The sequence below is a fragment of the Cavia porcellus genome, unplaced genomic scaffold (assembly GCF_034190915.1).
Source record: "Cavia porcellus strain 051 isolate PalLab524CR breed Dunkin Hartley unplaced genomic scaffold, mCavPor4.1 scaffold_28, whole genome shotgun sequence".
NCBI lineage: Eukaryota > Metazoa > Chordata > Mammalia > Rodentia > Caviidae > Cavia > Cavia porcellus.
In genome coordinates, this window is record NW_026947511.1 from 13,558,912 (window position 1) to 13,631,000 (window position 72,089).

The 72,089-nt window shown below is 35.1% G+C and overlaps 1 long non-coding RNA gene and 1 pseudogene across 1 annotated transcript; one reads left to right on the top strand and one right to left on the bottom strand.

Moving 5' to 3' along the window:
* Positions 1–5,917: 5,917 nt before the first annotated feature.
* Positions 5,918–13,604, top strand: LOC111757948 (cyclin-G1-like; annotated as a pseudogene).
* A 26,273-nt stretch (positions 13,605–39,877) lies between these two features.
* Positions 39,878–48,437, bottom strand: LOC106028496 (uncharacterized). Its single transcript, XR_001202113.2, has 3 exons — positions 48,265–48,437; positions 45,474–46,700; positions 39,878–40,032 (listed from the first exon to the last, which is right to left on the bottom strand). It is a non-coding gene; the product is annotated as an uncharacterized LOC106028496 (long non-coding RNA).
* Positions 48,438–72,089: the final 23,652 nt, after the last annotated feature.

A 72,089-nucleotide genomic window follows, 5' to 3' on the forward strand; every position in this document is an offset into this window, starting at 1 on the left:
CAAATGGCATAGAGATTAGACATAGAGAGAACAGACAGAGTCCCTGCCCCTTGTTTTTAATGCTCTCTTCACCAAACTTATGTTTCCATTTTTATACATGTATTTTTATTCCATGTTTTGCAGGGAGGGTGTCACTTTCACTCCCTTGTTATTAGAAGTGTTTAAGTTTTCGTTCATTCACAACTTCAGTTTACCTATCTTCCTCAAAAGCAGTATTTTATATAATAATCTAGTGTTTGTTGATTTCAAGGCCCCAGGCTAGCGATAATTTTGCTTTGGTCTTTTTCCACATATTTTAATTAAGTTCTAAAGAGAAATATTTTTGTCCAGTAAAACAGGTAAATGCGTAAGCACTGGAACATTTATTTATTTATATCTTCAAATTTTGGTGCATTTATCAGTATGTGAATTAACTTTTCAGCCTCAGGTTTCCTATCTTTAAAATTAAGATAATAACAATTGTTTTGTAGGATTGCTAGTATTACATAGAATGAGAAATCAATATTGGCCATTTGTTAGGTGCTTTAACAGTGCCCAGTCCTTAGTGAATATTAATGTTTGTTAGTTAAGAGGATGTATTTCTAAGCCTTTCTTTTAATCTATCAATGATTCCATAGCATTTTTTCTGCACACATGTATTCACATTTTTGAACTAGAATTATATATAAGATCTGTAATTTCCTCTTTTTCTCTGGGTCATTTAGGATTCTTTTTCCAGAACTGCTCATTATTGAGACTAAGAAAAAATGTCATGATGTTAAAGATACTAAAACTATTTGTGCACTTAATTATAAACTAGAATTAATATGAAGAACTTCAACAAAAAGTTCACTTAAGCTTTACATAATACTATAAAATAAGTATAGCTATTATTCCTATGTGAAATAAGAGGTTGTTTGCTCAAACACTTTTCCAAGGCCACATAAGCAGTGCCAGAGCAGTTCAGAAACAGGTTTGGTTTGCGCTTTTTCTCACCATCTCTTCTCTTCATTCTGTTTAAATAGACAGACTAACACCTGGACTTCCAACTAGTTATCTCCTAGTAGGCATAACTGCTAATGATGATGAAAATGTTAACAATGTAACCAGAAATGCAGTCACTTTCATCTCACAGTTCCTATTGTCAAGTACTTGGTTTTGTGTAGTCTTGTGGATGTTTTTATTTGCAGGTAACTTTATCTCTATTTTACAAGTGAACAAGACTAAGTTATTTCTCCAAAAAAGTTATTTGTATTGAGTATATGTTAATGTATGCATGTTTATCTGCTTGGACTCAGAAGACTGTAGATGTTTTCTCTATGTTCACATGTTTAGATCAATTTTACATGTCTATATCTGTTAATCTAAGCAATCCTCTTGAAGGTAACAATATGAAATATTCCAACCATTGTCAAATTCCTATCATCTTGTTTTGGAAACCTATACTGTTATTGTATTTGGTTTCTTGTTGTGGGTATTGCTTTCAATTTTTCTTTCTGTCTTTTTAATCTTAAATAAAAAATTGTATGCTATGTTAATGGAATGACAAGTCATGCTAACAAGGGTTTCACTGTTGTGCATTTTTTCATGTATGAGGGCAAAAATCCAGCAAACAAAGAGGTCTGCTGCAGGAGGCCAGTCTTTGCTGTTACAGTACGGGTGGTGGTGATGAAAGGCTGTCGATCTAGTTATTGTTTCCTTGAGACATTAGTGCTCACCCTTTACTGCCGAGAATGCTTGTGAAGCTCTGTCACTCTAATTTAAAAATGCTTCTGAGGCGGGCTCCACACTGTCTGCTCAGAAATGAGACCTTGCTATTCTTATTTGTCAACTGTCAGCATGAGGCAGGAGCTAAGCATCAGTAAGATTTTCTTTTACAAAAATATGAAGTGATTGGATCCCCCTCAAAAAATCTACACATACTCCTAACTTTTTTCATTCCTTCCTCTTTCTCTCTTTCTTATGCCTTATGAAAAGAATACAGCCTCCTTTGGGGACTGTTCATTCATTGTTTGATTGACTTGTAGTTCTCAGAGGATTTATCCAACTGCTGCGTTTGCAGAATCACTTCACAAATACAGCTTCTAATAGAGCCAAAGAGCTTTGCAAAAAGTTTTTCCCTCCCACTCTTAAAAGTTTTCATGAAATTTAAAATGAGTGCCTCCTGGGTTCCCTCTCCCCCATTTTAGTGCACTAGAGACCCAGAAGATGGAATCAATGTAACCTTAAACAAGGACTGAGTGCAACAATATGTCCTGCTACTTGTTTGGTGTCTCCATTTCATGTGTGGTCTTCTCAGTATTTACAAATATAGGATAACTTTCCTAGTCACTTATGCTGCAATCTCACAAAAGTGCTCATTTGGAGACACTGTGCCCACAGAATAAGAAGGAAACACTAAACAATGAGTTTTAGAAATGAAGAAAAATACTCTAGGAAGTTCAATTTGTTAATTATAGGGCATCAGTAAAATTTGGATTCTCAGGCTTGAGTCCCTTCAAATGTTGATTGACCAGTTAGTTGTGTGTCGTCTGTGAGAACATACTTTCTGAAGCACAGGCTTTTAACTGGTTCTCTGTTCATAGCCCTTCTTCTTCGGTCTGTTGAAGGACTTGCTTTGTTGAAATGTTTGGAGGTACAGAGAGAAAAAAATTGGGCAGATGAGGAAAGTGGGCATTTACCTCTTCTGTATCATTTGCCTCTGACAAATGATAGGTGATTTCAATTTGGCGTGAAAAACACTGCTGTCTGGGAGGATGCAGATTGCCTCTTGTCCATGAAACCTTTACAGATTTCCTATCATCCTCCATGTCTTATTCTATCATATTGTAAAAATTCTTACAGATCAGTGTCTTGCTGTTCTAAACTTTTTGTCTCATATGTAGACTGGTGTGAGTTCTTAAAACCCTGGAATTTGCCTTTTATATAATACAATGTCTAGTAAATACAAATATTAATAAGTGAATAAGCATATGAATAGAAACAAATTTAATTTGCTTCTTTAATACACTGTTTGCTTGTTCAGACACCAAAAATCATAATAACTATGTGATAGCATTTTAAGAAGAAGCTAAAGTACCTCCATTGATAGAGAAATCATAGTCCATTGCCGAATAGAAAATAGAAATATTAGAAACCTTTGGGGGCTTTTAGTAGAAAGAGACAGACAAAAAGTATGATATCTCAGTCGTGGGAAAAAGAACAATATTTGGAACTTTGCAAAGTATCTACATTTATTTATGTGGGATTTTTCTTCTGATCAACTTTTGTAAATTACAGTAATTTGGAAGTGAAAAGTTGTAAAATGTGAAAATGTTAAATTCTGTCAGGTAGGAATCTTAAGATGTATAAATGAGGACCTCTAGAAATTTAGCATAGAACATAACCTCTAGAATATTCTGATAAACATTATACACTTTTAAAATGTGTTAATTTGATAGGATGATGAAGGCAGAGCACAGAGCTAAGAATACATAAACAGATTTCTGGGTTCAAATTGTCACCTTACCTTACTTGCTTAGTCTCCTGGCATAAGTAATACATCTCTCTAGTCCTTAATGTCCTCATCTGGAAGATGAAGTTTTGATAGTAACAGAAAGCACTTCAAAGTACTGTAATGAGAATGAGATTACCTGACACATGTTGCAAAATGGTTTTCAAAGAACAGCAGGAAAAAAATCAGTGACTTTCTGATCAGAATAGATAGTTGTTTGCCTAGGGCAAAGAAGGAGAAGCCTAGTGAAAAGAAATAGAATTGCAAAGTTCAGAAATTAAAAACGTGGGATGTTTGAAGAGTTGTAGAAGTTCAAGGGAGTTGTAGCACGTGGTTCACACCTCCAGCCTGAGGTTTGGCTGCAATGGAAGGGCAGACAGCTCAGTGATGGTCTTAACCTTGAGCCCGCCAGTACAAAACTTCCTATGCAGGAGCCCCATGCAGGATGCATGCTAGCTTTTGTTATAATGAATGCTCCTACTTGCTTTAACAATCTTTTTATTTTAAACTTTAACAGATTTTTAACTCAGTATACTTATTTAATAGTACTTCATTTAATTAGTTGTTTTAATTAGGTTAAGAAATATATTTATAATCTTTAAGGAGTAGCCAAAGGATAAAGAGGAGTTGGATACATACTTTATCTCCTAACACAGAATACATTTAACTTTTCATACTTTAGTGCAACTTTTGATCAATAGATACATAAATATATAGCCCTGAAATGCCTCTCTGCAGAAATAAGTAAACTAGTATTTCAGGGTTTTTGTTGTTGTTGTTGTTGAGTGCCAGTTTCTCAACAGAAACTCTAGAATGTCTCTGTAATAGCTGTGAATTCTTGTTTCTCAGGCTTGCCTAAAAGGAAGTTTGTTAAATAAAACCCTCTCTTTCTAACACTATCAACCTCCCATTTAGCTGGTGGCAGGAATGCTGGTCACATCTTCACATGTTTAATTTTAAAGAAATGTTTCCCAATTCTGAAAATATGGGCTATATCCTCCATATTTGGGAGATCTAGAAAGAATTTAGCATGTTTTTTGCAAAGTTAATTATTTCAAAATTAAAAAGTAATTGTATGCTCTTTTTTGTGTTGAAATATTAGTCACTAATGTGGATAAAGATTATAGCAATAAAATGACATAAAATTAGATGCTTATAGCCTTTTGATGTCTCCTGCTCTTTAATATTTTTACTATTTAGTAAATTCTAAGTTTTGTTATATCTGTCACAGAGAATAACCAAATGTTCACCTACTTTCTTTAAGACTTCTTGCAGGAAACTTTAATATAGAACACTAAAGGAAGTGACTACAATACTTTTTGCATGTTGTTCCTTCTAGAATGAGCATAACTAAACAAATTAAACCAATCTCTCAACCATAATCTTCTAGAATTCAATGCACAGGTCCCATACACAAAGACACCACTTTTTTGTGTGAAAAATGAATTACATGTCATTGATTTATATCCTTGCCTCTACTGTCTCAGAAAGTCCATCCACTTTCTTTCCTGCTGAAGCTCACATGTACCTGAACTAACTACCTCCAAATTCCTGGAAAAAATCTTGGTTGCTTTCTCTTCTCTCAAAATCTTGAGATGTTTAATGTATTACACATCATACATTTAAATGAGATGACAAGCATGAAACCTAGGAGAAAGTTGGTGGTCTAGTAAGACCTTGTATCCTTGTACTACCATAAAAAAGTATCACAAAATCATGCAGATGAAAACAATAATACTTATTGTCTCAGAAGTCTCAAGTTGAGAAGTCTGAAATTAAAGTATCACCAAACCAGATCCTCCCAAGGTACTAGAGAATGAGCTGTTTGGGGTCTCTTTCCTAGATGCTGGTAAGTTCAGTGTTATAGCTGCATCATTACAATGTAGATTTCCAAGAAGGAGCATCACAGAAGCTTCTTTCTATGTACTTCCCTTATTGTTCGAATTCAATTCCTTTTTATATAAGTGTACCTGTCATATTGGATTAGGGCCTACCTTTATGACCTCATTTTAAACTTAATTACCTCTATTAAAACTTACTTCTAAAAAAGGACACATTCTGAGGTATCAGGGTTTAAGACTTCAACTTGCTTCTGCTTGCAACTTGTGAGGCTTCAGTACAATTCGTAACAGTATACAGAATCATTATCTATGAGACTCCAAGGAAAATGTAAGCCATAAAGTTTGAGACATAAATTAGGAACATACCAGGAAGACAGTTTAGATTTGATCTAATTTGAAAGAACTGGAAGATACTTAGGACAAGACTGATAGTATTATGTGTACATTTTAGGAAATTTATTTGTTGCATAATATCCTTATATTCTTAGCTAAAGTTTTAAAGCCCTTCAGCACTTAAGTGCTATCCTCTGGCTAATTAGGGCAAATAAAAGTTGGAATTAAAACCTGAAAAACTGGAGGGAATTATCCTTCACCAATCGTGCAAATGATAGAAGAGCATGGCAAAAGTAAATGTGGCGTTTTGATAAATGATTGGAAACTAAACAAAAGCAAAAGCAAACAGGAATCCAAAAGAGTAAAGATATTCCTTAATACAAACCAGTTAGAGTTCATAGGAATCCCAAAAAATTGAGTCATTTTATTTATTTATTTACTGCTGCTAATAAAGTACCTTCAAACTTCTTTAGTTTAGAACAACCACTACTGTATCATCCCCCAAAATTTGTGGGCAAGAATTTGGACAGAGCTTAATTGTATGATGTTTCTGCTCCTTATGGTATCAACTAAGAGAACATGGTGGTAATTAGGTATTAGTTAGCAGGTTGGGAGCTCCCAAAAAGGCTTTTTCTAGTCTCTTCACGTAGGAAGAACAGCTGTAAGATCAAGTCACCCGGGACAGTCAGTGGGGCTTGTGTCAGTGGTTTCTGTAGCACAGAAGTCTGAAAATAGTTTAATGTCTTATGTTGCAGCACGAGGCCCACAAACAGAAAGTTTCAATAAGCTCGAGGAAGTTGCAAGGCATCCTGTTACCTGTCATCAGAAGCAGGTCACACATCTAGGAAGGCCATCCCAAATTCAAGGACAGAATAGTGTCCACTTCTCAATGAAAAGTGTACCCAAGAGTATGTACTTATTGATAATATACCACACATAGAAGATACATATTAGTGTAACTCTGACTAAATATCTTTTGGGCTTTTTTGGAGGTCATTATACAGTTTCTAACTTCACCTTATATCTAAGCAGGTAAATATTTTAAAATCTAATGAAGTGATTAGCGATTACTGTTGAACACAGATGTTACTTAAATAAACTTATGCGTTAAGAAACATACTCATAGCTCAAAATTGGCCATTTTAAATTGATAACACAGACTTAGCCTATGTTAAGCCTCTAATGCTGTGGCTGCTTAATACCTTTAAAATATCTCGTGTGATTATATACCCCATTATGTACAGTATAAATTAATGTCATATGAAAATACCCAAAAATACAGTCTATTCAGACAAGGAATTAAAATGTTAGATATGCATAGATAGATTTCAATCAGTATTTACATTGATTTACCTTTAGACATATACCATATTTGAAAAAAAATGGAGATACTGCCACAATGAGTGGAGAACAAAACTTGAACAAAACTTGAGTTTTTTATAAAACTCTACTTTTGCAAACACTACTCTTTTCTTAGTTTTACACAACTCTATAAAACACAAATAGCCATTTTATTGTTACTTGTCTGTTGTTTTACAACTTTTAGGTTGGCCACCAGGCTTAAGATGTAGTTGGCATTTTTAAATTGATGTGCATGAAAACATTAGATCCACGGAAACAGGCCCAGCTCTGTTAATGCCCCGTGGTGTTGTTCCAGGAAGTACTGCGCTGTCCATTATAAAGTATGAAGTCATAGTTCAACCAACCGCATCCTACCATTACTGTAATTCTAATTGTAGTGATCTGTGGAATCAGTGGAAGAAAAAAAAACTCCCAATAAAATTTGAAACAAACAAAATAAAATTTGCTATGTCTGGTCACTGATTTTTTAATCACAAAAGGCTGTCCCAAAAGAGTTTTAGAAATATAGTTCTACAAGGTAGTAGTAGAAATATATTAGGATTTATTTGAGAGGATCTTTGAATATATGCAAAACTATGTATCACCATTCTTTTATTGTATAAAGTTGTCATCTTAAAAGATTTTCATTGTACTCACTTGTTGCAGTTTGACATAACAAATCATGCTGCTATTCAGGAGCTACTGTACTATTAATTACTTCTTTACCAACTACCAACGTACACTTTTCTAGACAGCCCATAATTATCTACATTTTTTTCTTACCACTATAGTCACAAAACTAGAATTAAAATATAAAGTTGGGACCTCTCTAGGATTCATTCACTTGAACCAGTACAGTGAGTATCTGCCCAATGTTTGTTTTAATGAGAGAATGAATACTTGCTTTATCATGGTATATTTTTATATATTTGTCTATTTCACAATACCAATTAACAAAGAGAAAATAATATTCTCTTCCTTTTGTCTGAGGCCCATGATTTTAAAAGTGTTAGGTTCAACCATTAAGTATTTTGTTACTCTGGTATGGAAATTCAAGAGATAAAAGAGAAATGTCTGTAACTCAAGAGGGTTATGGCACAAATAAGTATACATGTAAATAGAAAATTTTTAAGTGGTGATTTTTGTTATTTAGGTTTTCCCAAGTAAAAGTTTAACTCTAAAGGTTGTTCTCAAAAGTTAAGAATAATTATTTGACCTTTGTTTTCAAAGGTTTGTTGTAGAGTAAATCTGAACTTTGTTTCATTGTGATGGAATTCAATTCATGTCATTGAACTTAGTTACAGCCAGTGAAGTGAAATTTAGAAATAATTTTGAGAGTATTCTTTGATTTTAACTTTAAAACTTCATTTAATGTTTCCATCAAGGGTGAATCTTTCCAATGAAGGTTGTATGTTTTATTCATATTGAATTGTAGAACTTCTTTTAGTTGCATTAAACATATAAAATATTCTAAATTAGTAGGAGCTTTTATGATTAAGAACTTAAAATGGTCACCTATAAATGTACTTGAATATTTGCTGTGCAGAAAAACTTAATAATGCTAAGAAAGTTAAAAGTGCCACAGTGGAAGCAATCTATTTTCAGCTCTGGCTTTCACCTGCAAAAAAAGAACAAATGTTAAGTATTCTCCTTTGCTACAGTGTTAGAGATGTTTATGGCAGAGATTCCAGTCTCAAAAAAAGGCAGGATTTAGATAAAGAATTATAGGCAAGATAAGAAGACCTTTTAAGCTGCCAATATTTCATTCAATATATTGGAGAAAAACAAAACTTTTCAATTGTTCACTAAAGTGATACAAAAAGTGAATTTTGAGAAAATTTAATTATAAAGGCATTATTATCCATCTATAGTACCAATGTCTTGACTCAAAATGTTACCTGGTAAACAGTAACTTTCACAGTCTAAAAAGCACAGGACACAGAAGAGGTCATTTAAAAAGAAAGTGTATCTTTTTATATACAAACTATTTTTTAGTCATCATTTCAAAGATTTTTTTTTAAATTTGGAAAAACATAAAAGTGTTTTTGGACTCTAAGTAAATTGCACATGTGTGCGCAAGCACCCCCCCCACACACACACGTATATCTGTGTTTTATTCCATAGAATGCTGATGATGAATGGCAGTTCCCTTGGGTGGGGAACATTTCTTTGGTCCCAGAGAGATTTGGAAGGGTTTTGGTCAGGCAGGAGAACATGGAAATAGTAATGTACATACTTTCATCTCTGTAACAAGACTTCTTTCAAAGAAAGTCGCTAGGTGTTGGGAAGAGTTAGCTGTCTAATAGAGGTGTACAGTATTGTAGAAATCAGAACACTGAAACAACAGGTGCAGAAGAAGAGCAAAAAAGTGAGAAACACGGAGAAAAACACAAGGACTTGGAGCAAATTTGGAGAGGACTTTGAATTTAAGGGTAGAAGACCCAGACAAACATGTACTGATATCTCATCCCATAACTGTGATTTTATTGTTCTCAGTAGTTTCCTAAAATTTTCATGGTATATGAATTACAGAATCTTTACCAAAGTAAGTGAGTTCAACCACTTGGAATAAAATTTCTCCTGGCTACAGTAAGCAAACCATCTAAGTAATAATCTTTCCTATTTTAAAAGGGCTCTGATTCTGCTTCATTTAACATTATTTAAATTTCAGATTATGTATATGCTTAGACTGGAAAACATCTTCATTTTATAGAAAGACAGCATTCATTCAGAAGCTATGAGTGCTTTAGCTTGCAATGTTTTGTATTTCCTTTACTGCAAAATTCATATTTTAATATTTCCTTATGTTTTTCTCTTTAATACTATCTTATGGCACATTTCTATCTTGCCATCTTCTGTTTTCTTACAGAAGGGTATACAACCAAAATAGCAAGACATTACCAGGATAAATTGAAAACTAACTTCAACCATATGCTCACACATGATGTTCTCAGGACATGTGCTATCAATGGGAGACAATGTTTCGCTAAACTTCAGAGAAGTTCCGGAAGACATCAAGGATATTAACAAATAAGCACACTCAAAAGCCATACATTTTCAAAACACAGCATTGCTTATTATTTACAAAGAAGCCAGTGTTATTAGGGGTAGTGTTGGGTAATATGGGAAGTCCTTAATCATTTTTGTAAAGATAGTTCTTAGGGATTTGAGTAAGTGTGACTTAATACAAAGATAAAATGACAAACTTTTAATGTTTCCTTCTACGTAAGATCATTTTCTTTTCCACATCATCTGTTCCTTCCCTTTAGGTAAATAAAATGAGGGGAAAAGATGGCATCTCAGGAGCATACTCCTCTGAACATACTAAACATTCTTGGCAATAGAAATGACATGATGTGTATTAAATAAATAGTACACAATATCTTACATTTTAAATTAAGTACTATACACAAAAACTATTGGAGTATTTTTCCTATTCACTGAAACTAATATAATATGTAGAAATTTTATGCAATATGGAGCATTATAGGTGGGGTTTTTTTCCTCAGAAGAAATTGTATTTAAAGGTGTTTCATATAAAAAAAAACTAGTAACTTTGTGTATGATTCTTAAAGTAGCTAAATGCAGATATTTTATGTAAAGTAGAATATCATCAGTAATCTCACCCCAGTCTGGAGAGGGGAAAATCACTCTGTGCCTGACAAATGGGTCAATCAGAGCCCAGCTGAGTCTCTCATCGCAGGGACCCTGGGCAGGGTCTTAGAACTTCCTAACAAATGAGGCATTAATTGATGCAGTACATTATAAACAACAAAACGTGAGTTGCCTGTGGCTAGTAACTAGTAATGAGATAATTAGACTCTACGCATTGCAGAGATGATTTTAAGTGGAGGAGAACTTGAAGATAACAGAAATACTGAACCAAGTTACATTAAAGACAAAATTGGTGATTCTGGAAGAATGTCACTGGCTATGAGACGCTTAAATATTTCCAAAGACACTTGTGTTTAGTCCAAGTTTTGAATCATAAAAACCAGAAAGCAATAGAGTGTGTGCAGAGTCACACTTGGAACTATGCTGCAGAGGATGCCAGTTCCACAGCGTGTCATGTCAGTGGCGTTTCCTAGCCTGGCAATGTAGTGATGCTACTGTTACCAGGTAGTTTCTTTCTAAATGGCTCCCAGTCAAAAGTACCCAGGATTCTTCTAGACTCAAGCAAAAATTAGATGAGACAAGCAAAAAATGGTGCGAAAAGTTTTTTGAAAAGTGTGAAGTAAATGGATATGGAAGAAAGAACTGCAGAGAGAACTTGGGCCAAAGAAGGAAAAAGGAAAAATTCACATTGACATATAACCTTACACACAGTATCTGAGAAATATGGCCTGGATTATTGGGGAAACTCAACATAGCTGCTTCCCATGGTGTCCATCTTTCATTTATGTTGTCTAAACCTTGTTGGAGCTCACAAGTTCAAACTAGGAGTTCCCAGGATTGCCCTGGGATCTTCTAATTGACAGGTGTCACTCATTTTCCCCAGACAGCTCCACCTCACCTATCTCCTACGTCACTACCAGGGTAATTGATAAAAAGAACATGACGCCTAGGAACTACACACATGTGAATTTCTTTGCCTCACTGTCTTCATTTCTAGAGTAGAAATATAAAAGAAAACTTGTTAACAGGCATACATGGAGCTGTAAAGATATCACTTGTAATACTATTTTTTGTGTTTCTGTGAGAATAGAGAGTACATAGTTGTTTGATTTAGTAGCCACTAGTTACACATGTTTATAAAGCAGTTAGGTATATTTAGTCCAAACTGAGATGTACTCTAAATACAAGCACACTGCTGATTTTAAAGATTTAGAATAAAGAATTCAAAATATCTCAATAATATTTTATTAGATATTTAAATGGTGCACTTTTTTAGTACATTGGCTTAAATAAAATATGTTGAGGTGTTTCTCAGTGGTAGAGCATAAAGCCCTGGGGCTGGATCCCCAATACTGGTGTGTGTGTGTGTGTGTGTGTGTGTGTGTGCGTGTGTGTGTGTGTGTGTGTGTGTGTGTGTGTGTGTGTGTGTGAGAGAGAGAGAGACACAGGGTCCTGCTATGTAGTTCAGGTGGTCTTGAACTCATCGTGTAATCCAGATTGACCTTGCACAGCCTTAACCTCCTAAATGCTTGGAATGCAGGTATGCATACCATATACAGGTTTTCATGTCAGAAATATTACCATGAAAATTAGAAGAGAAAAAGTTCACATGCCAGCTGTTTTCATCTATTTCTTCTCAATTTAAACTGAAAAAAAAATTTCCCTTTGTTATGTTTCATTCACTGATATATTTCATTCATAGATATTGTTACACAGGACTATAAATGTCAACATTTATTGAGTGCCTATTAAATACAAAGCACTATATCAACAGCTTTCCTGTATTGTATGCTTTAATTCTCAAAGAAGCCTGTGAGATAAATGTCTCTTGGTCCGTTTTACATAGGCGAAACTCAAGAACAAAGAAATGATATGATATAGTTGAAGTCATACACGTAGTCAGTGCAGAATACAAATCCAAAACCACGAAATCTTGATGTCAAAACCATTGAGTTCTTGATCAATATATTATGTCACCTTACAGCATCAGCAAGGAATCTAGGGGTAGCAATGTAAAGTGATTAATAATTCAGATTCTGGATATGTGTCTATCATCTCAGTGTGCTCCTAAAGTAAACAGCTTGCTCCCTGTACCTAATCAACCTCCAATAGAGTATGAGAAATCAAAAAACAAAATTTTGACTTCATCTTTCTCATTAGTCTTTTAAAAAATTGAGTATTGCTCTTTGCTTCTGTCTGACCCTGCAGAGGCCAGTGTAGTCTCTCCTGGGTGTGATGGAGACCTCTGCCCTGGTCAGTTCCCCTCCCAAGACCTCCTCTCGGTTCACATGAGTCCCCTGGCCTTCTAGGCTGCTTATGTCTGATATTGAATGGTGGTCAAGGCGAAAGCAGACCCAAGAAGAGCGGTCCCATTAAGGAGCCTCAGTCACTAGCAAGAAGGGAGGAAGTGCAGACCACAACTGACTCACAGGACCTGATACACCAGTGTGATGCCCTGTCAACAGGATGCGAGACATGTGCATGACATTGGCCTTATAATGGCTGCAGGACTAAGGGATTTTAAAGTAAAACATCTTCTTAGTCTAAGTCAGTTCTTTGGCTTTGATACAGTGACATCTTTTCTAGCTGTGAGGCTACTGGACAGATTGCTATCTTGAATGAAGGTACAGTCCAAGCACTGTGGGTTTGTTGGACTGAGTTGATTTTATTTGGCTACAAAAGCAATAGAAGAAGAGAAAAATATTCCGTGCTCAACAGACTTCTTTCATATAAGTCATCATAGATTCACAGCTGTAGATCTGATGAAATAAAAAGACCGTATTGGAGAAGGTGTCAAACTACTACTGCCTTCCAATTTCTACAACTCCATTATTTACTCATTCAGGAATTTGTCATTTGAAAGAAAAAAATAGACTAAATGTTGAGAGATCATTTTTTCTCAAGCAAAGCATTCAGCATTGGCCTTGTTTATCACTGTGCTTGAGATTCACGTATCAAAGTAGATAGAATTAACAGAAAGAGTAGAATGCCTTCAGAAATAAAGACAAATAGTAGAGACTTGACCTTCTGTCAGGGCTTGTATTTTAATGTTTAACTGACTATTTATCAAACTAAATATGAAGTTGGAGGAAATTGTTTCCGGGCATACTACACAACAATTATAGCATAACTACTGCAAAGACACTCACCTTGCAACAATGCCTGAAATGGTTCTTTAATTGGTAACTTGGTTATTATTCTCTGTATAGAGAAATCCTAAAATTTCACCTATAATTAAAGTTTTCAAATGTTATCTTCAAAACAGTCAAACTGAACTTAGAATACAAAGGGAAAAAATGACCTCATGAATCTAGCCAGCTAACATTTGAAGGCATATACTATATCTAAGGCACACACCACCCCGAGAGAAGGAGTTATCCAAGCTCTGATCTATATAGGTCAACCATTTCATTAAACTGTCACATTAGAAGACAATATCCTTTCCAATAACCTGAACTTTAAAAGCAGCACTGAAGTAGTGATTTATTTATCATCATCGTCTTGACTACAGATAGACCCAAATTCTAGGTCAATTAAAATTAAAACATGACCAAAAGTTTAATTCATATATGAGCTGATTTTTTAAATAACACTTTTAATGTTATTTTATAAGCAGAACCATTTTGAATTTGAATATTGTACCTAAAGAAAAAGTAGTACAGGGAAGATGATCCCCATGCTGAATTTCTGAAAATTGTTTGCATATCTCAACTTATTACTATAGCAGTTGGAACACTAGGAAGTAATAAATATGCATAAAAATGTAAATTTTGTCACTGCATATATGCTGCATGTTCTTGCCATTTAAATTAACTTGCAGTAATTTATCTTTTTTCTACTCAAAATTATATGTTAATATTTAATACATGTACATTATGAAACATGGTTATGAGAAATGTACTTTCAACCACTGGTAATATTTAGATAAACTTTTGATTGGCTGGGAATTTTTTCTGTTCTTCATGTAAATAGTATTTTCGCAGCAACAAAAAACATTTTTTAAAACCTTTCTCCATAACCCTAAACTATGGATTCCATAATGACATACTAGATTTAAGCTTTGAGGCCTCAAAACATCACAGCTAGATTAATATAAGGTTCTCCAGCTTGAAAAAATTTCTCAATATAATGCTGTAGTAGGATTGTCCAGCTTTGAATTTATCTGTAAAGCTAAACGTGAAATATTTAATAACAAACCTGAGAAAATGAACTATGAATCTTCATTTTAAGCATTAATCTAACAGTGTATCTTGGATCAATGTACTGTCAACATTAAAAATGGTAACCTACTTAATTTAAATGTTGAATATTAAACTATGAGGTTTGCATCAAAATGAACATTTTACATATGTACTTTTAAGGCATAACAATGGTTACATTGGAGATAGCACAAATGGTTTCCTGTCACTCATTTCAAGTAACAGATAATTCAGAGATAAGAATGTTATTGCTATATGGGAATTACATTTAAGTTTGAGAACATTATAGAGACCTAATAAGTTTGGCATATTCATTGAGTTATCTTTACTATTTCTCCTAGAATCCAGGTGATGTTTGTATCCATGATTAAAAATATTGTACAGAACCTGCTACCTTAGTCTAGTTCCATTAAGTTATATGTTCTATCTTATTACTAATTTAAAATCAGTCACCACTCTGAGAAGTTGTTTTAATCTTACTAAAGTAAGTTTTGCCTAGATGAAGCACTCCAGAAGTTTTTCAAGGTACTGTTTCTATAGAATTGTCATTTCTTCTAATGTAATTTTTTAAAAAAGTAATAGAAAATATTTTTACAGATGTCCATACTACATCCTAAGAAAAGTAAGTGATATCTTCATAAGTAGGACGTCAGTTATGCAGTGTCTGGGTTTCTGCGTGTAAGCCAATGAAGATAAAGAGATGTGTACTTTTAAAGTGTTATAAGCAGTGATTCAGTGCAACCTGTGGCCTGAGTCTGCTGAGAATGTCAATTTTAACATCATGTCACAAACCAAAGAGCCATACTATGCTCTGTCCTAAACTTTTATAAATCATGTTTTGTGGATGTTCAACTTTCTCAAAAGGTGTTATATTTCACTAGCATGAAAATGTAAATGTTCATTGTGAACTGGCAGAGATTACCTAACTAGCTCCCATTATGTTTGACACTAAGGCATTTACCTTTCAATAAAACTACTGAAAAAAAATACAGTATTAATTGAGAAGGGTGCTTAAATTATATAAGAATATGGAAATTTTCAATTAATAAATATATTAAAGGATCTTTAAGATTGATTTTTAAATGTGTGTAATACCTACTTGTCTGTTTTTCTAGACATGTGTTAACTACTGGCCAGCTTCTAATTTATCTTATTCTTATTAGTCATTTAACATGATCAGAATAAAGTACAATCAAAGAAAAGAAAAAATGGAAATAATGTTTTATATACTTAAGTATATTGAAGCATTTTAATAGCTCCAACAATATGCTCTACATGAGAAGAACATAGTGTTTGTTTTATTTTTAGAAGGATTTTAAAGCCATTCATGGATGTCTTGAATGTTTTCTGAGTTTCCACTACATGCCAGGCCCTGCTTAGTGGATACCAAAACAAATAAGGTATCTGCTCTAATGGAGATTCTATTTCAGTAGAGGCGGCAGAGGTGTTACAGACAAAACACAACTTAATAAAAACAGAAGAGCAGCAATAACAATGAACAAAAACAAGGAAGAAAAGAATCTTACAAAGCAGAAAAGCGAAGTATTCACTGCCTCCAGGGAAGGGGTGTGAAAGTTCTGAAGGTTGACTCCGCTTATTCTACAGCAGAAAGAAGGCTGAACAGGCTGAACAATCAGATGCACAGAGACAGAGAAGCAACAAGTTTAGAGGGGCACTGACAGTACACTTCACAATGAGCTTTGTAAGAAGAATTGTAGTAGCATTTGGACTTCTTTCTCTTTGTAATGGGAAGGCACACTACACTTGGATCTAGATTTTAACATGATGCACATTTTAAAAGATCATTCAGCTGGAGTGTGGAGAATGGACTGAGTTATTGAAGGTGTCATTGGGTTTAGCTAAATGTCATAGAAAATTCAATAATGGTACCTTGCATAGGATAGATTGCTTTCTTTCTCTCATTTAACACTACATCCTGAGAAGGAAGCCGGAACTCTCTTGTAATTCCTGTTCTCTTTTTCTTAATGATCAATATTATCTAAGATTTTGTTTTCTTGTGCATAAAACAATACTAGTAATGACAATAATACTGCAATAATAACTATTTCATTATTGCAACTTTAATGTTTAAATGAGATGATATATGCAGAACGTTAGCATAACGCAAGGTGTAAAGTATTCAAAAAATGCTATTTATTAGAATGTAAGCTCCATGAAGGTAAGAATCAAGTCTACTCCATGCAAGAGCTGATTAAATGTTTGTTGAATGTCGAATAAAGAAATATAAGAGGTAAAGTCTCCTGCAGTTTTGAGGATATGAATGTGGTTACGCCATATAGATAGAGTGTATACATTTATCTTAAAAATAAAGACAGGAGGAAAAGAACACTAACAAAGTGCTTTATAAACATGTAATTAACTGAGCCAAGATTAAGTTACATCACATTCTCTCGATTTTGGGAGAGAAACTCATTGCTGGCAATCAGTGTTGTCCCTGGAGTACTAATAAGATTAAAAAATATAAATTTGCTTCAAATGATATTCCGTGAAGACAAGATAATGCACAGAATAAATAATGTGTAAAACTCAAGGGCTTTGAGGATATATATATATATATATATATATATATATATATATTTATAGATCAAAACAGGAAGAAAGCAGACGGTGGTCTTCTGGGAGCATTAGAATCTTTCTTCTCTCTCCTGTCACTATCTTTGGGAGGAATATAATTTTTCATCTCTCTGTCATAGCAAGATTTATCATTCATATTTATTCTTATTTTAGGGGAATGATTTCAACTTCAACAACAATTAACTGATACTAATTATTTTAAACTATGTTTAATATCACAAATAATTAATATCAAGCCATTTTTATAAGGCCTTGGAATTTTTCATCTTAGAAGCTGTATAGAGAAAGTTGCTAGCCATTTTTTGATCTTTCTATAATTATGTTAAACTTATTATTTTGCTGTATTACTTGAAAATGTTTAGTACACTTAGAAATATCTGTGCAAAACATTCATCTTACAGAAATAAAATTGATAGTCAATGAACTATCATAATAAAAATGGAAGCACTGACATTTTTAAAGCCTATTATACAGTATTTGATTTTCTGAAGTAGAGAAAAAACATATAAACATAACAGTCTGTTTAGCAGACACCAAAAAATAAAAGTTAAGAAAAAAACTTACAAGGAAGTACCTGAAGGAAATGGACTTAGGAATATTTATCAATCATGAGAAACCACTGAAGGATTTTTGAGAGGGGTATGCTACATTCAGTTATTCATTTAAAAATATAATTTTCCTCCTGAAGGTAGATGGATTGAGGCAGTCAGGTGATAAAAGAGGTAGAGGCAAGAAGAATACTAACTCATTAAGAATAGTGCGATATTAACTGAAAGCACCCTCAGTGTAGGTGCTTCAGAATGAATTACCTCCAGTTTTGTTACAGAAGTAGAATCAACAATACTGAACAGAAATGGGCTATGAAGAAATACGGAAGCAGCAGAAACAACTGAATTGTACTGCTTATCAACATGAGACCATCTATTAACCCACATAATGAGGCTGGCAGTAAGCTTGGGGAGAAATACGATGAATAAATTGTAGACATGCAAAACATTCATGATAGGTAGTTATAAATTCAACGTACAATGAGATTATTAAAGTGTGCAAAAAATCAAGTTAGTGGAGCACCAATAAGAATTTGAAGTTGACATAGCAAAGCGTTCCTCTGGCAGAGGTACTGCAAGGGCCCACTTGTGCTAATACATAGACACGTAGAACAAAAAGCAGACTAAATGTGGGAAACTGAAGGGAGTTTGATACGCAAGTGTTGTGTGTGAGACTAAAACAGGGGACTTTGTCTCAAGTTGAAAAAGGAAAACTTGATATGTTAGCTGTCCCCAAAGAGCTTGAGTTTTATCTTGCAATTAGTGGGAATCCATTGAAAGCTTTTTAAGGGAGAGTGATACTATACTATCCCACTGGTGGCAGTTATGATGGATGAAATGTCAGGAGTCTGACTGGAAAGAAGAACACTAATTAGGAAGTTCTTACAATGCTTGGTGAGAGATAATGAGAGTGTTTACTAAGAGAGCAGTAGAGGGAAAGGATGTGAGCACAGCCAGTGGAATATATTTAGAACTGGTTGGCTACGAGGACAGAAGGAAAGTGAGGGGTCAAAAATGAGGCCAAGAGATCTTACTTTGGCAGCTGGATGAATAAATCTTTTTTAGCATTAGATTTTGAAACTAAAGTTCAAAAAAGAGACTGAAAAGATGGAGTCAAATCATTAGGGAGAATTATAGGAAGAAAGTGTTGTGGAATATACATTAGGAGTACTTCAAGAGTGTAGAGGGTTTCAGGAAGCAGCGAGTAATGCTAAATGCTTTAAACTGTCAAGTAAGACACAAAAATTCCCTCTGATTTAATGACCAAGAAGACAGTGGCTGGGTGAAAGCAGTTTCTGTAGGGTGGTACAGACAGAAACCAGACTGCTGTGGGAGGGAGCTGCAGGAAGGAGATGGCTGGAGTCTTGACTCTTTCTTCACAAAGCCTGAAAATAAAACACTAAAAAATGATCAAAACGAGACCATAGAATGGATCAATATTTCCTTTACTGAAGCATCATACACATACACACACACACACACATATATATATATACATATATGCATATATTGACTTATGTAACCTATATATGATAATATTTATATGGCCATCTGTACATGTGACTATGAATGTGTGTCTGCACACACATACACATGAATAAGACTTATCACACAGATATAGACAGGTACATCTTATTTTTCTACATGAGTGCTATACCGGCTGAGCTAGCTCCCTGCTAATCTCTATTTATCTATAGATTAAAATCAGTGGTTTAATAGACATGTGAATAATTTTAAATCATAAAACTGAAAGATTAGTAATGTTAAGTGTCATCATTTAATTTTCTAGTGAACACTTTTAAATAATAAAAGTAATATTAGTAAATAGGAAATAATATTACTGTTTTGTCTTTTAGGATATTTTAGAAAAATGCTATTTTATAAATTTAAGTATTTAAAGAAAAATACTGCTGAAAAAGAGGAAGTACTCCTCCACTGCTTACATTTCCCATATGTTATTTATTTTTTAGCAATAGGATAATTATTTCCAGATTCCCATTTAGCCTATGTAGGCCTCTGGAATGTTTACTTTACATGGGCTTTTGTCTTATTGTTGTGGTGCTAAGTATTTTTTTAGAGCAGGGTTTTCTATACTGAGGATTAACTTTCACAGAACGTCAAAGTCATCTCATCAAGCAGAACAATTCTGCACAAACTTCATGGCTTAATAAAACAAAAATGTTTTCTGGTTATTTGAAAGTACAGAATAGCAGCTAGGCTGGGATGAATAATATTTAGCCATGATTATATTCCTAACCCTCTCTCAGATACTTTATTGTTGATTAATTTGTTTATTATAGAATAAGTATGTCTGTATCTATTATGTGTCAAGTGTAGTTTAGATCCTGAGGGATCCAGCAAAGAAACATACACAAAAATAGTTTATCATTATAAATCCAAAATTTCTAAATTACAAATGAGATTCCTAAGTCTTTGATGGATGCTCTCCATATCCAGCTCAAGCTGAGAGGTTCTACACTACACTGGCTCACCCCCATCCTGGGCTCTGACATCTAACTCTGGGGCATGATTCCCTTCCCGTATGGATACTCTCAAGGAATAGCTCAAATCAAATGAGTGAATCAAATAGAGGTTAAAAGGTTTATTCAGCTGGTGTAGATCAGGAAGGACTTGCAGATCTAGTAACTTCCCTAATGAGGTAGGATAAGAGTTTTATGAGTTGAGGGAGGAGAGGTATACAGGCATCTGATGTCCTGATAAGATTTAAATCATTTTCATCTTTAACTGTTGCAAAGCTTTCACATGGAACAACTGGAGATTGTTCTGGTGTTCATGCTTCTTGTTTGAGATCATTGGCTCAGTTCCCTCCTGGCAACTGTCAGAGCCATTGTTTCAAGAGAAGTTTTTCAATCCCTGTGGCTTTTCAAGGTGCAAGAGGAGGCTTTTCAAGGATGAGTAGTGTAGCCCAAAACAGGAGAGGGATGGGAAGAGGAAAAGAGAAAATCTGCAAATGGGCAAGTGTTGAATCAGGAAAACCTGGGGTCTTGCTTAATCCATTTATTCCACCCTCTTCAGCTCAGACTCCGTTTGCAGGGGGTTCCTGAGGGACGTGCCATTTCCCCTCACTGGGGTCCAGTAACACTGACCAGCTCCCTAGCTTGTTCTGCCCAAGTGTAGCACTGGCATTAGAGTGAAGCTGTTCTGAAGTGGAAAAGAAGGGAAAGGAAGGAGAAAGAAAGGAATAAAAGGAATAAAGGGAAGAAAGTTAAAACACAGTAGTCCCTTAAACATTTATGCCACTTAGATGTCTTCCAAATTTATAAAACTTCAGCAGGTTTTCACAATAAAGCTTTTTGTTAAGATCAATGACAATGTAGTCAGAAAGATGTTTATTCTAGCCCACTCTTCCACTCATATATACAGATGTATTTTTATACATAAATACATACGTATTCCATATTTATACTTATATGTGTAGTAGTAAAAAGGTTTTTATATGATTGACAGCAATCCAGATCCAATAAGCCTATGCAAAAATTTATTGGGTTATAAGATTTGAATCTTGGAAAAGAAGATCTAAAATCAGAAAAGACTAGACCAAAGACAATCCTCCTCAGGGCTTTATCTTTTTTCTGTTATCTTTTGTGTGTTGTTTAATTCCTTTTTACTGCAGCTGAGCTTTCTTCACATGAAAGGAAACGTGGAACCCTGATGTCCTTGGATTCACACCTCATCATCTCCAACACCAGAGAAAAGTGGATCTTCCAACTATCAGATGCAGTAAGGAAAAGAGCCCTAAGAATGATGTGAGGTTTTGCCTACATTGGCCCATTTGCCTATTTCCAAGTTAAATGTTTTAGCCAGATATATGAGTCATGATGTTGAAATTGCTTGTGACCAGATTTAGGATGGTAGACACAGAGGCTTATCAGCCAAGCCTAGACAATAATCATTACCTGTGTCATACAGTTTTGGGACTGAGTAATTGTGGTTACAAAAAATTCAGAGATGTGCGTGTGAGTACATTTGTGTGTGTGTGTGTATGTGTGTGTGTGTGTGTGTGAATAAACAAGAGGCTTTAAAAGAAAGTGAACATAGAACAACTTTATTCCTTTCCTATTACCCTTAAAATTCTTTTTGGTTAAATTTTTCTGTACTTCAATTAAATTTAGATACATTGGAAAATTTTTGTTTATTTTAATAATAAAAACTCAATTTATAAGTAAAATATGAATGTAGTATTTAGCTACAAATTTTATTGATATCAGAAAATTCTATTCTCCATTTTCCCCAAGTATATAGATGGTTTGTTTTCTTTTCCTTAGATTTAGTAATCTTGACTAGATAGCCACAATTTCTAACTTGTCAGTTTGGTATAGAGGGCAAAGGAGACCCAGGAGAAAGGTACACAGAGGCAGGTGCTAGTGTAGTCTGTCTCATCCTGGTGCTGGAGAATGTACAGAGAAACTTACAGGCTTCCAACAGGTCAAACCTGACTTTCCCACAGGGTTGTATTGCACTTTCTTCAATCACTTCTCAGTAAGAACTTCCAACTGAATCCTATGATTCAGAAATGTTTTCGCCAGTCATTTTCAAGTTCTGTCTCTTCTACAATCCTCCTACTCGTCCTTCTGACGAAGCCAATTTGACCACACCCAAAGACTGCGTGAGTGAGGTCTCTTTCAAGAAAGAACGGTTGTCTGTTTCTCATTTGTCCCCAGTTTGGTCACTGTGAAGTGTAAACCATAGAAATATAATTTTAGGAAAGTCGTGAACAGGGCTCTGGTCCAAGTATACAGTGAGCATACATGAAAGATTTATTTAACTCAGAGACTATTTGAGAAATATAAAATATAAAGGTACTGAAGCAAAATGTTAGCAACTGTATGGTAGATTGGATACAAAACTAGTGTTCTAAAGATCGATGAACTCTTTGCTCTAGGGTTGTCTTTTCTAGTGGACGTAATTGATGTAACTCCAGCACAGGAATCTGGGTAAACTTGTAGTTTTCTAGACTATTAACCCTAAGACTAACAATGTCTTGTGAGTACTAAGAAATATTTCAGCATATAACACTGAAAACTGCCAGTCCTCTGAATCATTTCCAAGTTTTGTAAAATTCTTAAGTCTATGTGCATTGCTGTCATCCCTAGCAGCTTCCTCATGTTGTAGATCTTTATGTCTTTTTTGCTTTTTGTAGATCTCTCTTCATTTTGCTGCCTCAAGAAATTTAGTCAACCCTTGCACCGCAGCTTCTAGGGCCACCAATCAGGCTAACATTTTAGACCCTTCTCAAGTGGAAAAACACATCTCCTTTTCCAAGAGAGAAGCAGAGTGATGCAGGGGACTGTCCAGCACAGGCTCAGAAAGAATCTTCTCACAACCTCACTAGCCACTGAGAAGGGGGGAGGCAATCAGTCCACTGTGCAGTCAGCTTTTATCTCCCACTTTGCCCTGATGACATCTTGACCTAGTATGTGAGAGTATTTGCTTCTTATCATCTTGTGCTCATTTTTGAAGGCTTCTGATGAAACTTTCACACAATGAGAACGGCATTCTTATCCGCGTACAAGTAAAACTCTGAGTACCCGCACCAGGTGACCCTGCGGATGAGTGCCTACTTCAGTTCTGTGCGGAGAGCACTATTGCCTCTCTCTAGCTCACCTATTCACTAAAGAATCTAGTGTTTAATAAGCGCTCCCTGAATGTTTGTAATTTGAAGTTTATTGTCTTTTCTGTTACTGTCGCTGTTCAAATAATAAAAGACTTACATTTTCATATTGGCACATATATTATGATCTCTTCAGAGATTTTCTTTTCAACCTCACATTCGAAAATTTTTTTCATACCATTTCTTTTTATTTTGCTACCAACCTTCAAACTCACAACCTCGCACTTGCCACGCAGATTCTTATGCCACTGAGATATATCCCCAGCATTTCATACCATTCTTTCGTCACGTTCCTGACATACAAGAATTTCTAGTGACACAGACATAGTGGTTCAGAGCCTGCAGTTTGTGGGCAATCAGAGCTGAACCTACGTCAACAGTGCAAATTATCACCTGAGAGCATGGGTAAAATACTAATCCCTGAAAGCTTCAGTTTTCTTATACCTAAAATAAAGATAATAGGGATTTCTTCTTAAAGTGTTTTAAAAATGAAAGAGATACCATATTTTAAGTACTTGCACTATAGTACATGTTCCATAAATGATAGCTATTGTTTTGACTATGAATCCCTGTGTTCCATACCCTCCTACACTTGTGTATGCTGCTTTCCTGTTTGAAATGCTCTGCAGTAATCTTCCCTTTTGCATAATTTTGCTTTTTGCAGCGTCAGTTGCTGATGGTCAACTATGTCTAAAACTATTACCTGGAAAATTACAAAATCGACTTATAAGTTTTAAATAATCATTATTATAGTGTACTGCTATAAATGTTCTATTTTATTGTTAGTTATTGTTAATCAACTGCCTAATTTATAAGTTAAAATCTGTAGTATGCATGTGCACGAACTTATGGTTCAATACACTTGTGGCTCCAGGTGCCCAGTTCTTGGAGGCCATCTGCTGCAGATGAAGGTGCACTGCTTACTGTGCTCGTCTTCTCTGGTCATGCCGTTTTCGTCCATACGATAAACACAGTTCTGCTTGCAGTTTTGTGAGCACCCGCAGAATGCTTCACATTTGTTTATTGAATCTATTTTTTCTTATATCATCATATATTTAAACTGGCCACTTTTTAAAGAAAACAACAGATATCTATATCTACATATACTGGCAACCAAATTGAAAAGAATTTGGGACTTGATAACTGACCCTTTTCTCCGTGTTTTCTTTTTTTCTTTTATTCTCTCTTGTCTTATTTCTTCTTTTTTTCTCTTTTCTAAGTGGCTGGAGAGAATTCCAGCAAAAAAAACAAAAAAACAAAAAACAAAAAACCCTAATCCCACCCCTCAAATCCAGAGATCATTCTCAGAGAATTGGTTGAATACTCCTTTATTCTTTCTTTTCTATCTCCTCCTCTAGTTTCTCAAACCTTGCATGACCACCCTTTGTCCTCCAGTCTTGCTTCTGCTTTGTTCTCGGTTATCTTTGTTTTATATATTATCCTCCCTAGATTTCCCCACTACAGGGTAAAATCAGACTACCAAGAGGAAGCACTTTGCATGCAAAATCCTAATTTACAGTGCATTCTGTTCTGTAACTATAGATTTTGCTTCTATGGACTAATGTATAAAATCAGTAGTTATCATAGTTCATCAATTTCTGTATTGTGTTTGATGCTATTTTTTATTGACAATTTTACTACTTTAGATAGGATGTCATATCTGATGTAATTAATGGTTCTCACTTCTGTAACAATACCGGGGATCTCTGAGGTAATATCCTCATGACAGCCCTAAAGAACTGGGGACTGAGCCAAAAAGATGCCAACATCCCATTGTAATTAATTGGGAAGGTAAGATCTTGAGACAGACACAAATCAATAATCCCTTGCACACAGAAGATATTCATGAAGAACAGATTTTTCTTAGAGGGGTGCTGATACTAGTGATATACCTACCTATTGTAAAAACTCACAAGGAACATCACAGAAAACATAAATTTTTGAAATAGAAAATGACAGATAAAAAGGCAAAATACAATCTGAGACCTTCAGTCAACTCAGAACAAGTTCAGGAAATATCAACAAAGATGAAATTAGAAGTCACACACTTCATCCAAGGATGAAAAAACTATGCTCTATACAGCAGGAATCCAGACAAAGCAGGGGTTTGCAAATATTGTGAACTTCAAACCAAGAATGATCAAAAAGATAAAGAAGGTCACTACATACTTTTTAGGGGAAAATTTCAAAAGAAAGAAATAATAATCATAATATATATGCACCAAATGTGGGAGAACCCAATTATATAAGAGAAATATGAATAGGCATGAAAAATAAAATAAGCAATAACACAATTGCAACAGGGGACCTTAATACCCTATTGTCACAAAGAGATAGATTAAACTAGACAAAAAACATCAACAAACAAATGACAGAACTGAACCAAACCTGTAAACAAATGGACTTAGTAGATATTTAAAGTGTTCCATCCAACATCAGAATATACATTCTTTTAGCTGCACACTAGACATTCTCCAAAATATACCACATACTAGCCCATAGAACATCTTCAAGTAAATGCAAAGGAACTGAAATTATACCATGAATATCATCTGATGATAGTGCAATGAAATTGGAAATCAATGGCAAAAGAAACCACAAAACTCAAAAACACATAAAAATTAAATAACACCCTCCCAAACAACCAATGGCTCACAAATGAAATTAAAGATGAAATTAAGCAATATCTACAAACAAATGAAAATGAAAATACAACTTACTGGAATATATAGGACACAATGAAATCAGTACTAAGGGAAATTTATAGCTGTAAACTCTCAAATTAGGAAAACAGAATAAACACAAATAATCTAATATGGTACCTCAAACTTCTAGAAAAAGAAGAGCAAGCCAAACCCAAAGCCCATACAAGAGAGGAAATTATAAAGATTGGAGCAGAAATTAATGCAATTGAGACTAAGAAAACAATATAAAGTACTAATAAATTGAAGAATTGGTTCTTTGAAAGAATATATAAAATTGATAAAACCCTAGCCAACCTTATCAAAAAATAAAGGAAGAAAAAACTCAAATTCCTGCAATAAGGAATGAAAAAGGAGAAATCATAGAGTCTTTGGAAATTCAGATCATCAATAGCACTTTGCAAATGCTTACTTGCTTAGGATAGAAAACAGAAGAAATGGACAAATTCCTAAAAATTTATGAATTACCAAAGCTGAATCAAGAAGATATAAACATTCTGAATAATTCAATATCAGTTGATGAAGTTGAAAATATAATTAAAATCTTACAAACAAAGAAAATTCCAAGTCCTGATGGATGCACAGCTGAATTCTACAAGAAATTTAGAGAAGATTAATGTAAACATTCCCCAAACTCTTTAAGGAAATTTAAATAAAACAATTTTCCCTAGCTTATTCCTAGAGGTAAGTATTACCCTGACATCAAAATCAGAGAAAGATCTAAACAAAAAAGAGAACTAAAAGCTAACCTTCCTAATGAACAAGAAGCAAAAATCCTCAATAAATTACTAGCAAACAGAAAAGCATCAAGATTATATGCCATTACCAAGTGGGATATATCCCAGGAATACAGGGATGGTTCAACATATGCAAATCATTACATCAACAGAGCCAAAGACAAAAATCATCTAATCATCTCAATTGATGCAGAAGACACTTTTGATAAAGTCCACCACTCATTCATGTTAAAAATTCTAGAGAAGATTGGAATAGAATAGATAGTCTTTACTTCCAGTCTGAGAAAAATCTACGACATTTATGACAAATCAATAGCCAACATCATACTAAATCGGCAACAAATGAAAGCTTTCAATCTAAAATCAGGAGCAAGACAAAGATGTCCATTATCACCACTCATATTCAATATAGTTCTGAAAATATTAGCCAGAGCAATTAAGAGAGAGAAATAATGGAATAAGAACAGCAAAGGAAGCCGTTAAATTATCATTATTCACATATGTCACAATATTCTACATATCTAAAACTAAAGCCCACCAAAAGATTTCTGGAGATAATAACCAAATTCAGTAGCATAGCTGGATACAAAGTCAGCACTCTACAATCAATAGCATACCTGTCCATGAACAATAAACTCACTGAGAGAGAAATTATGGAAACTACACCCTTCACAGTAGCATCCAAAAAAATGAAATACTTAGAGGTCAATCTAACAAAAGAAGTAAAACATCCTATCATTGAAAATTACAGTACTGTGAAAAAAGTGATTAAAGAGAACATCAGAAAATGGAATGATATCCCTTGTTCATGAACAGGAAGAACCAACATAGTGCAAATGGCCATACTCCAAAAACTGTTATCAGATTTAATGCAATCCTAATCAATAACATTAGTATACCATACACCAGACAGATTTAAAGAAAAAATTCCTAAAATTCATTTGGAAGCACTAGAGACCTAGAATACAAAAGTAATCCTGAGCAACAAAGGCAAGACAGGAGACATTACAATCCCTGACTTGAAATTATACTACAAAGCTACTGTAATAAAAATCAACATGGCACTGGAAAAAAAAGCAGATCTTAGGATCAATGGAACAGATTAGAAAATTCAGACACAACTACAAAACACACTCAGCCACCTTATCTTTGACAAAGGAGCCAAACATGTTCACAGGAAGAAAGATAGTCTCTTTAATATAAATGGTGCTGGAAAAACTGGCTTCCTGTATGTCAAAGATTTAAACTAGACCAATGTCTAGTTTAAATACACTAAATAAAGTCCAAATGGATCGAAGATCTGAATTTTAAAATAGAAACACTAAATCTTAGAGAGAGTAAGAAGGCAGAAATCTTGAAGACATAGGGCTAGGCAGAGTTCATGCACAAAAACCAAACTATATGAAAAGTACTTTTTAAAAAGTCAACAACTGGAATCTTATCTTCATGAAAACAATAAGACCTTGTGTTCATATACTTCCATATATTTTATATAGATGACTCTGATGCACACCATCTGCCTAATTCCACCAACAACCATACAAAATGCTGTAATTGTCAGTTGATGCCTGAGTATATGAACAGATACCATAGCTACACAAGAAAAAGAATAATAGAAAGCAAGCAAGCATAATTAGCTAAGCTATCTTTTTTGGAGTTAGTGCTGTTATTCCTGGATACATCTGACCATATTATTTCAAAACACACATTAAGATCCCATAGAACTAGTTTCTGGAAAATGTATCTTGCCAAAAGTACATCAAACCATCATATTATACATCAAACCATCATATTATATCTCATGGAGCAAAAACAAGAACTTAAACTATTGAAATAAAATACAAAGTGACCATAGGCTTCAAACATTTTTCCATTATTCAAAATGAACCTCTCAAAAATGTAATTAAATGAGGTTGATACATGAAAGATGAATACATAAAACTCAATAACTTGGCTTTTAACTATTTAAAAAGAACAATAAAATATGTAATTAAAAATAGTACCACAGGGCCAGGGGTTTAGTTGAGTGACATAAGTGCCTGCTTGGCAAGCACAAGGTCATGAGTTTGATTCCCAGCACTAAAAAAAGAAAGAAAAGAAAAAAGGAAAGAAAGAATTTTAAAAATAGCACCAAAATTATAAAAAATTTTGGAAATTTCTATAGTAAAATAAGTGAGTATGTGGTGAACTTCAGGTTTAATGTAAGAAAACTAAGAAACACTGTGGAAGATATGAATAAGTAAAAAGATAATGTGCTACTGATGTAAAGACTAATATTCTAAATATATTGAATAATCACAAATTTATAGCTTTATATCTTTCCATAAAATTCCAAATTTCTATCAAATTAAAATTAATGAAAAAACTGTCAGAACTACTAAGTTTTCTCTTTGTACCTAAGGTATCTAAGGTACCTAAGTTTAAACATTTTAAATTAATATATATTAAATTACTTAATATTGGCCCTGATAACACCTAGAGGAAGTTTATTATTATTAATGTCTTTATTAAAAACAAAGAAGTGAGACATATTAATTATGCAACTTGTTCCAGATTGCAGACAATTAATAATTGTCCTGACAGAATGTCAGTCAGGATTTACAAGGAAAACAGTTTAATACAGAACACATAATTTACGGAATTATTTTATAGTAGTCACCCAAGAGTCATGGGGGCCTGGATCCCATGGTAGCATCTTTCATGAGTCCAGTTGAAGAGTTAGAGTTCATCATAGTCTCACAAGTCTGTTTCATGGAGCTGTGCTGAGAAGGCCCAAAGGTCAGTGGTGGAAGCCAAGTTTGTGCCATCAGCATGATGGATTAATGCCAGTCAGCTGACGGTTCTGCACTGGAGCAAGGAAGTGATGCCCAAAAAAAGGACCAGAGTTCCTCTGAAAAGTACCTCAGCCATCCTCAGTGATAATGAGGTCCTGAGCTCCTCTAATGATGAGAAGAGCTGAAGTCATATCAGGAAGCCAGCGTGACAAGCTTGTCCTAGAGACTGAACAGCACACCATCCTGCCCTCTGGAACCAGAATACAGTAAAGGCCAGAGCTCCCCAAAGTGAACCACAGCCATCCTCAGTGACAACACAATCCAGATCATTTCTGACCATGAGAACAGCCAAGTCCATACCAGGAAAGAAGCTCGACAATAGCTCCTCCAGGATAACCAAAGGCAATAGGAGACCCAACAACACTATCTCTTCCTCTCTAGTGCTTCCTTTTCATGTTGCTAACAATCCTCAGGGAGACGATTCACATTCTCCACCACACTGATTCAGTACAGCTGGTTGTTACAAGTTGACTACCAGTTGTCAATCCACCACACAGGATTTAAACCCCAAAATTGTACTTTAGTTAGATTGAAATTCACATCAGCTAAAATTATAAAGGACCACCAAAGGAGTCTTAAACCCAACAATGAGCAGCAACAAAGGAGAGTCAGTTCACAGGGAGAAATCACTCCTGAACTAAACTGAGAAGCGTGCCAGGAATGTCATTTATATAGCAGCTGCAGACCTGTGATTGGTTTAAGAATAGGCTGCTGATTGGTCCAAAAGGATTCAGGCCTCCAGAACAGCTACAGCTGACAGCATTTCAATGAGAGCATGGGGTTGAAACCAGGGAATCTTCTGGAAGACTAGCTGTGAGGGGTTTGAAGATGTTAACAATGGGCTCAGACCCCTTCCTCCCTGATTTTAGTCATGCCAGAAATGCCTTCCCCTTTATTCAAAGAGGGAGCAGCAGTATCTGAGTTCCAGGAGAGGAGGAGGGGTACCACACTGATAGTCCAGCGCCATTCATATTGGAGTGGACTGGAGGAGAATGAGCCCTAGACAACGAGGGAGGACACTGAAGGAGGTTGTTCCATTCCACTGGGGGTGGAGGGAGGAAAGGAAGAGAGGGTGATGGTGATGGGGGCTCAACAGCTGCTGGTCAGGCCTCCCCCACCACAGCCACCTCCACCCCAAACCTGGTATTTAAAAACAAAGCCTTCTATCATATCTCATAGGAACCCGCTCAGGTTTAGAAAACAAGTCAGGGTACTGCTATGTCTTTTCTACTTAACAGCATAGCTAAGTGCTGAATGATTTCATAACAATTCCCTTGGTCGTGAAAACTACATAATTGTTGGGATTAGTCTCTTTAAATTTCCAGAATTTGGGGGTATTACTAGTTGGTTGTAATCAGGACTTGCAAGGAAAACAATTACATAAAGGATATAATTTATAGTATTATTTATAAAGATCACCCAAGGAGTCAAATACAAAGAAAGTTCAAGAAATCTATCCACAACACTAATGACTTATAAAATCCAGCTATGGGCCTGGATCCCATGGCAATAACCTGCATGAGTTCAGCTGAAAATCTAGAGCCCACAACAATGACCTATGCAAGTGTATCCTAAGGATCTGCACTGGGAGGGCCCAAAGGTCAGCGGTGGAAGCTAGGAGGAGGTCTATGCTAGCAGGATGAAAGATCTGTGTCAGCAGGTAGAGGCTTCTATACTACAGACAAGAAGCAACAGTCAAAATAAAGACCAATGATCCCCTGAAAAGTACCTCAGCCATTCTCAGCGACAGTGAGGTTCTGAACTCCACCAATTATGAGAACAGCCAAGTACATATCAGGAAGTCAGCATGACAAACTTCATCTGGAAATTAAGCAGCAAACATTATCCCCTCCAGAGTCAGAAAGTGATGCTAAAAGTAAGGATCATAGCTCTTCCTAAGTGAACCACAGCCATTCTCAGCAACAAAGTCCCAAGATCTTCCAATAATATTAGCTGAGTTCAGATCAGGGGAGTCAACGTGACAAGATTCTCCAAAACCAATGGCTCCAACAACAACACTTTGGAGAGCCCACAGTGCTACTCTTCCTCTCCAGGTCTCCTTTTTATGATAGTAACCATCCTCAGGTGGAACATCCATGCTCAGCACCATGCCGATCCAGTTCAGCTGGTGTTTAAGTTGACCACCAGTTATAAACCCACTACAGTCCGTCCCTGGTCAATTTGATAACCACACATATATTTCTTAATTCATAGTCTCTAGTGGCAGATTGGTGAGAAGTTAACATGTCTTGCTTTACTCAGATTTACATTAATACAACACTTGCATGTATATAATATTTGTTGCAAGGTTAAAACACAATACTTTGATTAATTAACTTGGTTACAAATATATAAAATAATATTAAAATTATATTAAAGAACTGTTACAATCCCAGTTCTTGTTTCACATTAACCTGTAACATGGCATGGCAAGACTAAAAACCAAGAATCTCCCGCAATTCAAATATCTTCCCTTCTGGGGAATGACATCAGTTCATTTTTCCACTGTCCTGTTCTTCTAAACAACTATGTTCTCCTCTGTTTCATCTTGCAACCCACAGTTCCGTTTAGAGCCTTCTATCTGGCCAATATTTCAAGTTACTCTACTAGCTCTTAGCTCTAAATTTCCAACATGGTCAAAAGCTGTCAGAAGTAACCAAATACCATCCCAACAATAGACTGCACTGAAATTTTTCTATCACCCAGGTAATATCTCTACACACAAGCAAAATGACTACCTGTGATCCAGAAGCTGATGCAGTCCTCCTCAGTAGAAGCCTCCTGAGCTTCATCTTAACCAGCACCATTTCCATCAGTACTCTGATTTTTCAGACTCTTAGCAGAGTCTCTGCTATAGCTTATAGCATATTGGGGTTCTCTTTTTGGTCAGTCTTTCAAAAACTTTCCAAATTAATTTCCAAAGCTTTTAAGCCAAATAGCCAAGCAACATCACAGCAATGACCCCATTCTCTCAGTATCAATTTTGTCTTGGTTACTTTTCTCTCATTTCCGAAACAAAATACTTGACCCTGAAAATGAGGAAGGAAAAGTTTCTTTAGCTTACAGCTTTTGGAGGTTTCAGTTTATAGTGGGTTCTAAGGCAGGGTGTCATGGCTAAGAGGCAACTCTTCTTGGCAGCTGCAAGTGACAAGCCCAAAAAGGGTTAAAGGGGAAAGCATGCCTCCTTCCTTCCCTTATATTGTATGCCAGCTACTGGCCCCTGGGAGGGTACAGCACCCACACTCTCGATCCCAAAGCTCGACAATGAACCAGTTACAGACACTAGATTTAGCTACCTCCATGACTGCATGAAGCTTTTAGGGGTACACTCAGACACAAACCATAACATAATTCAATACAGATGATCTCTTAAATAGGAAGAACTAAATCTTTCAAGTTTTTATTCTTGTTATGATTGGGGTCTTTTCTGTGCTAAGCAGAGTCTTAATTGATGCACAGAAAAGGAAGACATAAGTGAGAATATTTTTTTTTTCCATCACAGGGAAAAACAGGAGGATTTGAACAGGCGGAGCATCTCAAAGATGAATACAGTATATATCGTAATTAAGAATTTCTTCCTACATTGGAACAGAAGGTCCATGAAAGCAGAAAATTTTCTCATATTGATGTTTGTTGCTATATCCCTCACAGACAGCACTTGAAAACACTGCATGTTCCATTGAGGGTCCTTAAAGTGTGGTGCCCAGAGAAGGAGAAGTCAGAGTAACCTGAAACTCTATTCAGAAAGGCTTCACTTCAACCTGCCAAACCTCAAAGCCTGGGAAAGGGTCTGTGTTTCAACCAGATGTGTAGGTATTATTTCTGCTAATATTTGAGAATCACTGTAAGGAATATTTGTTCAGTGAAAATAGATGTGACAAAAATTTTGTCACATCTATTTTATTTTATTTATTTGTCTCATTTTCATTAACAGTAATCATAACAATTGTGAGGTTACATTATCATGAAAATAATTGAAAGCCACTTTATAGAATTTAATATGATGCATCATAAATCTAATAAGAAAAAGATCTACTTTATCATTTAGAAAATGCAAAACACATATATTATTCTAAACCATACTTCTAAACCTATTGAAATGTGTTAACCTTGGATAGTTATCTTTTAATTTGTAGAATTAATTTATAGTTTTGATTCAGTTTTAGTTGAAAATTAGGTTTCATGAACATTTCTATGATTTGAAAATTTAACATTACTTTTGTGAATCAATTTTGTTTCTTGAGCTTTCTTGTTCTTAAACTTTCAACTTTTACTTTATTAGGTTCATCAACTTTTACTTTATTAGGTATATCTGCTCTATTCCTACTCAGATGATGTCTACTTACATGATACATAAGCATCTATTTCACAGTTGATGTTTGTGATGTGCACTTTTGCTCCTAATAACTGAGGGCAGAAAGTATATTCCAGCCTGTGAAATTTCATATACTGCATAATACAAAACAAGCAAACAGTGCTCTCCTTTACTATCTATGGTGAAGTTGTTAAGATCTTTGGAGTAACAATACCCCAAAATTCTGGAACTATTTAAGTTTCAAGAGATTAACCCAGAAAATAATGCAGTTTTCATGGCCAAGGAAATTGTCATGGAATCATTAAGAGTTTAACTGTGCTGTTAGCTGAGGAAGTGCTCTTTTAACTCAGAAAAACAACCCAGTTAGGTCCAGGGATTTAGCTTAATGGCATAAGCACCTATCTGACAAGCTCAAGGTCATGAGTTTGATCCCTTGGTACCACAATCAAAAAACTCAGTTTATGCTTGATGTTCTGAGATAAAATAGCATCGTTTATTGTGAAAGTATTCTGTTTAATAATTTGTGTGGCCACTTTAACTCATAACTTAATTAGGCTCACCTGGGCTACCTGTGGTTTGCATTTTTAATAAATGTATAAAGAGTATTGAAATATATTTGACATTGAAAATTTACCAAACGAGTAGATTTTAAATGCCATTTACACACACAGACACATACATACACATGAACATAAAGGGGTAACTATAGGAATTATTAAGCATATCAATTTGCTTATCTGTAGTAATGATTTTACTATCATTTATTACATTGTGTATTAAATCATCATGCTGTACACCTTAAATATGTACTAAAGTAAGGCATTTTTATAAAACTAAGGTAATAAATATATACAGTGGAAAAAATAAAGAATGACTAAAACCAGTATTTTAATTATCCCTAATAGATTGGAAACATCATTTAAAATGTCTAGACATTAGCTTTTAGAATACTATAACAAGGAAGGAAAATTTTAATGTAACATTTGTATGAGTGATATATAATCTCACGTACCTTACTAAAATTTTCCATTTATTAAGGTAATGTTTAATTTACATTAATTTTCATAAAAGTCTCTTCCAGTTCTAATACTGAGTTCCAGTATGAATTTCCACAGTCAGCATAATTCTCAGTGTACATTATCAGGATGATACCACATTTATTACTACCACAGACAGGAAAATGAAATTTCAAACAAATTACTTTGCTTGATTTTTTCCTTTACTGAATTAACTATCTGTACCATTTATTTAACATTATGAAAATGCAATCTTATGATTTTCAAAAATGTCAATATCAATGTGCAATAATTAACACTGGATATGATTATAAATTTCTGAGTCAAACTTTGTAGAATGTGTTTCATAGAAATTTGTATCATGTTTTAAGATCAAGTTGATTATAATGAAATATAGACTGCAAACAAAATAAGATAAATACATTAATCTTGCTGAGTAAATATATTTATCTTACTAAGCAAATATACTAGTAAGTTGTTTTCTTTAATAATTTAGATCTACATTTTAAGTATAATTATAGCACATTACTAGGAATGAATTTATCACTTATACCTTTTAAATTTTTTTTTATTTAAAGAAAGAGAAAAACAAATAGAAAAGAAGGTAGAAATAATACAGAATTCAAAAAGAATAAAAAATTCACACTTAAGAAATCACTTGTTGATACATTGCATATTGTCATCTTAGAAATAGTTGCTCAAGTTACAAAATCAGTGCATAAAAAGTGGATAGACACTTAAACATTGACAGTGCAAACCATGCTGTTCCATGATCCAACAAAAATTTAGTAACATGGTCATCTATTTTAAACACTTATACATACATTCATATCCTTTGGAACACTTTCCTACTCTTTCATTTATACAATATTTATTATACATGTTGTATCTTATTACTTTCAGTATTTATTATTTTTTACACTAGAGAGACAATGTGATATTTACTAATGTGAGCGTTGTCTATTTCACTTATGAGGATTGCCTTTCAAATAATCTTAAAGGATGTTTAACTTTTCAAAATGTCAGGGGATTTTGTATATGAACTTATTGAGAACTTTATAAAGGAAGGATGTATTCTCTAGGCTTTACTATCATATATTGTTTTAATAAAAATAAGTACTTGTTAACTGGTAGGAATCTCCTACTGTAAAACAATTTACATTAGAATTTTAAAAAAATTACTTCCTTTATATGATCAATCATATAGCTCTTTTACATAACTAAAGTCTTTGTCACAATGTTATTTGTGTACTTGATTCATTTTTAAAATTGTTTCAACTCCCTATCTGATCAATGGAATGATTGTGTTTTTAAAATCTGTTCACATCAGCTGTATTGGCATCCACGCTGACTGCCATGCTTAGAACAACTGTGTGGCATTCCACATGTATAACAAAAACAGCTGGCATAGACGCACTGACCTTCTCATGACACCCTATGTAGGTGGTTTGTATACATAATCATGGCCACAGCCTGTTTGGCTTGTTCAAGGTCACATAACAAGCGTGGGTTTGGTTACAACTTGGAGTCCTTAAGTTTCTCATTTTGGGTTGACCTTAACAACATCAAGTTGAAGTATGCTTTTCTTCAATAAATGCTCTAAAAGAAGCTTCAGTTTTACTAAGTGCATTATTTTTATGGAGAAAAAGTCTCATCAGCCTTCTTACCTAGTTGCTCACACCTTGGATGTACACATACTTTTAAGAGTCACCAGATATGTCAATTTTATGTGTGTGTCAGTTTTACTCTATTGTTTGACATAAAATATATGAAGGCCAAACAAGGTTTGCAATATTTGAATAGTACACAAAAGCCACACACAATTGTAAAAATATAAGCTTTCAAAAGGTTAAACTTTGAGGGTCTGAGTTCAGGCTAAATAGACAACTCAGGAATAGAGTACTCCAGGAGCAGATATCTATATTTGGGGTACCAATTATGTGTATTTTTCTGTAGAAGTGTAAGGCTGGCAAATTTCAGTATCAGAGATTTTTTCCATCTTATTTAGTAAGCAAGATACTTTCCAGTGCTGCATTTACTGAGTCAGAGAAAATTTAGCCCTAAATTAAAATTGCTCCTTGCCTGTATTGGAACAATCTCAACTGTGTTCTCATCTATTAAAATAAGCCTCTTTCAGTAAATGTATGTAGCAGCTATACTGTTTGATTGAAAAGTGAAAAAAAAAATAAAGAACCATAGAGCGACATTGTTGCTGTTCTGAACACCTTCCAAATCTTGATCTCTATTTAAGACATTTATTTTCTGCCTGGTGTTATATATCTAGCAGATTTTCTTTAGAGAAAGACCCTTTGAATTTGTCTGTGTTTCTCTGCCTCTCTCTTTCTGTCTGTCTCTACTTGTCTCTCTCTCACACACATACATACACATGTGTACACACACAAATTTTAAACAGGGTAAATGCACTTTTCTACATTGAGAAGTAGAGTCTTGATGCCTGATTATTAACTTTTACCAACTGAGTTATTTAAAACTCCCCAATTGCTTCCATTTGGAAAAAATCCAGCAATCATAAAATAAAGCAGAATTTTGAGAGCCTCAGTCTTGATTTTCACAGTTACGTTGTCTCATGTCTGCTCTACACAATGAGCCACTCCACGTGCATGTTATTTACTGGGGAACATCTTGATGGGTTTGGGAGAAATAATTGTTTTACTTTAATTTCCCCAAATGCACAGATGATTTTCCTTAATCCTATAGTTCTAACTCATACATATTTTCAAAGCCTAAGCAGATCCTTTCTCTAATATCTATTTGTGAGAATGAACTTTAGACATGCTTTAATTTTATGATTCAAACAACTGCAGCATAATATTCTCATCCCCAAATAAACCAAATCATTAGATAAAATTGGTACACTGGTGAAATTGAGGATATCTAAAAACAGTAACCTGTAACCTTGTGAATTTTGAGTGATATAAATACAATGTCTGAGAGCATTTTAAACCACAGAATTTTTGCTTTCTATACATAGACAGTTGCAAGGTTGTTGAGTGTCTGTCTTTGTGGTCCCTACTAGAATGTTTATGTTTAGAAACTACACAATTCACAAGCCACATTTCTCCTCACCCCTTTTTCAAAGTGAATCCATATTTGTAACTCACTTGTAATGTCTGGTTCGATTGCCAGCCAAACAAGCAAACACATCTTCTAAGGGGCGATAGCAATTCCATACCTGTTTGGTTAAAATTTGTCTGACAATGAGTCAGAAATCTTCATTTTTTATGCAAGAAGTCTCAGATTGGTTTAGTAATCTGGAATAATTTCCTGCATCCATTCAATCTTAACACTCTAAAGAAAAATAATGTAAGTATTCAGATTCTTCCTGTTTAATACAAAAGAGATATGTGTTATTGCCAGAAAAAATAATGCCTTTTCTGTGCCATTAAATTGTACTGACATCACCAAAACCTTGTTCACTGTTAATCATGACTCACAGTGTTGCTTGTGCCTGAAGAAATATGGCAACTCTAAATAGCAGTAAACCAGTTTCTTCCTGAAAGAAATGACTGTGAATTAACGTTCTTAGAGGAGCTGTATCAACAAGCATTGAGTGACCATGGAAGTTGCCTGACAAGTTTATTAAGACTGCTCCAAAGAAAACCACACTCATTTAAGAACAAACCTGGACTATCTCTTCTGTGATTTTACTATTGATCTGTTTCCTCATAACAAGTCCACTATTAGTAACTGAGAATTGGACTTGTAATGCACAGGATGCTTTAATGTAAATACAAAATTTGCCCAAAAATAAATGCTCACTTCAGAAAAAGATTGCATAAATATTTTAATAAAGAATTTGTTAAGACATCTGGAGATTGATACAAGGTACTTTTGCCTTCTAAAATTGCAAGAGGTGCTCAAAGTGGTGTCCATTAGTTTCCAGACATTTAGTATAGTGAACTGCTGCTTGGGTAATCTTGGTCATTGAGATTTCTCCCCATGCATTTTCAATTTCTTCTCTAAGGTCTTGGAGTGTAATGGGTTTTCTGTAATACATGGTATCCTCTAGAGTGTCCCATACAACACCATCTGTTGAAAAAACACAATACTACTTTTGTTTTCCTCAAGCAAGTACATTTTTTGGTACATTCTGTATTTGAGGGTGACTTTCTCTGGTAATCTAGCGGTACTTAAAATTTCAATCAACAGGAACATAGGATCAGAGTAACAGTCAAAAACAAAAACATGAAAATAGATGAAAAGGACAGTTTTGATGGGAGAAAGTGGAAAGTTAATGAAAATTACTGTTGCGTGCACACATACATTCACCAAAACAGTACAAAAACATTACCCTAAATTATATGGCTTGTTACATGAATTTTCCAAGTACATGAATTTGCCAAGAATAGCCAAGTATATAATAATTCAGCTGGTCTAACTTGTGTGTGTATACCTCACTATTAAATATTACTAAAAAAACAAATTTTCACAACTTGATGTAGGTAACTTTGGTTAATTATAAATATAAAATTTTAAATTATGAACAAAAAGAGTTAATGCACTAAGGAGAATTTTGATATTTGTAGAAATTACTATTCTTTGGTAATTAAGAAGTAATTTCTAAAATATCAGAGAACACACAGTAGTTGTACAGTAATAATGAATTGGTAGCTATCTGAGAAATATTTGGCCTCACTGTACCTTACATAAATCCACTACAGGGAAGAAATACTTACTTTGGCTTACAGTCTCAGAGGCTTCAGCCTGTGGTCAGTTACTTGGCTCTCTAGCTTCTAGGCCCATGACTAGGTAGAAACATCGGGGCAGAAGGGTATAGTGGAACATAGTTGCCTGCTTCATGCAGCCAGAGAGCAGAAACAGAGGGAAAGCCCTAAGAAAAGATACAACTTTTAAAGGCATACTCCCAGAGGCCCACTTCATCTACCAGAAGCTCTATTTCCTAACGGAGTAGTCAGCCATAAACTCAATCCCTTGATAAAAGTAGCATCCTCATGATCTAATCACCTCTCTTAATCCTATCAGATTGACAAAGTTGAATGTCTGCTCATTATCGTCTGCTCTACTTTGGTCTTCTTAACAGCTAAGCACTTCCTAACTACCTAAAGTCACACTCACCAGTGATTATCAGCAGCAGTAAATGTAGCTCAAAGTAAACCAAAATACTGTCAAATTCTAAAATAACTGAATCGGTAGTGCATGTGTACATCTGGCTTCCAGGTTTTGCTTACCTCCCTTCCCACCCTGGTCAGATGTACTCCCAAAGCTCAAACCACCCTTCTCTCTCTTCTTCAAAATTACCAAAACTATTAGTACTTCAGAACCTGTGTATTTGCTGTCTCATTTCCCTGCAGTAACTTTTCTGGTCTTCCCTCAAATGGCTTTTTTCTTAATATTCAGTGTTCTATTCAGATATAACCAACCTGAAAAAGAACTGCCCAAAGTTCTTCCCCAGCCACACTCTCATCATATAGTATTTTATGTTCTTAAACTTATTTTTAAAATCACCTAGATAATTTGTTTACTATCTTTTTCAACTATTCAAAAAAGTTTCATATTTCAAGAACTCCATGTGACTACATGGAGTAGATCACATGGAGTAGAATCTAGGAACTACATTCCTAGATTAGGGCACACTTTGTACTCACACAGTAAAGCTATTCCTTTTATAAATACTTACTAAATACTTACCATCTTCCAATCACTGTACTAGGCAAAGGGGATTAAGCAATGGATAAAAGAGTTAAAATAAATGAATCAATAAGTACATTACTGGACTATACAGTGGACAAGTTCTAGACCAATACAGATAGCATTTGAATACCTTTGAATTTCACAACTATAAGAAAATAAATCCTCATAAATGTATTCTAAATTTATTAACCTGCAGTTTAGCCTATTAGAAAGAATACAAGGCCTGATATCATAAAATCTAGATCTTAACCTGGGGACTACCAATACTGATAGGGAAATATTAAACAAGGTGCTTTGTAAGAATTACTATGAGCATGAAACTTTAAGACAACTGATTTCAAAATAGGCATTTACAATTGTTTCCTTTTCCTTGTTAATCAGATGTTTTATATGTGAAAGGTAGTAAATTACTACTTTATTGAAGACTAAGAATGCAATTAGGCAAAGAATGAAATTTTTAAGTTTTAAAACACAGAAATATATTTTAACTGATAACAGCCTTAGTTGTATCAATTTTCGTTTTGCTCATCCTCAGCTAATAGGATGCTCTCATCATGAAACAATGAAGACTAGCATTTCACCATCATCTGCAGAGCCTACATTTTCAAAATATTCTGGTTCTTCTGGCCTGCTGATGAAAGAGATCCCTGCCAACGGACACTTTCTGCAATTTGAACAAATCTGTTCTTTATAAAAATTTAGTGATTTTGTAGATTCTTTTATTTTCGACCTAAGAAATGATTGAAGACAAAAAATATATAATGATACATTCTGGGAGTAGTTATGTAAAATTTTAAGTATTGGTTTTGCCTTGTTTTACCTTATCAATCTACTGCTTTGCTGCATGTCATGTCTTTGTTTTTGTTCTGTCCTGAGGATATGCAATTTCAAGCTAAATTTTCAGAAACTAAATTTCTTTTATTCTGTTTTTTGAATGAGTAGTTTCAGCTCAGTGGAATTTGTTAGTTCAGTCTTCATTACATTGCTTCTGACGTTGACGATAGAGGAAATAGCTTTGGGTGGGTAGCCAGCCAGTCTGACTAGGCCACTGCGTACAAGCTCTCCGGTCACTGGGATCACTAATGCCTAATGCTTCCCTAATTATAGACATGTCTCACTCCTGGCCATTTAATGGCCTCACCACAGGGAGTGACTCCACATCCTGACTGGAAGCCTACTTTCATTAGCTTAAACTGTACATCATAACCTTCTAATTTTACAATAACTCACGGGGCCTGCCCACTCAGAGCTGTAGAAATGTGCCAATCTTAGTGTTTGGACATGAAGAGAGATAAGACTTTATGACTTGCAGCATTAAAGTGAAAAATGACACTCTACATGATAAAGTGTTTTCCTGAGAAGCTGTTTAGGCCAATAAGGGAAAGATACATGGGTTTTGTTCTGTCCCTTTATTTCCTGAAAGGTCAATATTAATACTCTCCATGCTATTGAAGTTAAGTAAGAAGGAAGACCTTGAAAATCAAATGAAGCCATGAACAGACATATTGATTCAGGGTTTAATATATACAAAAGTGAAAAAGACAGCTAAATTAGAACTTTCTTCTTGTTCTCTGTATTTGCTTTCTAATAGTGATCACATCTGTTACCTTTTATAGAAAACCCTTTATGTACTGGAAAATATAAGAGACAATTTTGACATCTATTATCTTGAAAGATATTTCCTTAAACGCAGCAAGTAAGTTATCTCCTTAGTATAGGGAAAAGGCTAAGGAGTTTAGAGAGTTACCAAAAACACAGTTTATTGCAAACTTGAGCTCTGAGCACTTTCCGTTACTTGATTCTGAGCCTTCTGCTCTTTTATCCAATTCACTCTATCTCTTTTAGGCTTTATTTTGCATAATGATCAAATAATATCTACACATGTGAGAAAGCAATGTCACTGCCTTCTGTGTTCCTAAGAATATTTAATTTTAAGCTTCTAATACATTAATACATAACATTTATAACAATCACAAGTGATTTCAGTAAATATTTACTATGAGTCATATAAATATTTCTCTCACTCCTTAAAGTATCTTACATCATCATTTTCAAGTGAAGCTCTCTAGGCTTAGAGAGGTTATATGCGTGGCATACCATCACAGCTACTTGATAAAACTCACTTCTATTGCTTTGTCTGTCACAGTGACAATTAATGATGTAAATTATATTTAGATATATTTTAAATTGCTTCTCATACAGTGAAACTCTTAACATCAGGGGCCGCAGGCAGGTTTTCTTCTTGATTAGAATGTGAGTGGTGCAAAATAGCCAAGTTCAATTAGTGTTTGTTAAATAATTATTACTTTCAGTTACATCTGAGTCAGGCACTAGCCTGTTGAGTTAAACATAACTCGTATAACGGAGTAAATCATGAGAATATTTAGCAGCTGATACAAATGTGTGAGTGTGTAACTGTTATAATTTTTAAATGATCACTTCAAAACTTTTTCTAGTTTCAGTGAATCCCTGTTGTTTAACATTTAAATCTTACAGTTTTTTCCATGTTAACTATAATACACTGAAAAACATTTAATAAAACTGTAAATAGAGGTTCAAGAAACCTAGAAAGAGGTAATTTTATGATAAATCAGCAAAAATAAAGATGAAAAACTATATCAAAACAGGAAAACCTTAAAGGCTAATTGTTCTATAAAAAGAAGGCAATATTTTTTTACCTATTTTCTTCACATCACTTGCAAATGATTCTTACATTGCTTTCTGCTATGGAATAAAAGAGTATTGAATGAAAAAAAGAATGAAAAATTAAATTGCTTGGCTAATCTGACTAAATTTAATTTTGATTTACTAAGAAAAATAACCTATTTTGTAATCCTAAAAACTGAAAATAAATTTAGGGACACCTTTGGAGAAATCTTCATAAAACTCATTATGTAAATGTAGCATAAATTTTAAGTTTGTAGAGAAAATTAGATCTAGAATTAGGAAACAATTTTAGAGGTCTATTGCTAGGCATTTGTTCACAGAAAAATAAAACTCATAGTGTGTATTGAATTCATATTATATTTCCATATATATTTATTTTAGCATTTCTTCAAAAGTCTACAAAATAATCCTGTACTACCTCCAAGTCTTACTTTACTAATTAATGCAACAGTATTTGAAGATAATCTATATATGAGAAAAAGGCACTATTTTCTTTTAAAATTAAGTGGTATGTTTAGTCATAAATTTTTTCAACGTTTTTTGAAAATAGCATCAACAAACATTAATAAATATTTAATAAGTTTTATTAAAAATATTAAAATATTTACTCAGCTTTAAATATTTGGTTTTCCCCAATATTTGTCAGTATGTTGATTTCTAGTTTGTTTCCATCTGTGCAATTTCAATTCTTTAAAAAGTGGTAAATTTTCTTTTATACGCTACAATACAGTTCATCCTGGTATGTGTTCCATCGGGCCTTGAAAGCTATATGCATTGTGCTCTTCTGGAGTGGAGGGTCCTGTGTATTGACAATTGTGTTCAGTCCCAGATTTTCGTGAATGTCTGACAACAGCCTTGTCAATTGGAGGTGGGCATTGGATTCTTCAAATATTTCTTTGTTTCAGATGTATTATAGCTCTGATGTTTCGTAGACATGCATTGAGGATTGATATATCCTTTTGGTGACTCATCTTTGTAATATCTGAATTGATTTTTGGCAAATTTTTACTCTGAAGTATACTTTGTTTATATACCACTACTTTCTTTTAATTAATACTCTGGAGTATGCATCTTTTCCTGTTTCTCTTTCAGTTTTTCTAGATTGTTTTATTTGATGAGCATTTCTTATATACAACACATTGCTGAATTATATTTTAATCCATTCTGCCAGCATCTATTTTTTCATTGGCATATTTAGACTATTTATATTAAATAAAAATGATATTTTAGCTTTTAAATCTACCATTTCACTTTTTGTTTCATTTATTATATCTGTTTTGCTTCTCAAGCCTTCTTGGTAGTTAACTTCTTTTAAAATTCTATTTTAATTACCCTATTTGTGTTGGGGCTGAAGATTTAGCTCAGCGGCATAAATGCCTGCCTTGGAAGCGCGTGGTCGTGAATTCGATCCCCGTACCGTTAAAAAAAAATAAAAAATTACCCTATTGTGTTTTGACTACTGTATTTCACATGCATATTTTATAATTTACAAATATCAAGATTTTATAAATTCAAGCAAAATGTAAATACTTTCTTTTTCCTCCTTCCTGTACAATTGTTTTACTTACATATAGACTCCTACTGAACAGCATTATAATTTTTGTTGCAACCATCAAACCTAATTCAGAAAACTCAAGACAGAAGAAGCCATATTTTACTTGCTTTGTTTTTGCTTTTATTTATTTTTCTCCTGATGCTCCAATATTCCTTAACATTTTCCTTCTATTTAGAGAACACCTCTTAGTAATTCTTTTAGAGTAAATCTGCTAGTGACAGGCTCTTCTAGATTTGCTTCTTATGAAAGTGTCCTGACTTCTTTCATTATTAGAAGGTATTCACATTGGATACAGATTTCTGAGTTGGCAATCCTTCCCTTCAGTACTTGAAAAATGTTGTGCTACTTCCTTCTCAACTCGCGGTTTCTGATGAAAGATCTATTGTCATTCTCCTTACCTTAGCATGGTGTCCTTTCTGCCCACTTTGTAAGTTCAGACGTTTGAGCATGACGACTTTGTGGTGGGTTTCTTTGAGTTTGTTTGTGGTTCGCTAGGTTCTAGGCTTCATAGAGTTGTCTTTTGCTAAACTTAAAAACTTGTTAACTGGCACCTTTTCACGCCTCCCTGGACTGTAATGATAAAACAATGTTAGATCAAAGTTTTCCTGTTTGTAAGTATGACAAATGACCTTCTACTGAAACCCAGACATTTGTATGTTTTAAAATTCTAGATTTAATTTTAGTGTTACATTTTAGCAGGCCTCATCTTTGTCAAGGGAAAGGTAGACACTGCTTCTCTGCTAGTTAAGGTAGTAGTACAAATTCCTCAGTTAGTCTCCACTTACACTTACAGAAGGATCTCTTTGTTACTTGGGATGGAGATGGAATTTCTTTCTCCTCCATCTCCAATTGACAAATAGGTCTTTGCCCATTTCCTTTTAGTAGGAACACCAAGGATGGCTCATTACTACTTCCTACAGACATCAAGGGGGAGGGTGCTTGTTCCTGAGAAGTGTTGTTAAGAGCTCTATCTCTGTGGGTAGAAGTGGAAGTCAAACCAGGTGGACCAAATACAGGCCCACACCTGTTTTCCAACATTGTGGAGGCTGTGGCTAGAGAACTGCTGCAAATTTGAGCTCAATTTGGGCTACTTTGTGAGTTCAAAGCCAGCTTGAACTCCATGGTGAGACCCTACCTCACAGAAACAACATAAAAAACAAAAGAAGTGGAGGCTAAGTTATCCCACTTGGTCTTCTTGGGTTTGTAGATTTGTTATAGCACTGTAAGAATGAAAGTCCAGGCTCTCTACTGGATCTTTTCTGACACCAGCCTGACCAGGAGGTTAGAGCAACTCATCAAAGCCTAGAAGAATGAAGAACTGGCTACTTGTGGGGCCAGGGGTTTAGCTCAGGAATGTAAATGCCTGCCTGGCAAGCACAAGATCATGAGTTCAATCCCCAGTAAGCCCCTCCCCCCCAAAACAAGGAATTGGCTATTTGTTATTAGAAACAGATTCCCTGTTATGCCTGTGATTTTTGCCTGTAGCATAATTCTTATTGTCTAAAAGTTTTTTGTCTTGCTAGGCTGTCCTTCTTTTAGACGTCTGGTCGGGGATATCCAGCTTGAAAGGTATTTTGTGTGTACTCATTTGCATTTCCAGATTGTCATTTTCTCCAGCCGCCACCCTGGAATACATAACACAAAAAGAAAACCCAGGAAATTTAATGCTATGTTTTCTCTCAGGTCCCAAATCTTCTGGCTAGTTTCTTTCTTTTTCTCCACCTTTTAGAATCTCTTCATAGTGTTTATATATATTGTTATGGTTGATACATTGTGTCAACTTGTAAAGTTTAAAACTTTAACTAAGAGACTTAACAGGGGTCCAGGATCCTTACTTTGTAAATACCCTCTGCATGTGAAGAGGAAGGCACAGAGATTTTGTGAGTGTTCCCTCTGCCCTGAGAGTAGGGGATGGCCTGCATACAAGATAAGGGAGGAAAAGAGACTTGTTCTCCCTCCATTTTCCTCTGGCTGCTTTTGCTGGCTGCTACCTTGAAGTATTGCCCCTGTGCCATACCACCCTGCCTTTGGAGCCAGCTAATTATGGACTGAAACCTCCACAAACAGTGAGCTAAATTAACCTTTCCTTCCTTCATTTTGGGTGTTGGGTATTTTGTACCAGGAATGAGAGAAAAGTAATCAAGACACATATATGCATTATTGTAGTGTCCAGGAACTGTAGTGTTTTTCCTGGAAAAAAATAAAGAAAAGTATTTGCACATTCTTTCTTGATATGAAAATGTTAATTTTTCTGTAGATACCATGATTTTAAATTATTAGATTACTTTTAAAAAGTTATATAATATTTATAAAACTGATACTTGGAAATTTATATTAACATATCTTACATTGTACAGTAATAGCATTTTTTAAACAGTCAAGGAATTACAAGTAGGAGAAGAAATTACTACTAAATTTTCTTTTCAGATGTTGTGTGGTATTCTGAGATGTATTTGTATACCATGTAAGAAAAACATTAAATTTAGTTTTCAGGGAAGTGAGAAAAATCCCATAAAACACTAATTTGTGTTACTGTAGGTCAGCTTATCCACTTAAATACTATTATGGAGGCACATAATTATAATGGTGAAGGATAATAAAAATATTCCCTTAGATTAGTAACTGAAAGATAGATGATAAAGAATATTTTAAATTAATTTCAAAATATTTAGAACATATTTTATGTTCCATAGCACTAGTGATATATATTGTCAGGTTGGTATTAATGCTGACAAGGTTTGAGTCTTGTTTTTTATTTCAAACGTTGGATTTTGATGTAACTTATATTATGTATTTTTAAATGATACAAAATACCTAAGATAAAAGTTAAACTTCCAATAGTGCCATTTTTATTTATTTTAACACAACAATCATAAAAATAAATTTTAAATCACGGTATTTAACTATTATTGGCATTAGTGAATTAAAATTCTGGCAAATTGAGAAGTAATTAAGGAGACAAGGTCAGTATTCATAAAGTGATATTTCTGCTTTAAGCTCTGGAATCAGAACGGCATATGTTCAGTTCTGACTCTGTCAATTACTACTTGTGTGATCTTAGAAAATCAGTCCTCTACCTTAGCTTCTTCATTAATAAATTTCTATAGAATATGCAATTAAAAACCAAAATCACTATTTCCAAATATCTCCTGAAAAAAAGCAAAAACTAATTCTGAAGCATTAAAATACCTGGTTCCAGATAGTCCTAAGGTGCACCTTCTGGCGTTTGCTGGTCCAGTCTTTCTTCATCCATAACAAGCATATCAGTTTATCCTCTCTGTCTCAGTGAGTTTTTTTTTTTTTTTGCTTGTGTTTAGTCTCATTTCTATTGGTCAATTATATTAATAAAAATATTCCTCCAGTCCTTCATTTTAAAACCTAGGATTTAAAATTTCTCAATTTACAACAAAGAAGGAAATATGAGCAGTAAAAAAAAAAAAGGAAGCAGTATTTTGTCTGAAAACATGAAATCCAAAAATACTGCAATTAGTAGAATAAAAAACAATTTGAAATACATTTCTAAAGATTACTACATGGAGTATTAGTAACTTGTGTGTGAAAGACAGGTACATAAACACGGTTCTACCCTGTAAGCAGTTAGTTACCTAAAAATTAATTTTATAAGTTATTCCATCCTTCTCATGATCTTTCTCCTCTTTTTCTCAATTTCAATATTGTAATATTTTTTCTCAATACTTTCTTTTTCTCAGCATGGGTAATAGTTTTTCTTGGATTGATTTGGAAAGCTGCAAGATTTCTTTACAATAAATCAAAGTTTAGAAAGTTTGAATAAATTTCAACAGGTATTCTGATCACAAGATTTTTGATCATGTATTTTTATCAAAGGAGCTTCTAAAATTTCCCTCCTTGTTATGGTTTATATCCAGATGTCTCCCAAAAGCCTCATATGCACATAGATGGGGAAGGGTGGCCTGGAAGGGTGAATCCCCCCCCCATCCCTCCATGCTCTCTACGTGTGATATCCTAAACTGGTTCCCCTCTGCCATGACTCTCTGCCACGTCAACCTGCCTTGGAGCCAGCTGGCTGTGGATTAAAAGCACTACAAGCCAAAATAAATCTTTTCTTCTTTAAATTGTGGGTGTTGGGTATTGAATCTCACCAATGAAGAAAGTAACTAAGACAACCCGATTAGTGTTGTGAACCTTTAATAGCTTTTCTTCAGCAAAGCTTTTTTTTTATGATATTATCTGAATATCCATTTGCTCACAATCATCTGTTCACTCTAGTCTGCCCAGAGTTAAAAATCACTGAACTTGCATTCTTTTGATTTGATGTCTGAGATCACTTAACAAAGTTTATTTAAAAAAAACCCTACATAACATACTTTTTTGCTGTGATAAAATTATATGAAGAATAATAAATATGAAAACAATGTATCTTGCTAAATTATAACAATATTAAAAAAGAAAAGAAAAAAGGAAAAAATCTGTGAAATGGAGTTAGAGATAATACACAAATCTATCATCTATTATCTGCACCTATTTTTGGAAAATTAAACATAATGTTTGACCTATTACACTGTGCTTAGATATTATGGCACATACATACATGGAACAAGTCTCCTTTACAATGAGGTAGTAATATTAAAGTTCTTTAAAGAATCTGCTGAAGATCAGATGGTTGGAAAATTAAAAAGCTGAACTTTAAATGAGCATTTGAGTGATTATGTAACAATACAATATTGCTTCAGAACATGCATAAGACACATAAAAGTGACCTGTCATCATTAATACAATGTTTGACTAGAATTTTAAAAGTGCAACCACTTCAAGTTTTTCTTATTTTAAGATTTATAGCACTTGTGCTATGGTTGTGTTTCAGTTAGAGTTCAGTAACAGATATAAGATAACATATATTTATATTATATACAGAGACACAGGCAAAGAGTCTGCCAAAAAACATACACACTTGAAGAAAACAAAAATAGCACTGTGTTTTTCAACAGTTGATTTTATCTTGTATGGGAGACCCTTGAGGATGTTATATATCACAGAAAACCCGCTACATTGCCAGCTTAGAGAAGACACTGAAAATGCATGTGCAGCATTCTCAATGACCAAGGCCACCCAACAGCAGTTTGACACACTAATAAATGTCTGGAAGGTAACCATCACCACTTTGAGCACCTCTTGCAATTGCAGAGGCCAAGGGGCACTTATATTAATCTCACGGTGTTTCAGTAAATTTAGCATTTAAATATTTATGCAAGTTTTTCTTTTCCTATGTATACTTTTTGTTTGGCATAAAATACATGCATTTTATAGGATAGGCTTACAATGGTCACTGTCAGTGTCAAGTGTGGAAGAATACAAAGGGCCATTTGCATGGTGCAGAGCCAAATGATCCAGTCAAAAGTGGAAGACCTGGAGCTAACTGTAGGGTTCCCCTGGAGTCAGTATCAGGAACCTAGAGTTTACACTGGAAACCAAAGAGTGAGCTTGAAGGCTCAAGATGGACATTCAAAGGCAATGATAAAGTGTGGAGCTCCTCCAAAGAGGCAAAAGTGAGACCTCATTTTCTTTCCCTTTTTATTCTATCCAGGCTACAAGTCTATTGGTTGGTGCATCTCACACCTAGCATGGGTCTTCCTTCTTCAGTAAGTCCATCATTTGGTCACACCCAGAACGATGCCAAGCCAAAAGCTATGCATTTCTTACTCAAACTGACACAACAGTTAGCTATCACAGACCTTCAGTTGGAAAGAAATAATTATTTGGGACAAAAATAGGGTGGAATTTGTGTTAAATTACTGTCTATCCTTAACTAAATTTCATCTTTCAATGTCTTACTTTTTATCATGATATGTATGATTAATATATACAGTAATGATCAGCTATTCATTTCTTAAGCAAAATTTTATCCATGTGTACAACTAGCTGTTGGGAGACACTGAAGTAGTGATATTTCACACATGTGGAGCCGAAGGCACAAATACCTGAACAGGAGTGCCCCAAGGGCACAGGGTACCTGTGAAATTCCCTGAGGGCATGAAGTGCTGGAGGTGAATGGATGTTCCAGCCCTCAGGACGTGGGAGAACATGGAGTGTAAGAAGTGAGCTAGTTAAGCAAAGGGGCTGCATTACAAGTGTATAAATACATGCACTGGTGGTCCAGCACTCTCTTCCTCCCCTCGGGTGAAGGGCTCCTCCTGAGCCCAGCTTTCTGTTCCTATGTTTATCTTCTTCATCCTCTCGTCGTTCTTCCCCTTGGGAACTTAAGAGAACTCTCGCGGATGCTGATACTGGTTTAAAGATGAACATCAAAAGTTACTTAAAAGAAAGAAACATTAGTAAACTGAAAGTCCATTTTTGGGAGGTGATTAAATGTGATAAAGACACAGAGATGGGATAATGTTCCGTCAATAATAATCATATTTCAAAGCAACATTTAATGATATGAAAAACCTACATGATATGTTGATAAGTTAAGACAAGAAAGAATAACAATAAAAATATTTAGACTAAAGGTTTATTTTTTTAATGTCTTAGTATATGCAGAAATGGGAACTGGACCAGACTCATCTATTTTCTCCTAAATGCAATCAGCTTACTATTGTAACTACTTAGTTGGTCTCCATAGAATGGAAAACTACAATACTAGTATTGCAATGGACCAGTGTTAGAGAATGTCTGTTTCTGATGCATGAGAGGCAAAAACTAGAAAAAAGATGAAAAAATAAACAATTTAGATGTTATGCAGAAAATTCTTCTCATTTGATACTTCATAACTGTTGGTCTTGATTTTAATCACCTACATTAGGCATATATATATATATATATATATATATATATATACAAGGTTTATTTTGAATTTTATTTTTAATTATATGTTTTTATTAAATACAATTTTAAAATGCTGGTATAAATTTTATTAACAAACTGATATTAAAGTATCTGATGTTGCCCCATGTACCCTGGGTTTAATTTTGTCTCCATATTTTCGCTCAAAATATTTTCATACCTTCAAGACCATAAACTCAAAACCTTCTCTGCCACTCCTGTTCCTGCTTCTAATAGCAATTGTCTTTTTCTGTTTTAACTGTCTATTGATACACAGAGTTCACAATACTTCAATAATAGTTCACTTCTGTTTCTTGTATTTCTGAAAGTTAACTGGAATTAACTAGGTTTAGATAGACAGTTCTTCCCAGGGTTCTCTCATGTGGTTCTGATTAGATGGCAGGTGGGGCAGGTAGCACCTGAAAGTGTGCTTAGGCTTGATAGACAAGAAGGCTTTTTACCTCCCAGATCCGGTACCTTAGCTGAGAGGAAAAGAGTAGGTGAGGCATAGCTGGAGACTTAGTTTCCCACGTTGCTTCATGCAGCTTGCTTGTCTTTCCCTGAGATAATGGCCCTTCGCTACTCCAGAGCTGGTATTCTAACAAACACAGGCTAAAGCTCCAAGATTTCTTACTGTTCAGACTTGGGAATCCCAAAAGTGACATACCCTATTGGCCAAGCAAGTTACTGAGGCCAATCAAGATTCAGTGAGAGGAATGTTACAGAAAAGGAAGGAATTGGTGATCGGACAGCTTTGAAAATTAGCTCCCACACATGGAGCAGAAGAGAATTTCAGTGCTGAAAAGAATTTGAAGCATTGTCTTTTTGAACATTTATATTTTAATAAAGAGAAAAATAACTAAAACATGTTCAATTTCTAGGACAGGAGATATTTCTATTAATTTTTCAATGGAATTTGTTTCATTCTTGTTTGTTTGGTTGTTTGTGTTTTGCCATCAGTTATATGAGTCTTATGAATATTTTTGCATATTTATCTTAACAGATATGTACTTTACAAATATTTTCTTCTACTTTGTGGGTTATTTTTTCACTGTGTTGATTATTCCTTCTGCTGTAAAGATTTACAATTTGACATAGTCTCTATTTTGCTTTTGTTGCTTTACTTTTGGAATACTGTCCAAGTAATCATTGCAACTCAATATCAAGAAGAAAAACCAAATCAACAAAAATGAACTCACATAAAAATGTACAAAGAAACTGAAATAACATTTGTCCCAAATATGCAAATGACCAGTATGTATATGAGAAAATTCTTAGCATCACTAATCATTGAGGAACTACAGCTAAACATCACAGTGAGATAATGAAACATCATCTTATCCCTGATAGAATAGCTAACTGTGGGTAAGGACGTAGAGAAATTGATTCTATTGAGCATTGTTAGTGTACATGTGAAATGGTATAACAGCTATGGAAAACAGTGTGGAAACTCTCTAAGAAAGTAAAAATAGAACTACAATACAAGTTAATCATGTTGCTTTTGGAACAGTATTCAAAAGAATTGAAAGCAAAATGTATAAGACTCTCCAGTGTTCATTGAGGCTTTAGTCACAATAGGAAAGCTATCCATGTAGCAAAATAAATGTTCATGATGGAACAGAGAAAGAAAACTTAGCACATACATAGACTAAAATATTATCTAGACGTTGACAAAGAAGAAATTCTTGTTGTACACAACAATGAGGATGGGCTTTAAAGACATTATACTAACTGAAATAAGTCAGGCTGAGTTACTCAAGCAATGAAACTAACAAAAATGATAAGCAGAATGATGCTTCAAAGGACTGGGAGCAGATAGAAAATGAGTAATTTCTATTCAATAGGTATAAAGCTGCATTTACACAAGATGAATACAGTAAAGATCTGCGGATTTAGAAATTGTTAATGGGAAGACCTCATATTCAACAGTATTATTACCAACGTAAAATAACATCTTTTAAAAGTCAATTTTTTTTACATATATAGCATGTAGCAGGAAAAATGAGAAAGGTAATTTAAATAAAATAAAATTTAAAGAAAAATAGGTTGATTAAATGAAAATTTATTCACACTTTTAAGAAAAGATGTAATAGTTTGCCCCAAATCAAATATGAAGATTTGCCCCTCTTTCCTTCCTGAATTTACCCCCTGAACAATGTGGTAAGATGGCTCACATGTGTTCCAGTGTGTTCCCAATCTAAGAAAGGACCAGTGCCACATAACACAGAGCAGCACTTTATAAAATTAGCAAAGCTCAAGGAAGTAAGTTTACCCTGAATCTCATTTTAGGCAGCACTGTGATAACAGGTTTCTTTTCTATTTTGGATGCACTTTGTCTTAAAATGCACACTTTTGACTTGATATAGCTGCTGTTCTGTGTTATAAAATCAACCTAGGTGTCACAAAGAAATAGATTCCCACAGCTACACTTCTCAGAACATATCTTGCTTTGTAGATTTGACTTTGAGGCAATGAAAATGATACATGATATATTTATGAAATTAAGTTAAATCAAAATGAATTTTAAAATCACTCCTAGGGGCAGAAGGATCATTGCCAAGTTAGAGAATAGGCTGGGATACAAAGCGAGCTCAAGGCCAGCCTGAACTGCACATTGAGACCCTGTCTCAAAAAGACAAAAAGATAAATAAATAAAAGCAAAATAAAATAAATAAGTGTAACTCTATATTGTATTATTGGCTACTACACAATCAGATATTATTTTGGGTTACTTTAAAGTATAGTAACTTGATTGAACATTTTTAGTGAGATGTATCTTGAGAGTAAGAATAACCCCAAAACAAAAAATTAAAACTGTGTTCCTTAGTGATACCAGTAAGAATAATTTTGGATTTTTATGCTGAAACTATTTTTCATGTATATAGTACAATAAAGTATAAATCACTTTACTAATATTAGAAATCAATATTTTTAATAAAAAGTTTCACAACAATAGTATAAAATTTAACAATAAATTGTGTACTTGTAAATTAATTCAAAATTATTGGTATAAATTGATAATCTATAGTCTCTAAAATATGTATTTCTTAGCTCTTTTCACTAAAAGTGCCTAGAAACAATGATCAATAATTTTCAGTAACACTAAATGCCACTGATATTCAAATTATGGTCTTTAAATACCATTTTGCATTAAATCATTGAGGCACCTTGAAAGAATATTTGATTTCAGGCTGAGATAGAAAATGTGAAGAGAATAGCCAGGAATATTTAGGGATAACAGAAGTCAAGAGAAGACTTCACAGAGCCTAAGATCAGACCCTTGTCAAAATGAATCATGAGCTAGCATGAAGAACATCCCCAAAGTAAAACTTGGGGACAAATTTGAAGTTGGTTGGAGTCATAACTGTGGTGAATTAAAACCATCCCATGTTATTTTAAATCATCTGAGTTTAGAATTATACTTCAAAATTGTGTATATAAACAACTTTAGGGCACTGTTGGACCCCTGGACATGTCACCCAAAAAATATGACAGTGAGAGATTAGTATATGACCCTTGCTTTGGTTTATTTTTGGTGGGTTATTTAGATAAACTGCAGACACAATTATAGCTCTGTAAAACTACCTTTTTATAAAAGAAATTTACATCTATAGAAGAAATCTGTATTAGTGAATTTATCTGTATCAGAAAGAAGGCTGCTTTTGTCACTTAGGTGAGGGTATTTTTATTTCTTCCCCCACCCTTCCAAAGGTTGTATCCATCACCCCTCAGAAGCTCTGATTCCTTTCTGTATCTCAGAATATTAAACTTTAATCATCTGATCCTTCTTAACATCTATGTTTTGTAGGATTCTTATACATTTAATATGGTTTCACTTTTGTCTATGTTATTCCAGTTTAATCCAAAGCCTACTCAAAGACCCCAGAAGGATAAAGAAAAATCATTTTTGTTTCCTGTGTGACTCTTTTGCTTGGAGATCAACTCATTATTTTGCATATTGGTTAAAAAAAGAAAGGTGTGTGGGGTTCAAATATGAATATGTTGAATATTTATTTAACCTATAGTTTCTGGAAAAATATTATCTCAAATACCATAGTGGAAGAGACACATTATCCTTATGAAATTTCAGTTAATGAATGATAAAATTAGAATTAGTGCCAACACTAAAAAGAGAAGAAATACGGAGTGTTCTTCCAGTGAAAAATATGTGAATCGCTTAGGCAATAGTTCTGCCAGGAAATCAAACTTCAATCACAGACTAGACTTAATTACAATTAACTTGTAATTAACTAGACTTAATTACAATTAACAAGAAATGAGGCAAGAGAGAAACATGACAAATGACTTTACAGAGTTTCAATCTGCATAATTCAGGCCACGAAATCCTACAGGAATGCATCTCAAAATTTAATATGCATGCATATTACTTAAATATCTTCTTTAAAGATAGATTGAGAGCTAATAGAATGGAATGGGGCTTAAATTCTTTACATTGAACACCCAGGAGTTGCCACGGACCACACCTTGAGTAGCTTGGGACAATAATGCAAACCTAATTTCTTAAAACAAAACAAACTAAAAGGACAAGCAGAGAAAGAAAAAAGTGCCCTGTAAGTTAAAAGCAATTCCAGAGACACAATGATCCAATGTGATGGATACAGATTTTCTACTTACACTGAAATAATAAATGAGAAAAATTATGAGAAAGTAATAACTTGTTATTTGATAAATTAGGGAATTATTGTTAATTTTTAAAGATGACATAATGGTACTGTTTGCTATATTTAAGAAAAAAAGTGTTTTTGAAATACATTTATAATTTATGGAGGTTTACTATGATGATATGATATGATCCAAGTTTTAATCAGTATGTTTTGGGGCAACAGACAGAGGGTAGCCGAGAATTCATAGAAATTTTCAAGATCGGCATGTTATTTTTTCTAGGTTCCAAAATTTCCACAAGAAACACTTCTTTTAAACTAGATCCATGAATTTGTTTGGCATATTTTGTAAATAATCTGATTAATTTTTTAATGTTCCTCCAAATTCCGTTCACCTGTGAACATATTTGGGGGAGAGGTCTATAGTTTTGTTTCCAGACATGATTGAATATTATTTAAACTTAAGAAATATCTGAATTAGAAAACTAAGATTTTGAAATAAACCAGAAGCATAACAATTTCACTAAAATTTATTTCTTGTTACACAGTAAACATCTTTTAGCTCAAGTACTCTTTTTTTAACTTTTAGATGTCTGCTATGATATCTTAATAGAATCACGCCCTCTGCTGTCTAGATCAAAACATCACCACAAATGAAAGACATTGCTTTCTTGATTTTTCCAGGTATCATCCACTGCAAATCATGGTAATGAAATGAAATCAAGGTATGATAGCATAGTCAAACAGTATCACAGAGATTAAAAAGGGAAATATGCTTTGTGCTCATATCAGCTGGTCCTTTGTGCAGGACCAGCTCTCTTTATAGCTTCTGTGATTTTTTTTATTACAAATAAAAGCATTATATAAGCATTAAATCATAAATATTGTCCTGTTGATTTTATGTAATGACCCGTAAAAAAGGCTCACCAGAGGATTATTTCTTCCATTTGACAATATTGGTAGATATTGTTTTAAAATTTGTACAACAGCACTCTTAAATTTTAGTTCTTTTGATAATTCACTACCTATAATCGTAAGCAATCCATCAATTAACATCCTTAGAGTCTCTAAGCATAACAGAGCGAAATTAGCAGTGTCAGTAATGAAATAGCTACCACCAGGTCACATCCCAAAAGCATACTAACAGATGACTATAAACTTTGACAAAGAATTTGCTAAGTTAAATTTCTGTTAAAAATGTAATAAAAACAGCACAATGTTAAATACGAAATTCTAAGTAAGCCTCAATATATCAAAGAAAGTGAATATCTTATCAAAACTTGCGCCAAGTAAACTCCAGGCACAAATGTTTTCCCTGGTTAACTTTATTAAACATTAAGGAAAAAATGAAATAAATGATAGTATGCAAACTCATTCAGAAAATAGTAATAGATACACTTCTTAATTCATTAATCAGTCCAGTACGGTATTCATGTCAAAAGCTGGAAACAACTTTCCATAAAAATATTGTTCATGGATATGTTTGTAATGCCAATTTTTAATAGACCAAATCTAGACTACTTGTGCATCATGTCTGAGCATAGCAAGGAAAGGTCATTCTGCTCTAAACCCTACAAAAATGGATAAAGAGTCAAAGCCCAGCCTGGACAACTTAGAAACTTAGCAAGACCCTGTCTCACACACACACACACACACACACACACACACACACACACACACAAAGAAGGGTGTTCGAGGTGTAGCTCAGGGCAAACACCCTAAGGTCAACCCCTAATGTTACATACATAAGTAAAAATGCTTAACATGCCCTTCTCCTGGCTAGATACCTCCCTAGTCTTAGGAAAAAGTCGAAACATCCGGTTGTGGTAAAACTGCTTTCTGACAGTACCAAGTCTAGGTGAGATTCTTACTGACAAGTCCTTTTCAGAGGCACAGAATTAATTCGACACAAACTCTTCCTGATAAACTGTCGCTAAAGATTCCCAGGTTTCCCATTGTTGGTCTCCCTTGATGCAAAGCATACCGAAAGAATTGTAAGAATCAGCTTTGCTTCATGACAAGTGTGCTGCATGTGTTTCCTACAGGTCTGTCACTAACATTCTCATTTTCATTCTATCTTCCTGGGAAAGCCACATTGGATGAGAAACTTTATAATGCTGTATGTGGTTTGTTCAGATTCACACAGATCACACATATCTACAAATGAATCAACATTTCTACATCTCCACCTCTTTGATTAAGATGGCTTGGACTACATAATATGCCTCAAAGTAAGGAGGAAAGTTTGCAGCTTCAGCTGACACAGAATGGGCCTAGAATCAGGCCAAACTCTGTAGGAAGGAGCTATGGGAGGAGGAGAAACAATCCAAGATGCAGGAGAGGAAAGGCAGGCAATCCAACAGACCAAAGATCAAAGGGATAAAAGGGTTATTTGCTCACAGTTTGTAGAGATTTCACTCCATAACCAGCTGAATCCAAGGCAGGGTAGCTTAAGAGAGAACAATTCATGGTGGGCAAAGCAGCAAGTGAGGAGACAAGACTCTTCCTATCCCTTATATTTTATGCAGACTACCTATTCTAGAGAGGGTGTAGCACTCACACTTTTAATCCTAATCAGAACTAAGCCAAACCAATCAGTAGGCTGATTTACTATCACACACTCTTAACACCAGCACCACACACTCCAGATTCAAACACCTTGAAAAGTCCCATCTAAGACTGCATGAGGGTTTAGGGGAATATCTAGATACAAACCATAACATTACCTCTTCTGAGCATTTGCTTAAGCTGTGTTCCCTGCTTAAACTTCCCCTTTTTCTTCTATGCCTCTCATGTCTCTTGTTAAATAATATCATCCTCAAAAAGACCATTGCAATTTCTGTGCCAATCACCAAAAGGCCCCCTTGTAGTTTAGTAGATGGTCAGAAGGGGGCAGAGCTGTCCTACAATTTTCCTGCTGGGTGACCAGCAGGTACCAATCTCCTAGGGACTTCTGCTTGTCCCATAGGATTTTTTTAGGTTTCGAGTTCCCACTCTTCCACTGGCTCCAAAAGGAGTTTAGAGTGTTTTCCCCCATTGTTTCAGAGCTTTATAAATAAAAAGTGGGCATAGGATTAAAAAAAAGAAAATGATTACTTATTTAGTTAAAGGAAAGAGCTGAGGGTAGGGTGGAGTATGTGTGAAGTCTTTATTGCTTTGGGTACTTCCCACCTGACTCATGACTGATGCCCACTGGTTCCAGGAAGAACTCCGAGCAGCTGTCTTCATGGGGAAGTGTGTTGTGACTAAGCATGGAGGCTCTACACTGCTCCAGTTCAGCATGAGAAAGACAAAATTCTCACCCTGCAGAGGCTGTATACGTTTATCAAATCAGGTGACATTGGAGCATATGATGGCAGAAATCCAAATGTTGTAAAACCATGTCTCAGTATATCATGAGATATGACAGAGCGTGTTGTGATAGTTCAACTGTTCACAGTTCTCTTGTATTAGTCAACATTTTCAGACACTCAAACAAAACCTTTCTTTGCAGGAAAGCATGGAAGCTGTCAGGATTGTATCGACTATGGCTCTTATAAAAGATAATGCTCTTAAAATCAGCTTTGGTTGGAGTAGATGAAAACTTGGAAGTTGACTGATAATTTAGATGTGCTCAGTCCTACAGAGAGGAACACCATATGCATTATAGTAAGACATAGTAGAAAAGAAAAACTTCTAACCAAGGACAGTTGATGTCTCTGACAGTAAGGGAGATCCAGTCTCCAGACCAAGACAAGAACACCGATTAAACACAAATAAAAGAAACTAAAATATGCTTAAAAATTCTACCAAAAGCTGAAAAAGACCCAAGATCTTCCTAATAATACTTATAGCCTGTACACAGAGTCAGTTCCTTTATTTTTTGCAAGAATGATTCAACATAAAAGAACTAGAAGCTCTTCTGGGAGGAAAGGACATGGCTGAGAAGTTAGAATTAGAAGGAAGATTATGTTGCAAATCAGATCCAGCTATCCAAGGAGAAACTGAAGAATGTTGTAATGTGATGTTCCATTTAAACGTTCACGCAATGTGGAAACAAAGATCCGCTTTACAAAAATACTGCCAAGGAAATGAAGACTGTTTCCCCAAGAGGTCATCACAAAGTGATTCAGACCAAAACTGCAAAGAAAGGACAAATCAACATTGTGAGGAGACAGAAGAGAAAATTACACATCATGACATAGGTATTTTGAACAGCATGATAGAGTATTTTGAATTCTTATCTGTTAAGCAGATTGTCTTAGTGACTTTTTCTCAATGCTGAGACAAAATAACCAACACCCAAAGTTGAAAAGGGAAAAGTTTACTTATCTCACAGTTTTTAGAGGTTTTAGATCATAAATGAGATTGGCTCCAAGGCTGGGTGGCAGAGTGGGAACAGTTCATGGTGTGGAAGTCAGCAAAAGCAAGCAGGGGAGGGAGATACAAGCCTCTTTCTATCCCTGATATTGTATGCAGGCTACTCACCCTAGGGCAGGTGCAGCACTCACGCCCTTAACCTCAGCATTGAGCCATGAATCAGTCAGAAACTCTAAATTCAGCCACCTCGGAGAAGCCTGCCTCCCTCCTTATGACTGTATGAGGCTTTGAACAGACATCCCGACACAAGCTATAGCATAGATTTTACTTACATCAAGGAGGAGGGGGTTCTGAAGCTAATAACATAAACCATGAAGGTGAGGAGCTATGGGTCTACAGAATGATAGCAAAGTACATCTATTTTATGATTTATATAGGGTCCTCCAAAAAGGTACCCTCAATTGTTCAGAGGTGAGGCTTTTGGAAGTTAATTCAATCGTGGGGAGGGTGTAAAAGGCAGCAGGAAAAGGTGGAGCATTAGGACTGGAAAAGTGCTATAAGTAAGGTGGGGAAAGTTGGTAATGGGCTGAGATTGGCCAAAGAGTAGGCTCATCAAGGGTTCAGACACTGACAGATGTCTAACCAGAAAAGAACACGATCAAATGCTCATAGCTCTAAGAATGGACTATAAAACAGACAGACGGAAGGAAGGAAAGCAGGAGGAGAAGAAGGAAGGTAGAAAGGAAGGAAAGAAAGGAAGACAGAAAGGAATTAAAATAAGGAGGGAGGGAGGAAAGAAGGAAGGAAGGAAGGAAAAATTAAATTTTGTAAGAGGGGAAGGTGTGATATTTACAGCAAGAATAAGCCCTCATCTCCTCCTCCTCCTAGGTGGGAAATGTGTACGTTTTACTGAACTGCTGGAGCTAAAAGCCAGAGGTCAGTCTAACCAGGGAAAGGTAAGAGTACAGTGGCCCTTGTTCACCCAGGGCTACTGTGGTGTCTCATATCTGTGATACTGGATTGAGAAATATCAGGCCTTCCAAAGTTTAGCAAAAACATCATTAAAAAGGCAAAGAATATTGACTGCCTGAAATGGAGGTCCCATATAATTTTCATTTCTTCTTTTTCTATTTATTTATTTTTCCAGTGCTGCAGTTTGGACCCAGACCTCATGCATGCTAGGCTGGCACTCTGCCTCTGAGCACCACTAGAGTGGTGCTCAGAGCTGCCCATATAACATTGTTGAAAATCTTCCAGAACCCATAACTCAGAGCCCTTTGCTGAGACAGCACCTCTTCTTCCATTCTGCTCCCGCATCCCATGAAAACCTTTCAACATTTGTTGCTCTTACATGAAGCAAATCTAGAAATTTTCTTGAGGTGGGAGATGAATCCTGTCCAACTATGCAGTGGGGTCTCCTGCTCTACAGAGTCTACAGAAGGAATGCAGTATCCTGATTCCACCACCCTCCTTCAGGGTGACTTTAGGTGACACCTCCTCCCAGCTGGTGAGGATTCCCTGAAACAAGGAACTAAAGCAACAGGTGCATTGTTATCCAGCATGAGACTCCCAAAGATGAACCAGATTAGGACAGACTCACAGAGCTTCTGGTCTCCTAGAGAGAATGGAGTTTAGTATTTAGATTTTAATATCAAGAACCTGCTGGTCAACATCAGGACTAATAGCCAATGTGGGCCAGCAAAACCAGTCAGGCACCTTCATAAGCCTGCTGGCTAATATTGGATTAGTAACCAGCGTGGATTGGAAGAAGCAGCCAGCCAATCCTCAGTACAACTGATGAAATCAGAAAAATCTCAGTGTAACCACATATGTCTGGAGAAGCCTACCGCGTGACCCGCTGCCTCCTGGGAACCTAGATTAGGAGAACCCAGGTGCCTGGCCTGGTCACCACAAATGGGTAGCAATGAAGGAAGCATCCACAATCAGCTCATCTGGAAGAACTTAGGAAAATATCAAGACAAAGGAGCAAAAGACAATCTCAGATCTCCAACCCACACAGAACCCACACAGAACAAAGCTGTAACACATAGACATGGAATAAATTGGAAGATGAACACCTGAAATTTCTGAAATGATAGCAACTGAGTAAACAAACAATTTCATGAGACTGCAAAAGTAATCAGATCATACATAATATCTCAGGCAAAAGAAGAAATCAAAAACATATTGAAAGAATTGCTGGGCATATTTAAAATAGACATAGATAAAAAAGAGGAGCATAGGAAAATGATGAAAACATTGAATGAACAATACAGGAAAGAATTACAATGCATGAAACAGATTCAAAGAGATAACTAGGAAATTAAAAACTCCACTGAAAGCTGGAAAAACTGCTTGAAAGAAACTGAAGATAGACTTTCAAACCTTGAAGACAGGATCAAAGCTAGTGATCATGAAAGGAAAGATCTCCTAAACATAACAAGGAACCAGGAAATTCAACAGCTACAAGATAATGCAAACAGAAGTATTTTAAGAGTGATAGATACCAAATACTTGAAAATAATCATTTTCTAGAATCAACAGGTTCCTCTTGAAAACTATTAAAAATCTTTCTTAGCCCTGCTAAGGTAGAGTAGTTACAGATGGCAATTAAAAAAAGACATGAAAGGACCAAAAAAAAGGCATACCTGGGTTATTTGAAAACAATTTAAAAATTTTTGTTATACTCAGGGTACTCAGCACATTCCTGGTGCTGAATTCTGCTACATAGTATTCACCTAGACATAATAGAATTAATGTTACTTAAATAAGAAGGAAGTGAAATAACATTGCTTAAATAAAGAAAATATAGAATATAATATTTTTAGAAAGGTAGAAAGGACATAGTTTTCTTAACCAGAAAGATCTGAGTCTGAAATCTCAACTGTGATTTACTAATTGTTCAGCTCTGGACCGGTTAGCCAGGCCTTAATTTCTTCATTGTAAAATAAAGCTAGTTTCCCATAAGATTTAAAAGAATACTATATGCAAGGCTTGGCATATACATAACAACATGAAGTTAATTAGCTTTCTTTTCCTTTGCTGAGAATAAATGTGGTCATTATTAAATGGATTGGTAAATAAAACTGTTTTAGGGGCTAGGAAGGAGCCAGTACACTTGTGTTCAAGCAGAGAAGAAATGGTTGACTAAAAGAAATTGTTATTAGAGTCTAATTTAAAGGAAAAAAAAAAAAAAAAAAAAACACTGAGCAAGAGTCCTGGAGAAGAGTAGATTACTGTAATGGGGAGAAGAAAATGTAAAGGAAGTATACAATAGCCCAGTTTTATCAATCTAAGTTTGTTGATTCTCTCTGTACCCATGTGTAGGCCCCATGGGTATCACACATAGAAGTGCAAAACTTACATAGTATACACCAGCCCCCCACTTAACATGCAATTGGTAGACCCCTTGTTCATCCCCAAACCCTCAATTTAGAGAAATTATGTTCCCTAATGAGTAACTATTCTTTAAAAACATTTCTACTTGCATGTGTAAATAGCATAGTGTCTCCCCAGTACAAAAAAAAAAAAAAAAAAAAAAAAAAAAAGAAGAGCTGAAAAAGTAAGATTCAAAATGCATAATAGACATTGTGAAAATTAAAGGGAAAAAATGTACTTAAAGGGAAAGAACAACTGGGATAGGGGAAAGGAGAAAAGAAAGAAGGGAAAAGATTCTATGTATAGGATTCTGGGAAGAGGGCAGAACAATCAGCAGCAAAGTGAAAAGCCTCTCTGAGAGAAACATCCCAGTTGCTGGAATATAGCATTCTGGAGAAGACCACAAGGAAAGAAATGGACCCCTCAACCCAGGAGAAAACTAAAGTGAAAAAAATATAAAGAATGAAAAGAAAAGAAAAACTCAAACAGAAGGCAGTAGCCAGACATGCTCTTGCTGAACTGATCCCACTGTGTGCGAAGCACCACTGGAATCCGGAGATGCACAGTCACAGTGAAGTTGGGCATTAGCAAGCTGACGGCCTCGGTGGTAAGATGGGTTGTGGAGAGGAGCAGCAAACTGGAGAACTGCACTGGCTCATGGTGAGTGTGGGGGCTTAGTCCTCCCATGGGACTGGGTGATTGGCAGGGTGCCATTTTGGAGTTGGGCAGAATAAGCCCAGAACCAGAACTGCAGCCAGCTTCATTCAGCCACTCCTAGCTCAGAGAAGACTGGTAAGAATTGCTTAGACTGAGTCCCACCCCTGTTCATGATCCAATAGCCAAGGCCGAGGTTTCCCTAAAGCTATCCCTAACCAAGCCTACCCGTGCAGCACACACTAACATGGTGAAGACTCTCAGGGGTTAACCAGCTCAGAAGGAAGGGGCCAGCCTGCCCTGCCATTGCTTATACTCCAGTAGTCACCAGCAGATTGAGGAAAGCAGCAATTCCTAGCCAGCATGCTTCAGAGTGATTATAACCAATACAGGAAATCCCAGGACCTCACTACCCACTTGTCTGAAAGAAACCAAGAACATAACAAGAGGAAGAAACAAAAGGTAGTCTCTGGCCTCCAACACAAGCAGTACTGGTCAAGGAGAGGTAAGCACAGAAGGGAGTGGGAGTCACACACTTGGAATTTCTGAAGCAACAGCCTCTAACATAAAGACAAAAAAACTTCATGAGACTATAAAAGAACTTAAAACAGAAATACTAATACAAGTAAAGAAACATATAATAATAAAAAAAATGCTAAGCACTACTCAAGATACAGATGAAAGAATGGAGGAGCATAGAAAAAGGAGAGAAACCTTTGATGAAAAATATTTTTAAAATCTTGAATACATGAAACAGATTCAAAGAGACTACCAGGAAATTAAAAACTCCAATGAAAGCTGGCAAAATGCCTTGACAGAAACTAAAGTTGGACTATCAAATGTTAAAGACATGTTTTCAACATGTGATCATGAAAGGAAAAATCTCTTAAAAATAATAAGGAACCAGGAAGTAACAATACAAAGGCTAGAAGATAACAAGAGGATCTACAACTTAAGAATAAAAATGTGAGTGATGAGGCAGGAGTAAACACAAATGAATACAAAGGCTATTTACAGAAATAGTTAAAGAAAACTTCTCAAGTGTAGGAAAAGGTAACGATATTAAATAAGTGAGGCATACAGAACTCTAGCCAGCTATAACCAAAACAGAGCTACACCCAGACCCATAATAAAGATCCCAGAAATTCAACACAAAAACAGAATATTAAAAGCTGTCAGAGAAAAGAAACAGATCACCTATAAAAGAAAACCCATAAAATCACAACAGACTTCTCAACACAAACCATCAACTTAAGAAGAACTTGGAGTGAAGTATCACAAGCCCTGAAAGAAAATAACCTCCAACCCAGATTGACATACCCTGAAAAACTATAGCTCGAAATTAATAGACAAACAAGATGCTTCTCTGACAAAGAGAAACTGGGGGAATTCATAACCATCAACCCTACAAAAAATACCGATGGACATTCTAGAGAGAGAGAAAAAAGACCATGGTTTCAGGAACAGCAACAGAGGGGGCTCACTGAACAGGACAGATGGGAAAGAAGGGGAAAAATAGACAACCAGTGGCAGAAAAATAGCATGGCAGAGATGAGGCAGAGAAGGTTGGCCATAATCACTAATATAGATGGCCTTGATACACTAATAAAAAGAAACACAGGCAGAGTGAATCAGGAGATAGGGTCCATCAAGGTGCTCTAAGAAATATAATTAACCTGAAAGAGGGTTTATGGATTGGAATTCAAAGATGAGAAAATAATGCTCTATGTGACAAGGAACCAGAAAAAAGTGGGGGTAGCTGGCCCATCAGCTGCAGATTGGTTGGAAAGACAACACTTTTATGCAGTGGAGAAATACTCAGCTATAAGGAAGGAAATCCTTGAGACTCTTGTAGGTAAATGGATACAACTTGAGATCATGCTTAGGGGTAAAAATTTCAGAATCACTTAGGTAAATAGCGAGTTGCCTCCCTAATCTAAAGAAATTAGTGGGATACAAAATGTGCAATGTACCCTGTGAGAGTGGAAGGGGAGGAATTGTCTAAAAAGGGAAGGCAGTGGACACTGTTAATCTTGTATCATGATTTGAAATCCACAATGTTTTCATTGTTCTCTTTAGTTTGGTTATATTCTGTTTCAATTTGCCTATGTGTATTAGATTTGGTGACATCGACAGCTATTCTAAAGATAGCAAGATATAGTAACCATTTTTTAATTTCCTATTAACTTAATTTGAAGCCCTGTATTGCTTTCACTGTCTTGTTTTGACTGATTTTATCTGAATCTGTTTTGTTTGATTACTGTCTTGTTTTGACTGATTTTATTCAAATCTGTTTGGTTTGATATAGCAAGTGTGAGAGTATAGGCAGCTGCTTTGAAGACAATAAGATTTACTATGATACCTATTCTGGTTTGACTATTACCTTCTTTTGATGTCCTATAATGTCTCCCATGTTTTGTTTTTATTGACTTTGTTCTGTACTATTATGTTCAGTTTTATTGTGCCTGATGATATGGGCAATTCTACTGAAGATAACAAGAGACATTATGGTAACAATTGTTGATCACCTTGTATTTTAGTTTTAAGTCATGTACTATGTCCATCCTTTTGTTTTGACTCATTTGGTTTTAATCTCTTCAAAATAAAAAGATTACATGTATATATATGTACATATATGTGTGTGTTTATAGATATATATATTAATTAGATAACTATACTACTAATCTCTATTAGTTTATCAAAAAGAACAGTTTGTGTTTTCATTGTTTGACTCTTTTTCATTTTTTATGCCTAAATCTTGTGATCTGAACAACTACTTTTAAGACAATATGAAATATATTAACTAGTGTTAAATTCCTATTTTTTAAAAAATTCTGTATCATTTATATCTTTTTTGTTTTTAAATTAAAATATATATGTTTATATATTAATTTTTAAAAATATATACATGTATATACTCCAAGAACCCAGCACAAATTGTGTAAGATACAGACAACAAGTTAAAAATAGAATGTAAATAACCTTTAAATATCTGTAAGGAAAACTACCAGGAAAGGGCATCACAGTCATCTATAACAAAAAGAGAACATCGGTGTGTGAAGCATAATCGTGTTCACAAATGCCCAGGGTAATGTGGCAGTGGTGCTCCCTGGTAGAGCTCCTGCATAGCATGCATGAGGCCCTAGGTTAAATCCCCAGGAATCGATCAACAGTGAAGGGATGGAGAGGGAAAAAAAAGAGAGAAAGGTAGGGAAATGATGTAAACCATCCTAAACTTCATATTGAATCACAAGGATACTCCAAAATGAAACAACATTGAAAAAGATCATGTGGCCTGGGCTGGCATTCGGTCACAAGCCTGCAATCCCAAGTACTCAGAAGGGTGAAGAGGAAGATGCCTTGTTTATAGTCATCCAGAGTATTCTGCAGGAGCCTGACTCAAGATTAAAAATAAAAATATACCTCCTGAGACATCTAATCTACCAAATAGAGCAGAACCCCATCACACACACACACACACACACACACACACACACACACACACACGTGTGTGTGCTGGTAATATAAGCTCAGACTCAATTTGTCAGTGCAGATGATAAATCATTCAGCTACCAAAAAATCACAAGGCAAAGGCAAAAGTTGCAGAAAGTTGCCAACACAGTTTAATATAAAGTAACAAGTGTGCAGAAATGCAGCTGCAGTGTCCTTTTATTCTCTAATACATGAAAGCAGCTGTCTTTCTCCTCATTGGATGGTTTGAAAGTTCATAGTCTGTCCTGATTGGCTGATTTAAGCAATGCAAAGGGAAAGTCTAAAAGGTTGCTGAGCAGGGTGGCTAAGGGAGAGGGATAACGGTGTATGGGAAACTGAAAGCTCTTGGCTGTTGCTAAATTCTTTGGTGATCACTGTGCAATAGGAATCGAAACTGAGCAGGCATTTCCCATAACTCTCTTGTAAAGGGTGGGGAGGAGAGCATAGGGTAGGCAAAGTTTAAAACTGAGACACTCCCTTGTTCATATTTTTGATAGACAAGATCTTGTTTCTTATTTGTTGAAACAGGCTTGCATTATCAGGCTGAAAAGCCACTAAGAGAGGGTCACTAGTCCTGACTGAAAGGGTCATGATTTCAAGACTCCTTATTTGTGCCATGATTTGCATGCATATAAAATGAACAACAGTTGCCTAGTAACACATACTTCAGGCACCTATGGATTCAAAAAACTTCAAAATGCAGCAAAACTATGACAGGCACTGATTTACCCCAAAACACTACCTATTCCTCTCACAGACTCTCGGGTAAAAAATATTTGTTTGAAACCTCAGCTTGGTTTTCTTTTGTTGTTGTTGTTTTAAAATCCAGGAATGGGGATCATGATCATCAGTGGAATCCAGAAATGGACGTTCTCTGAGGAGCTGGGGCCTGGAGAGGCCTTCATTGGGTTGTTGAGACCGTCCAGAGAGCCATCTCCCTCCTAGATTATATTGTTTAAAATTTCCAAGATCCAGTCAAGCATTGCATGGTGAACACAAGCAAGTAAAATAGAAACCAAATATCCTCAAAATGTTGGCAAGCAAAACTGCCAGGAAAAAATACCACAGTCCTACTTAACACAAATAGAAATTAGCAGCGTACAAGCATAAATGCTTTCCCAAACGCAGGCAAAGGGTGGTTGTGGTAGCTCAGTGGTAGCACTCTTACACAGGATGCGTGAGGCCTAGGATTCTAAATCCTGAAGTAGCACAGTGATTTTCACTTTCAGTTATTGGATCTTTTATTTTATTATAAATATTATCATATACTTACATATATTATATTTTTATATATTGCCATAGATCTTTTATATTTTTAGTCTAATATATCTAACAGATAGGTAGGTATCAGATGTCACTGTCTTCAGGTGGTGTTACTTGGATGACGACCATGTTGTAAATTTCAGGATAGATTTAGAAAATCAAGCTACTACATGATATTATCATTGCAATGTACTTCCTTGAAAATGTTGGCAGTAGGCAGTTATTTCATGAGTTAGCCTAGCATTTGTTAAATAACATGATATTATCTGTGAGCAATCTGGCTCAGAAATATCTGAACTAGAAATATACTTTCCTTTGTTATTACTTCTGAAAGTGTTATAAGAGAAAGGTGAAATTTATTTTGTGATTTTTTTAATAGATTTGCCTTTGAATACCGCCTATGGTCTGGATTGAGTTGAGAGTGAGTTGAGGCCATTGTTCTCAATATATCAATTTCTCACTGCTGATTGAAGTCCCAAGAAAGTGTTGTGTAACAACACTCAGGAACAAAGACCTGGATGGGTTTGTAACCCTCCCCTGTACTCACCACATCTTGGGCCACTGTGGTCTCTAAGCTCCTTCTAGGTTGAGGAGCCCAAGCCAGCATCACTCCCACTTCACAGTGCTGTTGTAAATCTCATGGACTGATGCCTTTGACAGCAGCTTGTGTCAAGGCCTTGCCTGTGGGGTGGCTCTACCCAGCTGCTGATTTGACAGAAGGACAAGCCTGTCCCTTATTACAGATTCAACTAAGAAATTTCCCTTCAAAACTCCATGTGTGGGCCAGGGGCATAGCTCCACGGTACAGGGCCTGCCTGGCAAGGCACAGTCCTGAGTTCAATTCCTGGTACCAATAAATAAATAAGTAAGTAAGTAAGTAAGTAAATCGAACCTCATGTGTTCAGATGACTGGATCATGGTGCCACTATCTTGAGCATTTAACTAATCACTGAGAAGCCATAATTGAATGTGCTGTTGGGAAGTAGAGCAGGTAACATTGGGCCTGGCCTGAGGGATGTGTATGCATTTGCATTCCTCCCTTCTCCCTCTGCTTCCTGATTATGGTGACATGCACAGCAGCTTTCTTCCTCTGCCAGTTCTTTCTACCAGGCCATTTCTGTTCTGCAGCCAGCTGACTGTGGAGTAAAACCACTAAGAACAGTGAGCCCAGATAATTTGCTTTGGGTGTCAGTTACTACTTCTCAGTCTAAGATCATATTCACAAACTGTATTGTATACAGTAGAAAATTAAAATTATTAATAATATATCATATTTAAAAAACATTAATATCACTGAGCTGAGATGGAGAAGAGCTCTCTTTAAATAAAAATTTCAAAATCAGAAAAATCTAAATGAAATCCAAACCCTATTTTAATAGTAATACACTGTGCTCACTGATTGGAGACTCAGTAATGAGTTGTCAGTTTTATCTAAATTGATCCATACAGTTAATGCTGTCCTCAGAGTAATCTCATCAGATCTTGCAGAAACTGGAAAAACTTGTTCTACAATTTATTTCAAAATCCTATAGTTTAAAGAAAAGCAAAGCTGGGGGGCTTACACTGCCAGGTGTCACTTCTTATGATACATGCACAGTAATTAAGATACTGTAGTTTTTCACAAACGCTTCAATGGCTGTAACAATAAATTACAATGGAGACCCCAGAAAGAGACCCATACATATAAAATCACCTAATTCATGTAAAAGCACCCCTCTAACTTAATGGGAGAATAATATTTCCAATAAATAGTCTTGTCATAAGTGGGTATGTATTCCAACTAAAGATTTAGGAAAAAAGTAAGAGAATGTCCTCAAGATTTTGGAATAGCCCATGATTTGTTAAACAACATGACAAAAGTACTATCCTTAAAATAAAATACAAGTAAGCGAGATTTCCTCAAAACTAAGAACTTTATCAAAAATCAAAATAGCCTTTGCACTATAAATTTGTATGATCATTTTGGAAAATTCAGACTACCTCCTAAAGCTACATAAATGCTTTCCCTGTTACCAGCAACTGTCCTCCTGGGTAGACAGCCCCAGGAAATTAGTGCACTGTGTCTACCAAACAAATGCTGCAAAAATGTTCTTGAGCATATTTTGTTAATGGCCAAAATCTGTAATCCCCTTAAATGTCCGTTAACAATAAAATGAACTACTGCTACATGTAACAACATGAATGAATCTCATGGAATTCAATTTGAGTGAAAAAAGCAAGACCTAAAACAGTACATACTGGATGATTCAACCTTCATGGAATACATAAAGAGAACTAATGTATGACAATGGAAGTCAGAATATTTAACTCTAGAAATATCGATTTAAGGAGTTATAAATGGAACACTGAAGGCAACAGAACTGTCCTATTATTAATCTAGAATGTGGCTATGAGGGTGTATACATGTGTGAGAATTTATCATATTGCAATTCATGTTCACCTGAGATTTATGTTCTTTACATAACTTAATGTCTCATTAAAAGGAAATGAAATTCAGAAAAAAAG